The sequence below is a fragment of the Bactrocera oleae genome, chromosome 6 (assembly GCF_042242935.1).
Source record: "Bactrocera oleae isolate idBacOlea1 chromosome 6, idBacOlea1, whole genome shotgun sequence".
Lineage (NCBI taxonomy): Eukaryota > Metazoa > Arthropoda > Insecta > Diptera > Tephritidae > Bactrocera > Bactrocera oleae.
This window is the reverse complement of record NC_091540.1, coordinates 39,918,610-39,990,698: the sequence shown is the minus strand read 5'-3', so window position 1 is coordinate 39,990,698 and position 72,089 is coordinate 39,918,610. Positions and strand designations below refer to the sequence as shown.

Here is a 72,089-nt window from a genome sequence, read left to right as displayed (position 1 = left end):
ACTTTAGTCCTACATATTGTTTAATACCGAGAACTAATATGTATAGATATAGAGTTATATATATAGAAATGATAATGATGACGAAACAATTTGGAATCCGTATGCCTGCCTGGCCGTTCGTCCGTTCGATGTCTTAATTAAACTTGGTAGAGTAGTGGTGTGAACCTTTTTAAAAAGTGTGTGTGACACGGTCCCTAATAAGTTAATGATACACATCTCACGAATGACTTAATATATATTAACAAAATTTTCTTAGGACAAATCCGTTTGGCATCTCCTATGACAGTGTTATGTTAAAAATTACTAAAAGTGCGCCATATAGGAGCCGATATGAAAATTAGCCAATGTGCGTGGCGCACCCCAATTTTAGGAGAAATCCTATAGTTTAGTTATCATTTTACCAATTTCATGACGTTATCGAAATAAAAATGTTCAAAAATAGTGCTTTTAAGGTATTTCATCTCAAGTCCAAAAATTGTTGAAATCACACCACACCACAACTCTTAAAGCCGTCAGATACCGAATACGTGAACCTGAGTGCATATGACTGACTTTTAATCGAAAATATCGGTCAATCTGTGAGAGACAAATATTTTTGAAAATTTGAAATAAACTGTTTATGATAATGTGCTCTTGTGTCAAAAATGGGTAAAAGCGTATACCTATTATATAGATTTTCGGACAACTTGTAGACTTTATTCCGCTTATGTCGTTCAATATGTGAGTTATCTTTATGAAATTCAGAGGAAATATCTTTTCAATATATATAATATATTCTCATCTCGATTTGTTGGTACAAAAAACAGGCAAACAGTTTTTTCCAAATTGCAGTTAAAATGGAGACCACATAAATGGAGCAAAATTAAAGGCAAATATACCTGAAATAGTAAGAATGGTGAGAACTAAAAGTTGAAACGTAAAACTAGAAGTTGCTTGAACTTGAAGAAGAACATAACACTGATGGTGAAGATAAAGGAAAAACCCGATGATTCCAACAATTTGCTAATAACTTTCATAAAAATATTGATTTTTCTCTTTTTCATGTCGTTGGCAAAAGTTGTATACAGAAAGTATATGAATGCACAAACGAGCAAAAATGACGTGACAAAAGTGACAAAAATTAGTCCAATATTATTTTAATTATAAAATTTTTAGTTTTTTGTCGCAAAATATTATATATCATTGATATAAAAAGAAGACTTGCATGATGCCCATGATTTCACTTTTTTACTAACTTATTTCTTCAATTTGGATTTGGAGGCTAACTTCAAAAAACAGAGAAAGCACTTTTTTACTTATGTTTAACTCCATCTCTTGAGAAAGATAAGGGCAGTGTTGTACAGTGTAATTATTAATATCAACCACAATATTGAAACATCAGAAGGAATATTTTTCATTCCTTCTCTCTGTGAAAACTTCATTTGCCTCTTTCTTGATATCTTCAACACGCATCAACTTCGCTACCTATTTTTATCTATTTTGTACAGTATTTCAGTTTTTCAAATTTTTTAACATGTATCGCGTTTATCTGCCCTTTAGCTAGAATTGCATTTCGTTACTATAATAATATACTTAGCTTAATGAATTGTTGCAACTTAAAGTCTTATTCAACGGCGAACAAAAGACTTCGAAAAATCCCACTTATTCAAATATGAGGGAGCGATAATGATGCTAAGACATAGTAGGCCTCACGATTGTTTAATTTTCATGAAGGTATATCTATGTTTCTTCGCTGCAATTAAGAGCATTGCTTAACTCCTTTTCACCATACTCGCAATAATTAATTTTTTTACATACCCGCATATACCTACATACATTCGTGAGTTCAAATCGGCCATAGGCGTATTTACTGAATATACCAGCCCAGAGCACTTGTCGCAACTCTTAAACTAGAGTGATTAAATAAATTGTAACTTTCCATGGCAGCATGACTTTTTGCTCATTTTGCGTTATGAATTTAAAGCAAGTACAATGTTTTAGTGTTTAAGCCTGTCAGAGAAACAGTTACGCACCTGAGCGAGATACATAGGTATGTACATATATTTGGTAGTGCAAGACATTTTGTTTCCAGTAGAGTTCTGTTTCTTGCTACGTTTATCGTGACTGCCCGGCGGCTGTAATTAAAAAGAAGGTGGAGTTAGTTAATTGATACTTTGTACATGTCGGCCTATGATTTTCAGCTAAACGGGCATACATAGGTATGCCGCAAGGTAGTTTTATACCCTGAGATATCCAACATACATTCAACATTAATTACGAGAGATTATGCCTCTGAATCAGAAATAAAAGTTAACAAGTAAGCTTACACAAATAAATATATACACAGTTAAATAGGTAGAAAGAAGGCACCCGTCCCTGTTAGAAGTATGTAAAGTGCGTACAAAGATCCGCTTCTAGCTGCTAGAAAATTATCAAAAAAGTTTTCGATTTTAAGAAAAGATGGTTAGATAAGTATGTAATTGGGCACCCTCCTGAGTATTGAAATATAATGTTACTAATGTCGTCAATTTATTCCTCGATTGTTCCGAGTACTCCTTGAATGCTTAAAAAAAATAATAATAATTTCTGTTTCCCTGTTTCAAAATATGATACCAAGCGGTTTCGAAATTAAACTGAAGGTACATTAGAGTACATCAGCCAAATGGCCACAGCTCCGTTTGCATATCTCCACCCGTTTACGCCAATTTTCGATGACCCGGTGCAGCATTTTAGATGGATTTCGGCTAGAGTGCGCTGAATGTTGTCTTCGAGCTACTCGAGCGTTGCTGGTCGATTGGCGTAAACCTTTCATTTAACATACTACAAGAGAAAAGAAGCGTTAAATCGCATGATCTTGGCGGCCATTTGACTGGTAATGGTTAATGTTTAGACATGAAACATGGGGCGCCGCACATTCTTGTTGGTAATAAAGATCGTTCGCATCGAATTAATCATATTCCGAAAACAAAAAGTTGGTCCACATCGTTTTATAACCCTCGCTAATGGTGGTAACGGCCCAATGATGCCGCCATGCCACAATCCGCACCCAACGATCAATTTTTGGGGATATTTTGGTTTGTTGACAAAGCCATTAAGCCAGAAATGGGCCTCATCTGAGAAGGTGCTTATTCGATGAAAATCGAAATTACAGTAGCCACCGGAGAGCGTGAACTTGAAGAATAGCCTTGTATAATTTCCAAGCGTTGTACCAAAGTGAAACGTGAAATGGTGAAATGGCAAACTTTACTGAACACACTGACAAAATTTACACAAATTACGCCATCCCTATTGGGAAGTTTGAATTTGTTATAATAGGTTTATGGAACTATGGGTAGTATTGAATGACTTTGAAAATCCTTAAATAAGGTATATGGACCTATCTTCTTTAGCATAATAACACATTATTACCAAGGAAAGACGTTCTCTAAGTTTAATTAATATAACTCGCAGATTGCACCTATTTTGGGTAAAGATTCAACCATGGGCATTCAGATCCTCATATTCGATATCCGAATCACAGTTATGATCCGATTTTGAATGTTATTGGACGTGAGATGTTATACCTTGGAATTTTATTACGAATTATTGTTATTATGAAGTAGGCAATTTGTGGATTCCAATCCAAAAGAACTGCGCCGGCTTGGCGCCCTAGAATATGCCAAATCAAATTTTGAAACTTTGTTCTGATGTGAACTGTATTCCAGTGAGGGTGGTCTGCAGTTTCTGTCTGTTGAGCACATTAGCGTCATGGATATTCGGCTTTGCCATTGATTTGGCTGGTTGATAAAGATTTCACATACCTATAACGGATCCATTTCTCATCACCAGTCACAATCCGATGCAAAAACGACTTCTTTTTGTAGCGATCAAGCAGCATTTCTGACTTGAAAAATCGTCCGTCAACGTCTCTTGGCTTACATTTTTGGTATCCCAATTTCCTTTCTTTTGAACGGTTTGAAATTGAACTTGAACAGTTTTGGTTCAATTTAGATAATTTTTGGTCAGAAGGTGGCATACTTTAAACGTATTATTCACGCAAAGTTTTACGCCGATATAATCATTGTTGCTTGATTTGCATGGTGGAAAGTGAAAAAATCAGATGAAATTTAAAATGATGTTATATGGGTTGGTTTTTGGTTTTTTACAGTGTTTTGAAATTTTCTTAGGTTTAAACTGATATCGTCAATGAGAAATTACTATGAAATTTAACAACTGTGGTTTTTTTTTGTAAAATTTTGACCTTGAATCAAGAAGGGTACCAATTTCGATATGTTTCGTACGCTTTTGAGGTTTTAGCGATTTACGTATATGTATGTTCTTCGACCGAACGAAAGCAAAAAAAATTATGCTATTAATATTATATATTATTAGGAAAAATAAGTAAATATCTTTTAACTATCTTTCAGTACTACGATATTATTTATATAGAAGCCAAAAGAATAAAGCAAACTTATATTATTGAATATTCTTAATTCCAATATTTCTCATGTTTTGTTATGCCAATCTATAGTTGATCCTTGAACAACAGACAGGTCGTGATGCAAATATCAATATTAATATAATCTAGGAACTTGTAGGAAACAACAAGTTTATATTCAAAAACTAATTCTCCTTTACCAAATATATTGGTCTTACTTTTCCGGATGCATAGATATCTTTTAAAAAGGCGACTATTTTGAACTCTTTTCGCATATATATTGTTCTATTTTTCTTAACAATGGTGTAAAACTGTAAACTTAAAATAATTCAAATCTTATAGGCTAGAGTTGCATACATCATTAAGTTGAATTAAAATATCAAGTTTAATAGCAAATCTAGCATTAGCATTATTCATGTATGTACAGTGTTTTTGACTCTTTCTTGTCTCGTTTGGCACACCTGCCGCATGCTTTTGGGAACGCACTTAAACGTTTGCTCGTTAATAATAATATCATCGCTCAGTAAAGAATTGGAATACATTAAAATTAACCCCGTTTTTTTTCTCCGGTGAAAATGAATTGCCAAACAGTTCGCAAGCATCGTATATATATGAACATACTCGTACATATGTATATGTAAATTCAGATATGCAAGTATAATAGCTTGCAAATACAATCATTAGCTATGTTTCTACATGCATCAGTATGTATAAGCGTTTGTATGTGCGTGTGAGCGGAGCTATAATCTTTTACAGCCGATCAAATTGAACTGTTACTCGTCGAATGTATTGCAGCTGATTGCATAAAAGTCATTGGATTGCATTGCATTTATCAGGCTATGATGTCAGCTCTTTGCCGAAATTGCATTAAATTTGAACCACGCACTACGCCCGGGGCAAATGTGGCAGCAACGATGACGGTTATTGCTGCAATGCGCTGGAAATGCAGTAGTTGCCACCATCATTCTTTTAGTGCAATTTACCGCCAGACTTCTTCATTCGTGAACCGCGATCTCAGAGCATGTTCGATTACAGCCGCCGACGACGTTAAGGTTACCGCCCATTAGGGTGTGTCAGAGCTCATTGTAAAAGAGTGCACTGTGTTTGTTGTAAACGCTGTTTATGCAACAATTTTAAGAAAAGTAATTCTACTAGTGGCGGTAAACATACATACATATATAAAACACGGTGTTCACACTTGCAGGGCGAGAGGTCAATTATGTAGGTATATGCCATAACTAACCATTAAATTAAGATATAAAACTGTAATTGCAGTAGCAAGGGACACCTGTGTGCCAAAATTTTTTTTAAAAATGGCCGTTGCCCCGTCCTGTAAGGGGGACGTTTAATGCATATATTTTCCAAACTACTTAAAACACAATAACGAAATTTGCTAAGGACAAATCCCTTAAGCATCAGTGTCCACACTGTAAAAATAGATGAAATCAGATGATAACCCTGGCTTGTCCCCATATTACGGTTCTAGTAAAAACTACTAAAAGCGCGATAACTCAAGCACTAAACACGCCAGAGACATTAAATTGTATCTCTAGAATGGTATGAGATTACTTTATAGGAATCGCGTTCAAAATTAGACAGTAAGCATGGGACCGCCCACTTTTAGGTAAAACCCCATATTTTGGCATCTGCTTAACCGATTTCACCATACATAACATTCTTGTCATATTTTTATGCTTCTGTGCGAAAACGGATGAAATCGGACTACAACCACGCCTACTTCCCATATAACACAATTTTAAATTCCATCTGACTCTTTCACTTTCCAGTATGCAAATCAAGCACCAATGAATATATCGGAATAAAATTTTGCATGAATAGTGTCTTTGAGGTGGGCAAATTTATTACTAAAAATTGTCTAAATCTAAATAAATTAAAACTATTCAGCCCCACATACCTATATTGAATATCTGGACCCCAGTTCCTACAGCGAAAATTTTATCGAAAATATCGGTCAATCTGTGAGATCTGTTATAGAAATTCGAAGAGAATCCTTTTCTGATAATAATATGCCTGTATGTCAAAAATGGGTTGTATTGGGTCAATAATTCCATGAGCCCCGATATACCTAATGGAATGATTTTCGAACTACTGGCTGACTTTACAAGTATATCGCAAATTTCAGCAAATAAGTAAGATACCTAAGCAAAATTTACTGGAAATAAAATATCGGATATACTTTAGTTCAATGCCGAAAAGATGTGAAATTGGTTCACAAATTACCCAACCTATCATATACAAGTACTACATATATCTATTTTCTTTGTTCTAACAAACTGTATGCAAATGAAGATATTTCCCTGGCTTTGATCCTGACAGACAGCAAGAGTATAAAAGCAGCAATTAAGGCAAAAATGTCACATTGCATTACCTCAGAGAATATCCATAGAAGTAGGGAGGTCGTAGGTGTGGCGGTTGCCGGAAAGCGGCTGCAAATATGATATACTGGGTTTCAGGCTAGAAGGGCATTCCGGGAAGTACTTCGCCAAAATCGTCGACGTTCTTATTACGTAAACTTTAGCTTGTATTTAACTGAACCTCCATCTGGCATTACAAAGGTCTATGTATGGCGTGACATCCAGCCGGTATAACCTAACCTAACCTAATCCACTTAGTGTAATGATCGCTGCAAACGCTAACTTTAAAGGTTTGATAGATACTGCTTCTATCTTACTATGAAAATGATAATCAGAATTCGATTTCACGTGGCCTAAACACTACTGTATGTAAATATGCTGTCGGGTTCCTAACGCTGTGTCGATGATGATGACTTTAGTCGTTACGATTGCATAACTTTTGAATGGTAGTATCATCAAGCTTACTACTACTTAGTAACGGGACAACAACAGTCCACAATTTCTGACCCAATGTTTCTACGTATGTCTCTCGACCAAATGGGACTGGATGATTGATTTATCGAAATCAAAAATAATTATTCAGTTCTTATTTTATAAGCAATTTTACGACACATTCTGAATTTTGCTAATTTATACAAAAGGTAGATTATTCACCTGGAGTTTATCCATTTAAATCGCGCCTTCCACAGAATCTATTAAGGGGTTTACCGAATTTATTAATTCGTCCTTCGAAATTCGCATAAGTTTTTAAGCATAATAAAATTAACGATTTGGAAAAAACTTGTAATAAAAACCGTCAACTATTTATGCATTCACCAACATATCATTTGCCAATCAATTAACATCAACTTAATTTTATACAGGTGGTCCATACACCTTTATTATGTTAGCACCATATGGTAATCATCGAAAAAGTTAATAATACTTTCCTCTGTAATCCACTCGTGAGAACGCTACGAAACTCTTCTGAGGAAACCGAATGTAATTTCAGCCGAACCTTAGAGTATAGAAAATTCGATTTACTGTTGGCTTGTTGGTGTTCATTCGAGAATAACTAATTTGAAGGCTATAATATATTAACTTCTTAATTGAAACTTGATTACTTTATATCCAAAAATTCTGAGGTTATTTCTAACAAGTAAGGAAGAGCTAAATTCGGGTGTAACCGAACATTTCCGGGGAAATACCTTCAGGTATGGCAAAACCTTATTTCAAAAAATGTTGCGAAAAATTTCAACACTCATTATTCGACGAAATCGTTAACGAATTACAATCAAATTTGGTATTTTATTAATTTAAACTCAATTAATTTTATAACAATATTCAGCTAACCCGTCAGCGAAACTTATATTAAAATCATCCTAAAATGAAATACATCTGCTAACATAAATTTAATATATTGACTTGATGTGGAAAACATTAACCAGTGGATTGGAATTGATTATATTGGAGATATGGGAATTTATATAGATAGGGAATATCACAAATTTTCGGCATTGAACTAAACTATATCCAACGTTCAGAAATAGGTCGATATATACGGTATAAGGCCAAACGGAAGTTTAAATATCTTATATTAGGTATATGGGATATATGTAGGTGTAATATTATTCCGATTTTATCTATTTTAATTTATATATTACTAACAAAAAGTGATGACCTCTTAGTTTCATTAAAGTACTTTACACACTATCAACAATATATGTGCATATATGGAATAAAGTCAACCGGATGTTTAAAAATCCTGATATTACTTATATTATATTTGGCTGCGGCAAGTTTTCGCCCGATTTTATCCATTTTAGGTACAGAGATGTACCGTTAGGAGAAAACCACGCTCACTTAATTTAATTAAGTAAACTCACCGTGTATGTGGGATGTAAGGTCAGCCGGCAGTTGGATGATTTTTCCATTAGGTATATGGGCTAAGGGAAATATTGGCCCGATTCAACCCATTTTTGACATACTATTATCAGGAAAGGATTCTCTCCTAAATTCAAGTATGTGGCATATCTCACACATTGACCAATATTTTCGATAAAATTCAATTGCTTAAATAGTTAATGTCCGATTTTAACAATTTTTAGACCTGAGATGGCATACCTTAAAAGCACTAATTGTACAAAGTTTTATCCGGATATAATAATTGGTGCTTGATATGTATACTGGAAAGAGAAAAAGCTTGTGGAGTTTTAAATGATGAGGTTATATGAGAAGTAAGCGTGGTTTTTGTGCAATTTTGCTAATTTTCGCAATTTAGCATGAGATTATCAAATTAATCCTAAGTATCAATTTTGGTTGAAATTGGTGGCATAGTTCCAGAGATATGTGATTTCACCAAAAAGGGACTTGGCACGCCCAGCGTCAAATTTTGAAAGTTACTCCCATAAATCCCTATTGTGACATCCTGAATATAATATCAGTGACCCATTTAGTTAATGATTTATCGTACTTTTAGTAGTGTTTAACAAAACCGTTATATGGTTTCCACTCACATATTTTCACACTGTCGAAAGAGGTGGAAAATTTTTTTTTTTACAAATTTTCAAACCACACAGCTTCCCTCATTATTGCGATTTGTTATACCGTTTTGCTATGAGTAAGCTTTTTTTACTACTCAAGTTCTCTTCTTAAAGATATTACATTTTTTGACAGTATGACGTATTTTACTGTAACAAGCTGAAATCAACACTTTTCCAAATTAATAAATCATTAAATATGTGACCCTGTTTTGTACCAGTCATAGGAGATTTAAGAAAAAGTCCCTATTTCATAATCATTTGTAGCTAAATCGACTAAAGTCATAACCTTACAGTGAGTACACAAACTTGGTTGCATCTTTCGAGGGCGATAAAGTTTGAATGCTATGGTAAATATAAAGTTAGAGTTGTATAATTGATTTAGGTATAATTATTGTAGGGCTCCGATGCTTCATTATATTCACCTACATATCAAGAAAAACTTTGTCAAAAAAGTAGTTTGGTGGTACTTTTGAAAAACAAACAACAATTTATCGGTCCTTTCATTGAATTAAAAACATATAGCAACGCACAAACAAAAGCGTTGAAATCCAACAATATTGACTACTCGATCGAAAATCGATCGCATGCGTCATATTTTCACAAAAGTTTTACTTATACTTGTACTTTTAATGCTACCAATCATTTAGCAATTCTCGCTTGAGGACCGGTTAATTGCCTAGCCACACAAACCTCTTTCTTGAGCGCCAATGATCTCTTCTTGGTGTAGCTGGTTCATAAAATGGCAAGCAACCTGTCGCATTGGACAAAGAGCCCGTGTTTTTCATGTCACAATAGCAACAACATTGAAGGAGTTAGCAGTTACTCCCGGTCGCCACTGTTAGGCGCTATCAAATACCGTAGGCTGTGCGCCGCCGACTGGGGCAGAATGACAGAGAGCCGAAATGACGAAGACGACAGGCCGTTGCCTCACAAATGACTGAACCCCGGCCGCTGTGTCACACTATTTTCACAACACTACTAACGGTAAGGAATATATACATATTCGTGTGTATGTGTGTGTGTTGCCTGGCATGTCAGGCCTTTCGGCTAAGTCAGGCGGCTGTGGTCCACTTTGACTTGCAAAAAAAAGTAAAAGTGCTTGTCGTCCGTCCACATCCAGCGTCAGCTTCAATAGCAGTTTAGGCTTTAATTTCGGCTCAGATATGCGTTCGCTGTATGCCGCTCAATTGCTGCAACACTACAGCTGCCACTCCGTTTCCCGCCCAATTTAAATGTGTTTAGCGACTAGACGGCATAGTTGTGTTTCGGTGTATTTCCATTGAAAAATTAGATTTGTTTGAACAGTATAAAAGCGTTTGCTCGATGCTACCACCGAATCAAACTGTCTTTCGCGTTCTTAAGCTACGATCCGTTGTGCGCACGTTGCCATCGAATTTGCTCACAGAGAAATCGCATATAAACTATTTTAAATCAGCTAACATGTTCAAATACGTGAGTACTCGCCGCGAGTTGACATCATCGGAAAATTGTGTGTATTTGAAAATGTGTGAAATCTACATAAATCCATGTGTGTTTGCTCTTTTCGACATCCTTTACAGGTTGTCATTGTCGCTTTGGCTTTGATCGGTAGCGCCGCAGCTGCACCAGGATACTTGAGTGGCGCGCATGGTGGTGCTCTTTTGGGTGGCTCTCTTCTGGGTGGCCTCCACTCTGGACCGGCAATTTCATTGGCGCCAGCCGCTCCAGCCATTTCATATGGCCATGCTGCACTTGCTGCTCCATCAATTTCCTATGCCGCTCCGGCCATTACCAAGATCGCTGCTGCTCCGGCCATTTCATATGCTGCTCCGGCCATTTCATATGCCGCTCCGGCCATTTCGCATGCTCCAGCCATCTCGTACGCCGCTCCAGCAATAACAAAAATAGCGGCTGCACCCCTAATCTCACACGCCTCGATCGCTGCTCCATCCTTGAGCTATGGCTTAGGACATGGTATTGGCTTGGGTAGTGGTATTGGCTTGGGTCATGGTATTGGCTTGGGTAATGGTATTGGTTTGGGTCATGGTATTGGTTTGGGTCAAGGCTGGTAAATCTGCGCTGCTAACGAATGGAAGAGAGGCGAGGGGAAATGGATTTCCTGTGTTACTGCAAAGAGTCGTTTTGTAAATGTAAATATGTTATGTAGATCGTTGTATTTTCTTCTTTTCTTATTTTTATGCTGAGAGACTCATTGAAGTCGTTTGTATAAAAGTTTCTGCCGCTGAAAATAAACAAAAAAATATTAAAATGCCTAGTGTAAACATTGACGATTTTAATTTTGCTAATAATTTTGAGAAAGTGACGTTTCAATATTGATTAGGTCATCACATGACACTGATAGAGTGCCCGAAAGTTCGTAAAAATTTGGCTGCAACTCTTTTTACTCAGTTATTTCGAAACCAACAACCGTGGTTAGTTTGCATTATAACTGAAACTTAAACAAACCATAATGTTAGTGAAAAAATGTTCTAACAATAAAGATATGGAGAACACGTTTGGAGTTTTCTATAATACAAACTGAACATTTGTTAAAGTAATAAAATTAATAGGCTCAAAAGTTTATCAGATTGAGAATCTGTCATATTGATGAATACCATACCTATCTATTCAATATAAATTGCGATTTTTATTTCTCAACTGGGTTTAGGGTTGTGTTGATCAATTGTTAACGTCATTAATACATGGTCTTTGCCTTAAATCAAAACTACAAAAACGTCCCATTAGTTCTCATGTGATTTTTATTTTATTATTACCTTTGCAATTAAAGGTGAACACTCACCTAAACAAAAGCCTTTTCTCTTCGTACTTCCGCAACAACAAAATTGAACTGATGGGACAAAACAGCAACAATAATCATATAGGAGTACTTGTCATTGCGATCGCAGCCTTTGAGTTCGCCCATAGTGTAGTTTGACTCACGAACGTCAAACGAATTTAAGTATATTAAAAATAGTTTATTAGTCAAAAAAAAAGAGGGAACCAAAATCAATACCGGTCACCGTAGCAAAGCAGTAGTGCGCTTTCTAAGTTTCAGTTTCTGTCAGCGCAAGTTTCAGTCGAAGCAAGAATTTAATTTAAATTAATAATATTTTTTTGATAAAGATCCCATGGCATGTGTCTACACATAACAGTATATCTGACCTCTCTTGTCCCATCGACAGTCACGAAAACACGTAGAAACTCTGGATTGTATTTAAATAGCTTCATACTGCAATTAAGTGATGTTACGGTCGCTCTTTTTATTTGTAAAGCAAAAGCGGTACCAATCTCGCCGACAGCTTTCCCAATATTGAGATGCCTATTACCTCAGCTGTCTCATGTAACTTCAATCGGCGGATTGTCAATGCGAGATTATAGACTTTTGTCACTTAGGCCTCCGTGGTAGCTGGGGTGTCTAGGGGTTGATCATCAACAACCGAAATATTATCGATTGCTAACGAAGGAGAACAGTTACCGTACCTCCAGGCCCTCTTTGATTTCACTGCATGATTTCTTTTCAAAAGTAAAGCTAAGTACTTACCGGAGAGTCTTTATACAAAACACTTAATTTTTAAGCTTTCTCCACTATATTTTTGCCCAAGTTCCAGATTGCATAATTTAATCCACCTGGTATTAGATTATCTGCTACTTGATGAATTACTAGTACAAATATATTTCTACATATAAAGGGTGTTTTTTAGAGGTATAGAACTTTAAATTACAATGAAATAACGATGGATTATTCGATTGACATGAATTGAATGACGACTGGCTCGGATGTAGTACAATCTGGACGTCCAATTTTCGATGACTTTTTCCAACATTTGTGGCCGTATATCGGCAATAACACGGCGAATGTTGTCTTCCAAATGGTTAAGCGTTTGTGGCTTATGCGCATAGACCAATGACTTTACAATCGATTGTGGCACGAGCTGTGTGACATGTTGCGCCGTCCTGTTGGAACCACAGCTTCTGAACATCATGGTTGTTCAATTCAAGAATGAAAAAGTTAGTAATCATGGCGCTATACCGATTACCATTGACTGTAACGATCTGGCCATCATCGTTTTTGAAGAAGTACGGACCAATGAATCCACCAGCCCATAAAGCGCAGCAAACAGTCAGTTTTTGTGGATGTAACGGTGTTTCGACACACACTTAAGGACTATCTTCACTCCAAATGCGGCAGTTTTGTTTGTTGACGTAGCCATTCAAACAGAAGTCCGCTTCATCGTTAAACAAATACAATAAACGTAGTGCGCGATCCATATTCCGCACAGAACCATTATTTTTGAAATAAAATTGCACTATTTTCAAGCGTTGTTCAGGAGTGAGTCTATTCATGATAAATTGTTGAACCAAACTGAGAACAAATCACTTGGCAGCTGTTAAATATGGTATACTTATATAATAAACATACCCGAACATATTTTGCGTATTTAGCAGAACGACCTGAAAATTTGTACACGTCTTTTTCTCACCAAGAAGCTGCTTATTTATCAGAACCGCCAATATCGGACAACTATAACTTATAGCTGCCATACAAACTGACCGATCCAAGTCCTTCAATTTGGCAAGATATCTTCGCGAAATTTGGCGTAGATTATTGTCTAAGACATTGCTACAATCTCAGGTTAAATTGTTCAGATCAGACGACTATTCCATATATATATCCTTACCTCAAGCGTCGCTACAATATCCGAAGAAATTATGCAGATCGGATCACTATAGCATATAGCTGCTATATAAACTGATCGATCGAAATCAGGAAAGAAATCTTTTTATACCTTTTGATGCTATTAAAATGTATCTATAAAGGGTATTATAGCTTCGTTTTAATGAGGTTTTGGCATTTTAATTGGTTGTGGCTGATATTTGATAAAACTTTGTCACTCATGAAGTGATTTGGTTTTTTCATTAAAACTTGAACGCGCAAACAACTGGCGTAAATAATATATACTGATGTAACCTAATAGAGAGGTTATACCTCTTTATTGAAACACCAATTCATAAGCAAGCAAAGCTCATATAAAACGAGAATCTCGTTCACTTCATCTATGTATGTCGAGAAAACAAAAGGCTTTAAATTATCTGGAGCAAACCTGGAAGCCGATAAAGATAATGAACTTGTGAAGTTGTCATTCCTTGAATCGAATTGGTATATATTAAATGGAATTTTTTCTGTTTGGAACACAAATAGAAACCAAGATATGTTGAAATAATTATAAACCTGTAGTGATGCAACAGCTATTTCCTCAAGAAAATAAACAATTTCGGTTCACACTTAATTCACACGTGACTTTGGGTGTATAATAATTCATATTTTATTTTGGTTTTTGGCATTTGACATTTGCATTACATAGGCAAGCATTAAGTAATCAATACAACAATAAATGAACACACACTAGAATATGCAATAAATTGATTATTAAGTACAAACACGTACAAGATTTTGCAGTCTTTTAAATTAGCGCTGCTCAGATTACAATATGAGTGCATAATAAATGAGGCTTGGCCACCATCGCCACGTCTTAACAGCATATATGTCTATATTATTAATGCGTACTACACAGTGAATACCCCTTAGGCAAACCAGCACAGTACAGTTATTTTCGTTTGCCTGCTTACTTGAAACACACAACATTCTACTTCGCATCTACCAGCCATGTCCATAGCCATAACCATGTCCTCCATAGTATCCATGCCCTCCGTAGACACCATGACCACCATACAAGCCGTGTCCCAAGCCATAGCCATGGCCCAAGCCGTAGCCATGTCCGTAGCCATAGCCATGTCCAATTGATATGGGCGCGGCGATGGTCTTTGTGACTATTGGCGCCGCTATGGTTTTCGTGATGATGGGTGCGGCGTGAATTTTCGTAATTACCGGCGCTGCTGCGATCGTCTTGGTAATGATGGGTGCCGCATAGCCGTGATCATAGTGGCCATAACCACCATAACCACCATAGTGGCCATAGCCACCGTAGCCGCCGTAGCCGCCGTAGAGTCCATGTCCTCCATAGTGACCATAGTCGTGGCCCAAGCCATAGCCGCCGAGAAATCCTGCGAGCGCATTATGTGCACAAGCGAGCAGTGCCAAGCTGAGAACCAACTGTGGAACGTTCGAATAAACGTCAAATGCATTGAGTTACTTTGCTTTTAAAAAAGCTTGCATGTGGTAACTTACCGATTTGAACATGTTGCGTGTAGTAAGAGCTTTGTACGTGCGTGGGTTGATTATTTATTTATTTAATGGGTAGTGCACAGCAGGACACTGTTAATATCACAAATATATCGAATTTATTTAATTGCGTATTGACCAACTGTATGATACTAGTACCAGTTCGTTTAGATCACTTCAGATCACTGTGATTCATCCGTTGACTGCTCAGCAGTTTTATAGGCGACAAATCATTAAGTTGAAAGCTATTAGACAATCGTCTCCAAAAATGGGCGCACGCAATGCGCGACGCCCCATCAAATATGTGACAAGTCTGGCCCATATGTGTATGTATGTATTTGCTCTTATTCGTTTAAAATTATAAAAAAATTTCAATTAAAATGGAAAGTGTTGCATGAGTGTCCAGTTAATGTGGCAAATGTGAATGCGCTTAGTTGCACATCGAGCTACATACGAGCAGTTTCTGTGGCACACATTTCATGCGTTTGTTACATTTCTGCCTCTTAATGAGTCCACTGGCCATCGTGTGGTCCACATGTACTTAATGATTGTTCACTGGAAGGCGGACGGTGGAGTTGGCGAATTCATCGTTTACACGCTGCATTAGTGAGATAACAATTTCCACGGAAAATCATATCAAAATCCGCGGCAAACATACAATCGCATTGCTCGGAACATGTTTTTCCAGCCTCACGCTTCACGTCACAGGCGATGCTGCCTTCGCATGGCCAAGAAATGCACTTATAGAAGCTTGCAATATTACCAGCAAATGGCTAACTAGCGCACAGACACTGCAAATATGTACATACTGACATACAGTTGGACACGCGAATATTATGTGGCACTTGCTTTGGCAAAGCCGCTGTGTCTGCATGCGGAGGAGGGGCCCAGTTGTTGGTCCACTTGACTTTAAAATGCAATGCGTGTTTTACGTCATTTTAACAGCCTTGTTTATTGCCGCAGCAACGGTTATCATTTATGTGCAAATTAACCATCAATATGCGAGACAGATTTAAGGGATATGAACCTTTCAATGAACTTCATTTTATTTTTGGATATTCTGGGAGTTGATGCAGAAATAAACAGTAAAAATTGTTAGAAATTTTCGCATTCGATCTTCGAACCAACAGTCATCTGCCCTATCTCAATGCTGCACTAATTAGAATAAATCGGTAAGACGTTGTTTATTCCAAAGTTAAAGTTTATTCCCACTCCAGCTAACCCTGAACCCTGGCTTTAATATATTGCCTTTTATTCCAACGTCCGAATTGGTTTTTAATATACGTAAATATGCGTAAAATTTTCTGCTTATAACAGTGTGATTTAATGTCGGAAATGCATTATATCTTTACATTGCCCAAACTAAGTCCTTATTTGTATACAATTGTATTTATTTTCCTATCTGTTATCCATTCGCAATTCCCTACTTTTTTAAAGAAAAAAGCACAGAAAATTCAAATTTAATGGGGAATGTTTATTATCATTCAAAAGAACATTCTTTGGCATTTATTTTTCAAAGATTATCTCTTTCAGACATTGGCCGCGGCTACTTCTCAGGTGGTCCATCTGTTCAGTTCAATTTCGGTGACTCGTACGAGCATTTCGAATGGTAATTGGCGAATGACACGCCTGATGTCTTACTCCATGCTTGAATCGAAGCGGAGTTTTCCGCATTGACTTTAGACTTTACATATTCCCACAAGAAAAAGTCTAAAGGTGTGATATCACACTTGGCCAATCGACCGGCACAAAACGTGAAATTATCTGCTCACCGAAGTGTTCTCTCAATAAATCCATTGATTGATTCAATGTGTGGGAAGTGGTGCGTCTTGTGTAAACCAAATGTAGCCGAAATCAGGAGCTTCAATTCCAGGCATCAAATAGATAACGTTCGCCATTGACGGTTACATTCTCACCAGCACCATTTTTGAAGAAATATTGACCGATGATTCCACCGGCCCACAAACCACACCAAACCGTTTTTTTTTCTAGATGAAATGGCAGCTCTTGAATCTCTTCAGGTTGCTCTTCGTCCCAAATGCGAAAATTTTGCTTGTTTACATACACATTTTCAAGAGCCCATAGAGCGATGCGATGCCGCTTGGGACGGTCGAGCGGTTATGATGTCGTTGTAAAATTGGCCAAGCCGTTCCATACGTCAGTACGAGTTGCTGAGAACGGCGCCGAATCGGCTCTCCACTATTTTCTTCACTGCGTGCTGGACGTTCGATTTATTCGGTCGAATATTATCCAATAATGAATGCTGGGTCTCAAGATGGATGATGGTGTTGCGTATAGTACGCTCAGTAGGTCGATTATGTTGACCATAGGTTGAGCGAAGCGCGCGAAACACATTCTTTACAGAACGTGAATTTTCGTAATAAAGTTGAACGATTTGTAAACGTTGTTCAAACAATACTGAACAACAATAAAATGACTGCTTGACACGACTCACGTGTGGTATGAAAAAACTACTTGGATAACCTGTTAATTACCAAAAGTTCAAGCTATCCTCCTTGAGCTTACAAACGGTATTCTTTAATTATTAAAAAGCCAAAATCTGAACTTTCATTTTTGAGATTTGTATCATATACTACCCTAACTATATTTATATACTATGTAGCATTTTGTCACAGAGTTTAATAATTTTTGTAACACATATATACGTATATAATTGTTTAAGATGACGAGGCGAGTAGAATTCCGCGTAGCTGAGTCCGTACCTAAGTTCTGTTAAGCGATAACTTGAGTAAAAATTGAGATATGTGATAAACTTGCTATCACGTCTAAAAATGATCAAAATCGGTCCATAACTTTTCACGCCTACAAATAATGGATATGTAGACCCCAGTGCTTATGGTTGACTCGTTAATGTCAGTTTACCCCATTTTCCATATACTGCATAAAAAGTTTTTTGTTATTCTAGCGGTATTCATACCGAATATGGCGATCAGCGAGTGACCTATCTTCCTAAAATTGAGTGAAAGAATGTTTTGGAGTATACTTGAGTAATACCAAAAGTTAATACAATAAGATCTGCCTTTAGTTCCGTATACCCCATTATAAGGTACTTCACATACGATTTTGATAAAGGCACCAATTGTGCAAAGTTTTATTCCAATATATAATATTAATTGGTGCTTGATTTGTATACTGAAAAGTTGAATTTAAAGTTGTGATATATGAAAAGTAGGCGTGGTTGCAGTCGCCCATTTTCGAACTGTAACATGGGAATGACAAAATAATCCAATGTACCAAATTTAGCTAAAATTGGTGGATTAAGTCCGGAGGTAGTTGATTTCACCGCAATGGGATCGGTGCAATTTTGACATTTGTTCTTATAAATCCCTCTCGTGCCATTTTGGATGTAAAATGTAATGTCTCTGACTCATTTAGCTTTTGAAATAACACTCTTTTAGTAGTTTTTAACAAAACTGTTATAAGGGGAATGGGTGTGGTCATCCCATTGCACCTTTTTTCACAATGTCGTAAGAGATGTCGAAATTATTTGTTCTGTGCAAATTTGGGTAATACAGCTTTAATGGTTTGGGAGATATATATATACAAAACCTATTAGCGGGCAGAGCTATGTTTACTTTTTAAAAAATTTCAAACCTGCGATGACTGAGCTCGGAAGAACGGACGGACACTCACTCTAATTTCAACTCGTCTCATCAGAGTGATCATTTATATGTATATACTATTATTATTAGTTTTAGGTGATGCAAACAACCGTAGGGTGTTTAGCCTCTATAGCAACATTGCAGGAATATAAAAATACAGTATGTTTGGGACACAGAAAGGTAAGTTTCACGAAAGTCCGTCGAAGTAAAAAATATTGTACAAGATAAAGATAAAAAAACCCACAAGCTTGTTTATTTGAGGCTTTCACATAAATTTGAGTTTGAGAAAAATTTATAGTTTCAAAGGTTATATATCATTACCCACAACATTGCCATATATATTAATTCTATTGGTCACGTAGTTTTGCCGGAAATCGAGATAAACCGTTTTTAACCTTTAAAATCTTTCTTTTCACGACCACAGGTCGCCCGTAAATTAGTGTTACTCTTAATGTTTGTTGTTTTACCTTTCGTTTCGGATGGGTTTCAATCTACTATGATTTTTTTTTTGTTTTAATAAATTATCTAACTTGATCTAATTGGTCCAGTTGTAAGATATCTTAGCAAAATTAACTAATCGTATAATGTTGTATATACACAACAGGTTATGAGCGTTAAGATACAAAAGTGTCGGTAGGGAACATTTGTTGTGCACGAGCCTTAATTTTTTTTCTGTTTGGTTGACATGACATTTGTCAAACATATTCAATAACCTTACTTCTTCATTGTGTTGAAAATGTCAAATTTTGTATCGGAAAGTTATGATTTGCGAAAAGTATTAAGTCTTTGTTTCCATTTGAAGAAAAGTGCTGCAGAGTCGCATCGAAAGCATGCCGACGCATATAGTGAGCATGCTCTATCAGAAGCAACATGCAAAAGATAATTTCAACGGTTCAGAAAAAATTATTTTGATGTGAGAAATGAAGAACGTGAAAACCCATCGAAAAACTTTGAAAACGGCGAGGTGCAATCAATATTGACAAAGACAAATGGAAAACCGAAAAAACACTTGTGAAAGTTAGCTTCAAAGACACGAAAGAAAATCAATTTGAATTTTTTGAATTGTCACTGGCGATGAAAAATGGATTTATTTTAAGAATCTTAAACGGAGAAAATCATGGGTTAATCCGCGGAAACCATCAACATCGATTGCAAAAACAGATCGATTCGGTAAGAAGACAATACTTTGTGTTTGGTGGGATCAGAAGGGTGTGTTTTATCATTATACACGATATATTTGAAATTATATAATATTATCTATACTAATATTATGAAAAGGAAATATTTGGTTGTTTGAGTTGAATAGACTCCGAAACTGCCTGACGGATTGGAAAAGGTCTTTCATCGTTGGAGTAACGAAGTACCAGTGTGACAAGCTTGATAATTTTTTCGTTACTTGCTAACATCAAATCAGTTGTTTTTTTTGCGTCATAGCCTAAAAAGTTCATTTGATTTATTGCGAAAAAATATATTTATTGCTCGCTACAATATAATTTTAGACAAATTTTTCAAATTTAAGTATTTAATAAAATTGGAGCAACTGTTTTAGAACAAAATTTACCACAGTACTAAGATAGAGTTAAAAGTATGTTTGCAGTAAAGTGTTTTAACGAAGTATCAACTAACGAATTACCAGAATAACATGTTCGGTGAAAATATCCCTACAATAATTTTCGGTATTTTAACAAGCCTTTTGCCGATTATGCGGCTCAGTGTGTGAACTATATCGCTATATCGCTTTATAGAGTTGCTTGAAAATATGTTCTCCAATATACCTGAGCAACGTCAAAGGTTAATGCAATAAGATCAGACCTTTCATTGTTTTCAATATACCCTTTATACTAATTTCCAACTTTCCGTCTGACCTTAAAGCGTTTAGGTTGGTCAAAATATGTGATATTTTAATGAAATTAAGTGGAAGAGTTTTTTAATGAAATTATATTAATAGTGTGCCGCTGAATATGAATGGAGTTGGTCTAGACGTTGACCTAGCTTTCTTATCCCTAATATAAGGAATTCCGATTCTCAAGGTGAAGTTTTTCACATCAATATAAATATTAAATTTAGGCTCTTCGGTTTAGTTTATATCACATTTATCTGATTCGAAAATGATTTTGATCAAATTTTATCTGACGCAAAGTAAAATATAGCAATAAAACTAATTGATTTTAATATAATATAAGTGAATATGATAACAAATTTGATTAAAATCCATTCACGATTTCGTCGAATAATGAATGTTAAATTCTTTCGCAAAATTTTTTGATACGTACATATGTATATAAAGTTTTACTAACACCCGAAGATATTTCTTTGGCTTTGATCGTTACAAGTTGCATAAGTATAAAGTAAGTTTATAAGTTTTTATTTTAATTATATTATTAAAATTAGCATAATATTTAACCACCGTCCCATTAGCAACCACAGTAGAGAGCATAGAAAATGAAGTGGAAATGGTTTTAAAATGCGTCCAATTAAATTTTCTTAAAAAACAAGAAAAAAATACAAAAGTTTCCTACAAAAACTTGCTACTTGCTTATGCTCAAGATTGCTAACCATTTGCTAGAGAGCTTCCCCATTTTACCCAACCTTTTGGGTGTAAGAGCGAGCTAATGATAATTTAAAGCATTAGCCATGGCGACAATTTCATAAAAATCACAAACTAACTACCTACCAACATTTCTCAAAAATACGAAACTAGCGAAACCGGATCCATACTTAAAATATATGTAAATATGCGGTACATACATATGTACATATATTAGATTTTACGACAGTTTGAAATATACCGAATTAAGTATCATGTAGTAGTCTACAGGAGATACCAATTTTCACAATTGGTTTTGGCGATGGAAACATTTTACGTCCAACCATATTTAATTGTGAATGTAAAAAGTAATTGTTAGGCACACAGAATTACCGTGACATATGTATGTGCCACAGAATGTTACTGCACCCTAAAATCACTCAGATATGAAAATTTCGACATTATTCACCACCCACAGTCTTATTAAGCTTCTTTATAGTGGAGGCGATATTATGGCTGGTACTACTCAATTATAAGGATAGGTCCACTCAAAACTCTATAGATCCTATTTAGAAATAAGAAAAATAAAAGTGGTCAAAACTGCGTTGGAGTGCGCAATTCGTTTGGCGAAGTGAGCTTAACACCTAAAAGCATATTAATCTCCCCAACTCCGATACTAATAACAACAATATGTGAATTGGACACACAATGGATTTTACATACATATATGTACGAGTATGTACATTCTGTCGCAAATCATAAGAATTTTCTTCGTTTACCTTTTTTATAACGAATTTTGGTCATTTGTCTCATTTGCAAGGCGGGTACATAGGCGACACAGCGACTTCGAACCCGCAGCAACGCCTTTTGGACATGGTGAATTATTGCATGTCGCGCTTGCGCCAACGATAACTTACCAATCCAACGCATACAAACACTACAAACGCAGCAACAGTTGCTGGTGCAGCTGTGCTATTAACCGTTTTGTTGTTGCTTGGCGAACACAATGGGGGAATAGGGAGGCCTCCTTTTCATTTTATGGTTGTCCCACTTCGTTTATTTGCTGGACGTATATATAAATGCAAGTGTGCATTTCAAAGTACTTATTCATTTATCGAACTGCATGCACTTTCATTCTGCTTTTTAGCGGATCAGTGGCTCAGTCGTTCAGTGAGCCGACACCAACTCCTGTCCGACTGGAGGTATGCGCTGCGCTGTTGTATAATATGATTTAGTTTGTATCTTTTATCTAGTTTTGCTGAATTATTTCGAGTTTTCCACATTTGGACGCCTTAATTTCGCTTTTCTTGCACATGAGAAGCAAAAATGCCGTGGAGGAAAATAGGTGAAAATAAAAGTAGCTGTCACTATTACACTGCTTGCCACACTCAAGCGCAACATGCATTAAGCCACCGCATCTAACTGCTGTGACCAATGTTTGTGATATAAACTGATCGCCCAGTCTATCATATTACATGTCATATCTACTCCTGAGAGTGTACATAAGTGTTTGGGATAAAAGCTTGCGAATTTTTCCATTGCAAGCTTTATTGTTATCGTTCTAATGTTAGTTTATTACTTCATGATAGCCGGCTATACGTTATTATCGGATTTATTTGAGAGGTCATAAAAATACACAATCAGAAACACATGTCACGCCATTAACATTTTATTTCATATTAATGTCAGTGTTCATACAGAAAAGCTGCTTATGTCCAAAATGAAAATTTTAAGTGGTAGAAAATCTATTTTAATTCTACATAGTATATTTTTTCAAAATTTATTTATATGGAGTTTTGCAATGCCACCTTCTTGCAACTCCTTAGGGTTTGCGAAACAGGATTTTTTGGGGTTTTGCTTGATACTCCGAGCAACTTTAATTTCTACCGGAGCGTGCAAATGTTTTGAGCGTTCCACTACCATCAAATCTTTCAACTCCACCAATCCCTTTGAATTTAGCAATAACTTACTAAACAGTGGTATATTAATTATATAACCACAAAATTAATTCGCTTACCAAATATTACATTTTGACCATACGCAAATAACACCAGACAAAAATAATGGTACCTTAGGTAAGTTTTAGAGAAAAGACCTTTCAAAATCAAAACATCTTTCTGTATACATTTTTTCTTGTACTTGGAGGCCACGGCACAGGCTCACGACGCCTAGTTTCCTTCACTAAATTGATTGTTTCGTTGGGTGTACGGCATTTACTGCCGTCTTGTTGGATCCAAAGGTCGTCCACATCAACATCCTCCAATTCATGCACGAAAATGTCTCTAATCATGGTTACATGACGTTCCCCATTGAATGTAACAAACTGAGTATAAATCAAGTAACAGATGTCAAAAAGAGAAACTCCGAAAAGGGACCAGTTATTTATACTATTGTATTGCAAAGTATAAGACTTCCGCATTCCAGCCGTGTATGTAAAGATAGTCCGGCGTAAGGGATGTTCAAAAATGTTATTGCTGGTATTAGTGATGTTGACTTTGCAAGTGATTTGCAAAAGGAGGTACAAAGGTGTAGCGAGTACATTATGAATACTCGACGTGAAAGCCATGATTAACGTCAAAGGATTATTTAATATAGAGATAGAAGGGAGTTTTTAGTCAGTTTGAAATCCAAGTAATGCCCATTTGGCAGTGACTCCTTTGTTTTAAGCGAAAAAAAAACATAATGCCAAGAAATATAATAAAAGTCTACATTATGATCCTCAAAACCAATTCTTACTTTTTCAGAGTGAAACAAAGGCTATAAACGTGGTAACCGAACATTATGTATATATTATACTTGTATTATATTACTTTATAGGTATAAGGTCAAGAAAAAGAAATCCATTATATTTACTTTGAACTGAAGAAGGTCAAATATGCAACGCTCATTTTTCTCCAGCAAATTCATTCAATCTAGACGGGAACAGGTAATAATTATTTAATGTAGGTCCGGGCTACAAGGTGACATAAGAACCTCTCAAGCATCAGCCAATGCTAGCCGCTACTGTGCGATTGCTTCCTTCATACGGTCCCCGGTTCTTTGTATCGATATTCCCGCCAAGTGGTCTTTCAGAGTGACATTAATAGATAAGTATGCACCAAATTTGGTAAAGGAAAAAAGTTTTTGTTAAAATGGTACAATGGGTCTGGTCTCAAATAGGAAGTCAGCGCTTATTTTAGTAGAGAGTCATCGCACTTTTAGTAGTTTTTCATACTTTCACAACATGTTTCTACAGAGTATTATAGTTTTGTTCACCTAACGGCTGTTTGTAACAATTAAAACTAATCGAGATATATATATATCATGAAAAATCGTATACTATAAAGATAATAAACTCTTGGTACAGAATTCAAGTTTCATAGCTTTTTCAAGATGATGCGTTAGCTTTATTCCCTTAACATGATTTCACTGTTTGTACCATTATAGCTGTTTGACGACGCACCTAGACCATTATAAGTAAGTAAGTAGGGAGAGTAGCTGTTTGATGACGCCCTAGACCTTTAGAAGGCCCATTATGATACCACCGGGACTAATATCCGCTCATTCTATTGTTTCTCTCCTTTTTCTCATGAAGTTCAAAAAGTACAAAAAAGTTGTACATGTTTAACCTTAAAAACGTCGTCAAGACGTTCTGTACCATTATAAGGAGACTAAAAAAACCTGTAGTGTCACCTACAAAATTTTATTGCCAAGTACAACCTGAGCTCATCAAGTGTTCCTACAGACATTTTCAAAACGGGTTTGGAATATGCAAGTAAATCGAACGAAGCAATGACGATCTACAATATATATCGTACTTTGTCTATAACTCTCTTAGATTTTCTTAACTATTGATTTCCCTTGATGCTATATATTATATAAAAAATTGTTATACCTTTTTCGGCTGAGGAATAAATTTAAATATTTCTTTTAATATATTAAATATTTTTACCAATAATTGTTATTTTATATGTTATTGTGCATTGTGGTGACAATTGTCAGAGCTCGCTCAGGAGTATGTATACCAATTTTATACTAGTTCATAATGAACATAAAACCAACTGGTTCGTTTATTAATTTATCCGAAATCATAAAAACGATAAGGTCTTAAAACAAATTATGTTTGTTGTATTTAATTAAATAAATTATAATTTTTGAATTGATTCAATTCAAATATTTTCCGGCCTAGTTCATACTACATTTGGAACCAGTTAGATTTTGGTCACAAACTTCCATTTGTAAACTAGTATCTTTCCTAACTGGTATGACATTTCACTGCTGGCTAAGTACACTATTATCCAGCGCAGTCTCATATCCAAATACTTGCATATACGATTATATATCCTGTGGCATTTTTCTGTGAACATGTCAGCGTGTTTCGATGCCGGTAGATTATGTCAACAATATAAACTTGAACTTGAAAACCAGTTGGCTATGAAGCTCAACAAGTTTCGTGGTGCTGCAACTCGCTTAAGATAACTGATAACCGAATGATGAAGCAGTTGTCCTCAATGGTTCACAGAAATGAAGACAAACCAGAAAGCAACAACCAACTAAACAACAGCGAGAGTAACTTCGTAAAACTCTATTGAAAGTGGAATACCAGAAGAAAGCAAAAGGAAAGAAAGGCTGGAGAGCGGCAAGTCTTGAAACGAGTTTCGAGCCAATTATTAAGTGCCTACCAACAATATTCATTTAGATTTATGTAAATACACATATAATAAACGCATAGGTGGAAATAGTGTATGAAAAGTATTAAGAAAAGAAAGCTAAGAAACATGAGTCGATAAAGAACGACGTTGAAAATACAATAAATTTATCGATGACAATCACGCACTCAAGCATGGCGAGCAGAATGATAAAAGAACCAACTAAAGCTTGCATGTGAATATGTATATGGTATTTGCGGAAGCGCACCCTGCAAGAAATTTAGGGGAACTGAGTTATAAAGCTTTGAAACAAAAAAAAAAAAATAACAAAAAAAAGGAGGGATAATAGACAATTTAATTTCATTAAATGCATAGATTAAATAAAAAAAATTGTCTTAATATCCAGACCGCAGCGTTTGGCGGCAAATTATTCCTTTCCCATTTACAAAAAATGCAGTTGTGAGTTCTTACCATATTATTATCTCCTGAAAAAAGTACAAATGGCATTAAAGTTTGAGCAAATTTTCACAATATTCGTAAATGGAACTGCACTTTTAGACCAGGGTTTTTGGGTTTTCTTTCACCTTGTATTAAAAAAACCTATAACGAAATTTGGTGTTAATTTACTTTCTTATGTCACAAACAAAATGTATTTTTTTTATTTGAAATATTAAAGAAGAAAGCCTTGTTTTGACTGAACACCGAAAAAACACCTAATTTTCAATCAAAAAATCTTACGACAAATTTTTAGATTGTGTTACAATAGGTTTGTATTTTAACTGCTAACTATTACTAGCTAGCAAAGTTTCTGTTGGAAAAGCGTTTCTTAACCGAAAAAACTAGCAGAAGAGAGCATAAGTTGAGAGTGGAAAAAGCTGAGAGAGCTGCTAGTTGCTGCTAGTGAAATTTCTATTGGCAGAAAATATCTATTGCCATATGAAGAAACAGTTGTTAAAGCACATGTCTATACAAGCGGTATTTGACTCATATGCTTTGATTTGGTTTAATTTTATTATTTTGAATTATAATAATCAAAATACTTTTGATTGATTTTCAAGTGTTGATATGAAGTGATTGTAAAAACATCTTGATATTTTCTTGCTAGTTTCTGCTGGTTTTCCATTTTTTTACATTTTCGTCATTTCGCTCTCTGTGAGCGAAACTGTCAATTTTCTTCTTCCTGATAGCTAGCAGGTTAAGATTCAAAGCTAATGTCAGTAGGCTTAATGTTTGCTGAAATCTCTACTTTCTGACAGTATTAAAAATATATGATTACTATGGTAAATTTTGTCTTAATATTTCGTAGTAGCACCTATTTAGCAGGAAAAGACCCCACTCCTGCTTTTCTAAGAAAATGTATAATAATATTGTATACATTTTTTATACTATTTGAAAGAAGAGATTTCAAAAAAACGAAAAATCTATTGACTTTAAAAAACAAAATTAATAATAAAAAACTTTGTCATATAATATTTTCTATAGGACTCGTAGTTTTGCCGGAAATCGAGCTAAACCGGTTTAACTCTTAAAAATGCAACCACGCTCCTCCTCTTTCTCTTTCCGACCTTAGTTTGCCTTTTAATTATTTATCCTTTCATTTTCATCTTTCGCTTCCAATGGGTTTTAACCTACTGTGGTTTTCTTTCTCTTTTTACCTTTTTTAAAGGCTTCTGCACAGGTCTATTTGTAATGTTTGTATTTTAAAAAGCAGCGGCAATAAGTAAGGATCACAATGATTCGATTCATATCATCTACATATATACTAAAAATAGCAAAAATAAACCAAAGAGTAAAAGGCAATAAACCAATCCTATTAAAATTTTTTCTGATGAATCGCAAAGATGTAGACTGGTATAGAATTACTTTAAGTCGAGCATTTCCTGCAGGGAACATTCAAATAATACAAGAGTTCTTGTACACATACTGTTGTCTAGTGTGGTGTCAAGTTGAAGTTTATAAAATGCCTTGCACCAGAAAAAAGCCGTCGTAGTTTAATTTAAGAAGCCAAGGTCTAATGAAAGCCAGAATACCTACGGACGGCGTCAGCATACTGAAAATTACAAGAAAATTAACAGAAGTGCAAGAGCGGAATCGACAATAAACTGCATAGCAATAAGTTTTAGTAAATCTCATATCAACAATGTCGTGTATTAACATGAAAGTGAGTGATTACGTGTTAATATATGTTACCCAAGCAAAAATGTTAATTGTGTGCTTGTATATGCGTTAATAAGTAGTTTAAGTTCAACTTCATTGACGCGAGTGCGAACCTTGAGCTCATCAACATTTTCTACACCTTTCACAGATGCGGTTGTTGACCTTAATTCTTTTATGGTTTGTGTGCAGTGGCCAAGCAGCGCCAATTGTGGAAGAGAATGCAGTGATTGTAGCAGAATCAGAATCCACCAACAATCCAACAACTAACTTGCCACAAATTTCCACGTCGAATATAAGTTCCAACAGTGAGTCCGATCCGAACTACCAAATTGCTGACAAGCAAGATATAGATGTAGCTGCAGGTAATGCAGTTGATGAGGAGGCCGCTGCAGCCGAGCGAATGGCCACTGCCATTGTGGCACCACTAACTCACATCGCGCATATCACTTACGACTCGGAGCCAGCAACGCACAAACCCAATGCCGACAAGCCGCTCTTCCATCGTGAACCACACGATGAGTTGATTGTGTTGTAAAGTTTGGAAACTACATACGTAATTAAAACCGACGAAAGGAAACGAAATAAAATGTTCAACTAAAATATTTAACAGTTATGTAGGTGTGACTATAACTTCGGGAAATTAATGGTTAATGAATTGGCGGGGCTTATTTACTGCTGCTAATTATTATTATTTTGCGATTGATTTTGTGGTGATATGTAGTTCAAAAGTAGAAATCCATGAAATTAAAGGCTCATAAAATTCCTAAATATTATCTCTTATTTTGCTTCATTTTGCTTAATAAATGTTACATAGCAGACCCATACAAATGGACTTTGAAATATTCCCGAAAAGAGCAAAGTTAATCTCTTTTTAGACATAACTTTTACTCAAATAATATAAATTGTGTCATTTATGTTAATGTTTTTATATTGTAAGCTTTGTAACAGAATTTATGGCAAGACTAAGTACATCCATTTAAAGAGTAAGTCTCGCAGTTACTTTGACCTATATTTAATCTTATCCAGATTAGTTATTTAATATTTATTTTGTTCCCTATATTTTGGACGAAATTTTAATTTTGAATTGTTTGATTGTAACTGAGCACCATAGATTCGACTATCTATCGAGTCTTCTTCTTGTTCATATTTCTTAATAGATTCGGTCTGGTCAACTGACTTTTGATGTACTATTTGATTCGAATTATAATCCAAATTTAAATATTTACCGCATTTTTAATTTATAAACCATGTAATAGGAACAAAATTGGACCGTAATTATTACCCTTTGTAATAATATTATATAATATAAGAGTAGTACCATCTCGCGGAGTACTTTTTTTACCAGTGTAATGCACTTTCCCAATCCCAATATGTATATCGAATATCAGCCTAATCGAAGAAGAAATAAGGTTATTAGTTGTAAAATGGTTCTAGCACCACCTATCGGGATTTTGTTGCGTCTTAGACCTTCTCGTCAACGCCAACATCAAGTTAACGAATTTTGTAGGAATCCGATGGATTACAATGCATTTCAACTACCGCTAACAATTCATATAAACAAAATATTTTCGGTTAAGATAACTATTCTTTCATATTCCTATTTTTGTAGATTTTCTATAATTATCAATAAATCATAGTTTAAGAATATGCATCCCTTACAATAATTTAATTATAATAAGCGCCAGTGTATTTACAAATCTATCTAGTTCATGTAGTTTGATCGGTCTAACCCAGGAACGGTGCTGGCGCGGCGAAACGCAGAGGTGCTGGAGCATATTGGAGTGGCGCCGGGGCGAATGGCAAGGGGGCAGCCAAAGGTGCAGCGATTCTAGCGGGAGCAGAGAACGCAACCGATGCTGGGGCGGCGAAAGCCACCTTAGGAGGGAATGCTAACGACGCTGCAACAGGAGCTGGGGCAGCAAAGGCTACCCTGGGTGGAGCAGCCACGGCGAAGGGTGCCGGTGCAGCAATTGGCACTGCGGGTGGAGCGACTGGCAACGCTACAGCGTGATTAATGTGATGAGCATTGAACGATGACGCATATGGTGCGACAAATCCAGGAGCAATGGCAGCGGCAGGCAGTAAACCAGCGTTCGCTACAGCGACACAGGCGAATGAAGCGATGAGCTGAAAGGAATTAGATAAAGATGTTAAAAGTTGATTTAATTATAAATTTAATGGAATATTATTGAGTGCATACCAAAAATTTATTGGCCATATTTTTTGAATATTGCGAATTTTTTCTGTGGTAAAAATTTTTGTGAGTCGATGTTAATTGCCCGACGATATGAACGACTTTGATGCATATCGAATGCTTTGATAGATCTTTTATAATAATTGCAATTGCTCTAAGTCAATCCAGTTAATGCACTATAAGGTTACTAAAAACAGCGCTTCGTTTAACTGTAAAGTAATGTACATAGCTTCCCAAATATTTGGCAAGCGCCGGTTCGTCGCACTACAATTTTGCACCTACCAATGCCCTTTATGCTATAACCGATTGATTAATAATTTACTTTAAGTAAATCAATTGCGCATTACATTATTTAATACGTCCAAAAATAGTTTACTTTTGTTGGATACGAAAATTGCAACAAAAAACCATGGAATGTCTCATAAACCCACATAGTACACCCAAGGCATTGTCACACTTCTGTATTTCATGCGCCCCAATTGACTTACATACTTCCAGGTAAAAGGCCGACCTATTCGCATAGAGCTGATATATAACATAATAGTGCGGCTGAGCATGTGTGTGTTCATTTTTGTATTCGTGCACGTTGGTCAACTAGTGTCACAAGCTGCCACCCGCAATCAACGCCTACGTAATCACTTCAAGTAATGAAATAATTTAATTTCCATTAGTACATAGTTGTCGACAAATTGTTATTTATTGGCTCGATGAATAGGTTGGTGAACGGGGAATTAGAGTTAGTGCAGTAAGCGATATCGCTATGTATGCCAGCTTGTACTCAATGGTCGGCCGTATTTCGATAGGCATGTACAGTGGACTATTTTAATTCAACTTGCTATTACTTAATATCAAAATTATTAAAATACAGTGCCATGTACATTGCGTCTGTCAGCTTAACGAGTTACACTCCACTTGAATTTTCATAAAAGAATTTTTTTCCAGAGGGTTGCCTAGGGGCCGTAGAATTATTCGAAAAAAATAACGGAAATTATTATAGTATGTGTTATATGGGAGCTGGGGTAATTTGTGGACCGATTTTACACATTTTCTGCAATAAGATATTGTATATATCCAATATCAAACGTAATATCTCTAAAGTATCTTACATATTTACTGATATTTACGGTATAATACCAAAAGTTCGAAATTCTTATATTAGATAATTGGAACATGGGGGAAGTATTCACCTGATTTTATCAAAAGCTCTCTGAATTTTATAATAAAGCTTACAGTTGGGCTGATATTTTCGCTAACAAGCGAGCTATACGCACTGGGCTCCATTTATTCGGTATCTAGACTAGTTATGATCCGATTTTACAACTTCTAGATTAGACATGACATATCTTAAAAGTACTATTTGTGCAGACAGAGCTTTATCCCGATACCTTCATTGTTGCATTGTATCAATGCACTACATTGATATTAAATAGTTGCTTTCTACTCTTTTCAGTTATCAGGTTATTAAATCTCCGTTATTATAAATTCATTAGATTTTCCAAATTATCAAAGAACTTGCCGATTCTAATCTCCATTCTAATTTTAATACTTCATAGTCTATGTTTGGAAACTTACCAGAAGAACAATTGAAGGATGTCGTAAACTTTGCATTTGAAGTAATATTAAAAGAATGTAATAGTATAAAGGAGAAACGTTCGAGGGTCAAAATGTTCCTTCATTATAATCTTTAGCATATTTTGGGATTATCTATTTTTACTAACCTTATTTTGTGCAGATGACATTGTTTCGATCTTTGCCATAAACCAAGAGAATATGTTTTGGGTTTTGGACCATGTGTCGAATTAACGCTGAAGTTACTAAAATTAATTAAATATATTCACATATACATCTATATTAAGTCCTCGGATAAAAAACGTGAGCATCGCTATAAGACAAGGGGATCGTAAGGGTTTGTTCAATCCACATCTGTCTCCAAAATAAAAATTTAGTTTCGCTTTTTTTGGAAAAGCGTCTGGTAGGAAGTGTGAGCAAATTGTAGGACCATAAGACACTGCACATAGTAAATATTCGGGGTCAATTGTTTACTTTGCACCTTTGCGTTTTGCTGCCGTCTTACGCGGTGTCTTGTCTTCGCAAGCGATTGATTTTGGGTGTGAGGCGATTTTGAACGTGCGTACGCTTGCATATACCGTCAACGTCGGTTGCATCAACACGGTGACCAACAACGGCTCAACCAGACGGTAGTTGGTTACGTGCCTTGCGTGTCAAATGCGTTGCCTAATTTTGCGTGCTGTAAATTAGTGAATTATTTAATCCAAACATTTGCATGCCATTTAATATATACCCATATGTTAGTATGTATGCGTGTTAGGGTATATAAATAAAAACGATTTTGAAATTTTGATGATGAAAATCTTTACAAGTTAGAGCTCTTAATTGTAACGTGAAGGTTTTACACTTATCTATTTTTTTTCTTATTATCAGATAGAAATATTTATATCTCGCTTCTTCAAAAAATATCTGGAGAGATTTATTATAGGTGTCTAAGGACTTATTTTTTAGAGTAACAAGCGAAAAAAATATTCGTTTTTTTTACCCACCCTAGTGTGTATACTTATGTATACGTGTACGATTAAAATGGGAAATTATGAAATTTATGCAATTTCGATAACGCGATTCAACTTATTTATATACATTGGTGTCGGTGGCCAATCTAAGTAGTATAGATATGTTTTGACAAATTGAACATACCTGGCTGGAATTTTATGTGAGAGACATAGAGATTCGAAAAATTATTTTAATAGTACATATATCACTCTAGGTGTAAGATTTTTTTATGTCTGTGTTCCTCTCAAATATCTCACTTTATCTGTATATCAGATTCGATAGCTTTAACCATACAAAATATCTCCTATTTTTCTTATATTTTCGAGTTTGTTATCAGTAATCGAGGTTACAAAAAAAGGATAAATTTCCGTATAAGGAAGTAAATTTTAACATTAATAAGGTACCTTTCTATTTTAGCGATAAATATATGCAATACTCATTCTCAATTTAACTATATCCTGAACAAGGTATGTTAAGGTTGCAACGAAGTTTGTAACGCTCAGAAGAAAATGACGAGGACCCTATAAAGTACTAGTATATAAATGAACAGCGGAACATGCTTAGTCGTTTTAACTAAGTTCGGCTGTCGGTATATACGCGAGCTTGTCACTCAGTTTTTGAGATATCAATCTGAAATTTTGCACAGGTTCTTTTCTGCCTAAGAAGCTGCTCATTTGTGGGAACCGGCGATTTATGTATGTATCTGCCCCACAAACTGAACGATAAAAATTAAATTCTTGTTTGGAAAACTTTTTATTTGACAAGATATGTTCACGAAATTTGGCATATGTTATTGTTCAAGGCATCTCCGAAGAAATTGTTCAGATCGGGCTCCTATAGCTTATAGCTTCAACCGAACAACGAAGTTAGCGTTTTTATTTAACATTTCTTAGATATTAAACAAAGTATGTACATACCTACCTCTCATGTAATTGAAAGCCTAAATGTGGTTAAATTATTAAGAGGTTGATTGTGGATAATCAAAACATTTGGACACCTCCAATTTTAAAATCAGAATTGACTTTTTCGAGAATACGTCTATTCGTGTTATTCGAGCTCTCTCAATAAGTTAAAATATAGGAAATCCAATAAAGTAAAATGTTGCTAAATTAAAATTAATTAAATTACAATTAATGCAAAACAACACGGATTTTATTACATTCGCTGCTACTATATTGCTGCTTGGAAGTTGATGATCTCCTTTCAGTCCACCCTCAATTACGTTCGCTTAAATATTGTTATATCGACATCAAGTACATACAGCTCATAATATATTTTATACAATATTTACCTTTGCTAACGCGTCTGCCGAAGACCCAAAAAATCCACCTTAAAACTTTTCCATTTTCGTAGACAGCATTGTGCGCCTTTTGAAGTTTGTGGTACTTTCAGGTTGCATGAATTTGCCTCCATCTTCAAAATTTTGGCTATCATTAGTGCAAATTCGTTGCTCGAACTTTTTATTTGATGTATATCCTCCTCCAATCCTCCACACTTCTGTAAACAATACTTGTATAGGGAAAACGGAGCTGTTGGGTAATATCTTTAGTCCGAAGATGTATGAATCGTAAGCATACGACAACAATTGTACATTGTTAATTATTTAACTCAACACTAGTTTAAAGATTTGTTTCAAACATTGTATGGTGATAGTTAGACCGAAGCTCTTGCTTTAAACTGTAAAAATATTGGGGTACTCTAATCCGAGTAGAAAGCATTTGGTCTTTCTTGCGTCAAGCACAATTCTTGAATTTACTAAAGTCTCGGATGGTTGGAAGAAAAACTGTGAAGTGAGGTGACTACAAGTACTCTATTTATAAACCTGGAAGATTTATTTTTGCTTTAAGTGAGAATCTCATATATTCAAATTGGTCAGAGAACTGATAGTTATCAGTCATGAGTATAGCTGACTTATTTAAAGAATAAGCACTTGATATCTACAATCATTTACAAATAACCTATATTTTAATGAAAAACTCCAGTCCCAATTTTTTTTGCACATACAATATTATTAACTTGTTTATTTCATTGTACTAATTATTCGAATACTTGGGTTGTGTAATTATAACAAAGGTAATTATTGCTACAAATTATAAATACGCAAAATTAAATTAGATTAAAAATAAAAAAATGTTAAATAAATTAACAATCGAGTTAAAGTAAAACTTAAACTCCATGGTATATACATACTGGCATACTGATGTAAGGTACGTACGTAAATGACTTTGGTGCTATTCGCTTTTGATATGCCAACATATCAACTTCCTTTTGTCTCTAATTAATCACTTTTTCTTTACAACAAAGGAAATTAGAAGAGTGAGTGATGGTGGTGGTGAGCCAATAATTTAGCCGAGTGCACAGGCACGGAATGAAGATGAGCGTGAGGCGCCACTATTTTAGCCACATGCGCTGTGGGAAAAGCATAACCGACTGACACGTGGTGTGTAGTGGTTTTGGGGCCAAATACGGCGCGGTATGAGGGAGCTACAAATGCTGCAGGCTCTAACACTGGTGGGGCGAGCGCGGGTTGCAACACTGGCACTGGTACGGGCAGAGGTGCGGGCACCACATGGTGATGATGATGCACTACCGGAGCTGGTAAAAAGGCGGGTGCTGGAAGGACTGGAGTAGGAGCTGGCAGAAATGCGGCTGGAGCTGGTAGTATTGGTGCAGGAGCTGGAAGTATTGGCGTTGGAGCAGGAAGGAATGGAGCAGGTGCTGGTAATAGATGAGGCGCAGGCAGCCAAGGTTCAGGTACAGGTGCAGCAGCATGGAAATGAGGTTCAGGTAACCATTGTTCGGGAGCAGGAGGAGCTGAGTGGAAATGTGTTGGTGGCAGCACCGGTGGAGATAGATCGAAATGGTCCGGTATAGCTGAATTCAATGAAAAAGGATATGAAGGTTTAGCGACGGCTACTGCAGTCATGGCTAGCAAAACGAAAGCCTGAAAATAGAGAAGGTACTTAATTCTTTAAAAAGTTCATGGAGAAACAAAGAGAGTATACTTACAAATTTCATAGACGTCATTTTGCTTATATTTGTTAGAGTTTAAAGTAAGTTGTTTTACCAAGGACCACACTTGTCTATGCAAATGTTATCTGGCTAATGAATTATTAATTTTATTGCTGGCATTTATATGAAAAACTTCACATTACCCACAATTACTGGGCAAACCATTGTACATTTCACTTTCTAGCCAATACTTGGTTGGACATGGTGACGAACTGCGGCGTCAATCGCCATTAAACTATTGTGGGTGACCATTTTTGGTCGACGGTCGATTACTGGCTCTTTAGTATTCAATGTGAAGGAAAATGTTGCGGGCAATGCTTTGCTCTTTTCATAACCGCAATAGGCCCACTCACTGGCAAACAATTAGTTCGCTTTAATTGCTGGTTGAATGTTGTAACAAGTGTTACTATTTTAGGCGCTAATTATGACACAGGTCAACCAGTGTGGTGTGCATTTTATAATGTAAGCATAATGTTTCCATTGTGTTTACATTTTTATGCATAATGAATGTATATATGTCAATGCAATGAAATATAAGTGGAAGCACTACTATCTGACAAAGCAACATAAAGTTATGTAATATACAAGAAAAAACGTTAACTCCGGTTAGCGAAGCTATAATACTCTTCACAAATACAAAAGATTCCTAATAAGAACTTGATTTTGATCAGTCAGTTTGTGCTAAAATAATCCGATCTGAGCAATTTCTTCGAAGATTGCACCTCTTCAACTAAAAAAAGTTTTCCTTACAAGCTCTTGATTACGATTGTTCGGTTTGTATGGCAGCTAAATGCTATAGTAGTAGTCCGACTCAAGAGAAAGCAATTTGAACTATTGATCAGCTGATTTCTGGCTTCCTTCGGCATTGATTTTTTCCACAGCCTTCGCATACCGAAACATTCTTGGACGATAAGGACAACACTTTTTTTATGTTTTTCGATTATCAGTTGTCAACGATTAATATTACGGACATCTCACAACATTTTGTGATTTTTTTTTGTTATTTTCGACCACAAAAGCCTCATTTGAATGTCCACTGAGTTCATCGTTTTCGATGCTAATTTGCCTAGATGAAACTCAGCAAACCACTTACGAAAGGATCCTTCACCTGAGCAGAGCCAAGACAATTCTGTCACCTTTCAATACAAGTATTAACATAAATTAGTTGCTAACGAACTTTGCTTCTTTTGTTTTCAAATTATTAGCGGAATCCTTAATCATAAGGATTCAATTCTCTCTCATAAAGACGAGACGATTCCATTAGTAAGGTGTAACTGGCATTGGTCTTTTTAATTTTTATAAATGATAACATAATACTGAATGATAATAAACTCAGACCCAGTTACCTTTTCAATATTAATATACGACATTAAACAGCTAAGAAGAACTTATATACATATGTGTATACGCTAATAATAAAAAGTAAATTTGCTAACACCCCGATATAGCTTGGCTCTTTAAGGTCAGATAGGAAACCTCAGTTGTAACGGCAGAAGTAGTTCAATTAACTTAATTAATATTTCTAAGCTAAAATAGTAGAATTGATTTCTGTATTCTTTTATAGTTTTTGTTTTTTTTTATAGATTTCCAACGATGGCAGTTCTCCAGAAGAAAAACTAAAACTTAGGTTGAGAAGCACATTCATCATTTGGTTTACAAAATAAGTTAGGATTCGAACAGTTGTTAGATTATTAAGAGATATTTTTTGGTGCTACATATTCCCCGTATCGTTTTCTCACCCTAATCTACCAGATGTGACCATCCACACTTCTTCAAGTTAAACACTGAACATTTGTTTCTAAATTGTTTTTATTTTTACTTTAACAGATTAATCAGTTCAAGTTTCAGCAACTTGCAAGCAAAATGCCGTCAGTTTTCGTTACTTCCTACCTATTCCACCCTCTTTACCACGCATAGGGAGCTGGGGCAGCGGCGTAAGCAGCGTGGAAGGGTGCGGCGAATGGTGCGGCGGCCAAAGGTGCGGGCAGAGCAGTTAAAGGAGCTGGCGCAGCGGCGAAAGGTGCGGGCAGAGCAGCTAAAGGAGCTGGCGCAGCGGCGAAAGGTGCGGGCAAGGCAGCCAGAGGGGCGCGGGCGGCTAAGACGGCTGGCGCAGCATATTTAGCCAAAACTGGCGCAGCGGCGGCATAAGCAGCTGGGACACCAGAGACATAACGACTGGCGAAGGGGCCGGAATACTGGAAAGGTGTTGTGGTGTATGAGGAAAGTGTGCCATCATAGTTGTTGCGTACGTCGATTTGGCTGCTGCCGCCAGCGGCATACAGTGGAGCGTTTGCGTAGGCCAGAGGAGCGGCGGCTAATGGTGCCACAACACCGGGTTTCGCTGATGCGCATGCAACGAGAGCGACAAGAACGAAAGTTACCTGAAAGTATGCAATAAAAATTGCAAATGACGAACACAAAAAAAACGGTAAAATATCTAAAAAACTTACGAATTTGAACATTTTGCTTTTGTTTGGGGTTTGCTTATACTTGACAATTGGAAGTGTTGAGGTTGTATGATTCCCTTGGCAAACTTAACTACCTTTTATACTCAAAAAACTAAGTGAATTGGCGAGTGAAACCTAAAGTGTTGTAAATTAGTCATTTGCGATTTAATATAAGTTCAATTGATATTTATAATAAATAAACGAAATGCATGACTCGGAAGACCTCGCCTAATATGCGTAGCCGAACTTACAGCGTGTGCATATCAAATATCGCTGTCTGCCGGTGGCACGTCGCTGCAATTGCCGAAAGAAATTTATAAAAATTTAACATGTAATCGATAAGCAATTGGCAATAAACGTGAAATGGTTCACTGAAGTGGTCACAAAATGTCTTTTCGTCATTTCTTTTGCATTTGTACCGACTTTTTACAATCGATTTACCGTCGAATTTACCCTTGAATGACTGTTTTTTGTTTGGATTGTTGAGATAATGATTTGGTATGCGAATTGCGTTGAAAGCGAAAATCACCCAAAAGAAGGGCTAGATTTCAACCTTCTTTAAATTTATATTTCGTTTTTAAGGTATTTCTCTTTTAAAACTTGTTTTATTTTATTATTTAATATATTATATAATAGTTTAAAATAACAAAAAAGCCATTCTTTTATAGCTAATCAAACTAGACAGTAATAAAAGTAGAAAATAATTTTAAATTACAAAGAATTTATATTTCAGTAGTAGCATATCAAACAATCCATCATAATTAATTAATTTAAAATTAAATTATGATAAAATTAAAGTTATTGAGAGAATATTTCAATTTAGAGTAAAAAACTTGATGCCCTCGAACAGGTGGTAACTGCATTAGATCACCAAAGGGTATGACATTTATGCCTCCAAAACAAGCGTCTAGAGTTTTCAGCTATCGCAAACGAGAGTCGATCATACAAAGCATCTCATCGGGTACTATAGAAATTTCATCTAAGAACAGAAGCTTAACTGGTAGCTTTAGCAAATGGTGTAGCGTAGATCCTCCGATCAACCGTGCTGCAACTACAGTGAGAGCACCAACTTTTACCACCGGTTTACTATAGCATCGGTACACTTGGTTTTTAATAGATTAAAGAGAAATTTTTTCCCGGTGCCTGCTCCTCCAGTTACAAAGATTTTCTCTCGTTTAATATCACCATTAATTTGGTTTTCGAAGCTCTCTGTGCTAAGAATGAACAATTGTCTTTGATCAACATTCATAGCTTGTCGCGCTTTTTGAAATTGATCATTGCTCATTTCTCTCTCTGGTAACTTTTCCTCTTCAACGTCAGGATTTCTAATCTCTGGCTGTTCGGATAAAATTCGGCTCCGTTCGTAGACCTGACTGTCGTGGGTCTTCATAGGCATCATGATCAATGCTTTCCTCGGTATCACTTATCGGTTCAAGAAGGAGGTTCACACAACATAGCAAACTCTGTAAGGCTCATGTTCGCAAAATCGTAGGATGTTTTAACGGACGATTTTCATATATTTTAAAGATATTGCTGTAGTAGCTAACTGGATGTCCGCTTCCGTCGAACTGTAATATTTTTTAACGCTTTCTTGTGTTCCGGAAAATACGATTTCGTGAACTGTGCCGCAATGGGATATGGCAAAGGCGATACGCACATTCTGCAGCTGATATTTGTCGTTCATGAAGAATATTCATACATATTTTGAACAGTTTGCGTGAAATATCAGTCTCTTCGCTTTGGATTTATTGTATAGCCTGTGCAATTCCAGAATTGGCACCGTCAGGTTCTGCTTTTGCTGGATACTTTGCAATATTGTATGCTATCGTTTCGTTTGATCTGCACGGCTGAATGTCGATATTACCTGTCCAAAGACTCAATAACGTAAATCGTATTTAACAAAGTCTGCCCCCATTACGAAGGAAATCATCAGAAGAATGTGATAATATTCGTGTCTCGTCACATTCTTGACGTGGAAAGTTGAATCGACATCTTACAGAGGTATTGTTCTTCGTACAAGTTTGTGTATTTCATCGACATTTCTTCACAAGTCTCTGTAGCAAATGCTGGATGATTTTCGATCCAAACCACCATATGAAGGTGAAGACTACCACGATTCTGAAACTCAATATACCTCCAGAAGTCTTTAAATTTTCCTCCAAACACCTCATCATTATTTTAAATAAATTTCATTACAGCATTTACTCTAATCATGAAATGTCGTCTTAAAATCACTGTGTAATTTTCGATGAATCGTTGACTCTCATTGATGTCAACTGTACTTGGATCAACGTCAGGTCCTCCATCGGCTAACAAAGCCGTTAGCTGATCTAACCAGAGGAGATCATTCGAACTAAATGTTACAAAATAGGTTGGATTTCCTATGCATCTGATTTCAGCTAATAGCTCATTTAAGGCTGATTTCCAATAGGCTGCAGAACCTCTTATATTCTTGAGATAAAAATGTTCGTCTTCAACTGCTCCTTGATTAACAATTGTCATTCATTTTCTACATTAGAAGGCATTACATCAATCGGTGCCATCATTGATGTCTGCAGTGGAATAGTTTGATGAGTTTATATTCTGTTGAGAAGTGGTTGTTTGCGATACTGCTGCTACCCCATCAATGCTCCGATGAGTTTCTACTTCCTCAGAATCATTATGTCTACCAGCCAAGACTTCAACATAGATGTAACCAAGCGTAAATTGTACATTATTGCTGCCTGTTGTACGTTTAGATATCCTCACGAAATCGTCAAAATTATCGCATCAATAACACAAGCCTTTTTATTGTTATCATTTGCCCTAGATCGCTTTTGGCCACAAGAATGAGAGTTACTGAAGTAATATTTGTTACCATAATACATTACTCCAAACTATTGACTGTCTGTTGTTAGTATGCCACCTTTAAATACCATAAACAGATCTTTAAAATCTTAACGCAGAGTACTTCCAAGGTTTGTTCGTTAGATTTGTCGTTCAAGCTTTCATATGTGCTTGGTTCTTCGTCAAAAGTGATACGAAATCTTTTGCCGAATGAGACCAAGTCATCTTGGAAGACTGTGAAATTTCGTAATATTAAGCATTGATCATTTCCATAGTATAAGCCGTTAAACTTCTCTATATTTGAAATCTTTGATAGTTGATTTAGTCACCTGTTATCTTATTGAGATTCAGGATGTTCGCAGACCAATATTGTGGTGAAAGAATGCTCGGAGAACGATTGCTAATGCCATCGCACAACATTGCACTCCTGCAAATCCTGATGTGAATATGAGCTCGTTTCCTTGATGCCATGAAGTACGTACAATTCTTGAGGAAATCACGGATTTCTTTTCAAGCACTCGCAATCTCAGTATGTTCTTCACTAGTCTCTTCAGCTATCTCGAATGGTGCTTTTTCAACTCTTATATTATTATATTCTTCAATTACAACGTTCTTGTCGTGAGAACTTTGTAAAATGGATTGTTTGAAATTAGCCAATAGAGTGCATCATAAACAGACGTATTACATGAATGTTCTCTAAACGCTCAGTAAGTAAGAATAGTCGTCTCCAGCATTATTTGCACTTGTTGGTAACATGTTCGGGAGATTTTCAGTAACTTTAAAAACACGAACAATACCGCTTAGCCACGAAAACTGTATTGCCCAAATACTCCACTTATTTTAAACAATTTTACAAACAAAATAATGCGTGAAATTAGCCGTTATTCTGCTTGCGATAATTCCGCAATTAATTTTGGAATGGAACCTGGGTCCAAATTGTTTCAATAAGATTTATACGGTGCAAAATTTTTCTTTAAACTCAAATAAGTCTTGCACCGTTTACAAACGATCTAGATTTCTTCGTTTTATTTCGCTAGGCAAATCTGGTGCTGACTAAATGTCTACAATCCATTTAGAGATCTGATTAGGATAGCACCGTTTAGCGCAAATTTCACAGATCTGGTCACGAAATGTGTTAATTGAAGCCTGATACTGGCTCTACCTAGTCTTCTCGACTTTGCCTTTGGTATCCGCATTTGCTGCAAGCAAACAACTCTGTCCCCTTCGATCTGTGAAGCTCGATATTCAGCAATATGTTGCCGCATGTGCTGTAACCGAGTTGCTTTGTCTTCATCTGATTGTGAGGCTCTCTCGGTCAACCCTCCCAGAGGTCCTATAGAAGGGTAAGGCTTTCATTAGACAGGGTGCAGCTGAATTTGACGCTAGCGACATGATATCTCTGTTATTCATCCCTCGGCACGTTTCTCACCTTATGTTAAATCGGGTGGTTTAAAATGATGTAAAGGTTTAGCGCTCGACATATGTTAAAATTGTGCTGTACATTTTATAGTTGTGGATATGGGAATTTATGTAATTGCAATTTTGAAATCTGACTTTCTATTATCTAGATTGTGTATTAATAATACCCAGCTTATATTTGCATTGTTCTTGAATAAAATATATATTGCTCTTTTTTTATTTTCGCGACCAGATAGGAAGGTCAGCACAGCTATAACCTGTATGGTGCAATTTTAACACATGTCGATGGGGTCTGCGCAGACCACTGCGCAAGCTGAAAATTTTACTTTCAAACTTTAAAAAATTTTTATTAATGTATAATTTTCGAATTCCACAATGATAGGTTACAGATTTCTTGTGTCTTAATGTAAAAAAATGAATCGGTTTCTGTCGCAATCGAACCCGGCCGTACTCATCCACAAGTAAGAACCAGTCCAATAGGGAATTCTGGGCTTTGTGTGATAACGAATGATATTTTTTTTCTTATTTTATTATACTCTCGCAACCTGTTGCTACAGAGTATAATAGTTTTGTTCACCTAACGGTTATTTGTATCACCTAAAACTAATCGAGTTAGATATAGAGTTATGTGTATATATAAATGATCAGGATGAAGAGACGAGTTGAAATCCGGGTGACTGTCTGTCCGTCCGTCCGTCTGTCCGTCCGTCCGTCTGTCCGTCCGTCTGTCCGTCCGTCCGTCCGTGCAAGCTCTAACTTGAGTAAAAATTGAGATATCTTTATGAAACTTGGTAGACATGTTTCATGGTACCGTGAGACGGTTGGTATTGCAGATGGGCGTAATCGGACCACTGCCACGCCCACAAAACGCCATTAATCAAAAACAAATAACTTGCCATAACTAAGCTCCGCAATAAGATACAAGACTGTTATTTGGTACACAGGATCACATTAGGGAGGGGCATCTGCAGTTAAAATTTTTTTTTTTAAAGTGGGCGTGGTCCCGCCTCTAATAGGTTTAATGTGCATATCTCCTAAACCGCTAATGCTATAATAACAAAATTTACTAGAAGCAAATGTTTTTAGCACTTCTATTGACGGTGTGAAAATAGTTGAAATCGGGTGGCAACTCCGCCCACTCCCCATATAACGGTACTGTTAAAAACTACTAAAAGCGCGATAAATCAAGCACTAAACACGCCAGAGACATTAAATTTTATCTCTGAGATGGTATAAGATGACTTTATAGGAACCGCGTTCAAAATTAGACAGTGGGCGTGGCACAGCCCACTTTTAGGTGAAAACCCATATCTTGAGATCTGCTTAACCGATTTCAACCAAATTCGGTGCGTAACGTTCTTTTCATGTTTCTATGTCATAGTGCGAAAATGGGCGAAATCGGATTACAACCACGCTTACTTCTCATGTAACACCATTTTCAATTTCATCTGATTCTTTCACTTTCCACTATGCAAATCAGGTAACAATGATTATATCGGGGTAAAACTTTGCGTGAATAATGCAATTAATGTATGCCACCTTGCGGCCAGAAATTGTCTTAATCGAACCAAAACTGTTCAAACCCCTAAGTACTAAATATGTGGACCCCAGTGAATATAGTTGACCTTCTACCGAAAATATCAGTCAATCCACAAAGAAATCTCAAACGAGTATACCATTTGACTTTGCGAGAGTATAAAATGTTCGGTTACATCCGAACTTAGCTCTTCCTTACTTGTTTAATTTTGAAAAGTGAGTCAGATAAGTCAAATGTGTAGGAATGAGAATAAAAAGTATGACATATACGGCGGAATGGTTCATTTAGTTCGAAATTTCTTCTACACGATTTTAACAGTAAAGGTCTAAACTGAAAAAGCGAACCGGGATATTAAATTTAATTTCAGAAAGGAGGAAAGAGCTGCACACTGTTCCATTCAAGATTTTTTCGAAGTATATTATGTAAAGTATTTCCCTATAACTAGTAAGTCTAGGTAGATTTATAAGTCTTAAATAACTAGTGTATGGAGGTAGACTTAACGCCGGTGGGATTGGAAATGCCTTAATGCGAAAAGTAAAAATTGTTTTTTGATTCGGTAGCTGTTGTTCCATACAACAGAGCTATATTCCAATATAGGTCTAACCAAAGTTGAAAAAAGTGTTTTAGTAATATACAGATCTCTAAATTCTTTAGATCAACGTTAAACAAAACTGAGGACAGGACTAAGATATTTTATATCATCTGTTATCTCTCTACTGACAACACGATGATTTTCAAGCACTGTTTCTCATCATAAAGTAGACTCCCCAAAACATTTCTGTAATAGGCATTTAACGGTTCTGCAGCCGAGATTTCATTGAAAACACAAACTTTCAAGCAAACTCATTGTTCAGAGGTAAAAAGCGATATAAAAACTTTTGGCTTCGTAAACAAATAGCTACACCCTCTTTAGGTAATTTAAAACTTTTTGTGGGAACTATTGTTGGTACATTCGAAAGATTGTTTCCTGATTTCGCTTATTAAATTTTTTAAATGGTGGCTCAAAGAGATTATTGGGTATATGGTATACCCCTATTACGATTTTCAACTTCACTCAATTGAATTGAAGTTAAAACAATTCAAACTCTGATCAACCAAAATATTTTTTTATAACGAATTACAATAATATGCAGTTGAGTCGGAAATTGTTGGAAATCTGAGCTCGATTATGAACTAGTAGTTTACGAGCATCCCTAACACAATCACTTTTTAATTTTAACTGAAACGTGCTATGTCTTATAACTTTATTGTAGTATCAAATAATAATACAAAAAAGTTTACATTTTTGCCCAAAACACATTTTTTTCATTCACTGTCTACGGAGTGCTGATACCAATACTGCTCGTACCCGATTGAAGTGCTTAGGTGTATAAATATCAGTACAGATGCTTTTGCTATTGTTAATGCATAGTTGTTGCTATAAATGCTAACCATATTCGCTCATCAATTACGCACAGAACTGACCAATACACTTAGCGACGTTCGAATTCAAGCGCCGGACAAATTGAGTATTAACAAGTAAGGAAGGGCTAAGTTCGGATGTAACCGAACATTTTATACTCTCGCAAAGTCAAATGGTATACTCGTTTGAGACTTCTTTGTGGATTGACTGATATTTTCGGTAGAAGGTCAACTATAGGCAATGGGGTCCATATATTTAGTACTTAGGGGCTTAAACAGTTTTGGTTCGATTTAGACAATTTTTGGCCGCAAGGTGGCATACTTTAATTGCATTATTTACGCAAAGTTTTACCCCGATATAATCATTGTTACCTGATTTGCATAGTGGAAAGTGAAAGAATCAGATGGAATTGAAAATAATGTTACATGGGAAGTAAGCGTGGTTGTAGTCCGATTTCGCCCATTTTCGCACTATGACATAGAAACATGAAAAGAACGTTATGCACCGAATTAGGTTTAAATCGGTTGAGCAGATCTCAAGATATGGGTTTTCACCTAAAAGTGGGCTGTGCCACGCCCACTGACTAATTTTGAACGCGGTTCCTATAAAGCGAATTTATACCATCCCAGAGATAAAATTTAATGTCTCTGGCGTGTTTAGTGCTTGATTTATCGCGCTTTTAGTAGTTTTTAACAGTACCGTTATACGGGGAGTGGGCGGAGTTGCCACCCGATTTCAACTATTTTCACACCGTCAATAGAAGTGCTAAAAACATTTGCTTCTAGTGAATTTTGTTATTATAGCATTAGCGGTTTAGGAGATATGCACATTAAACCTATTAGAGGCGGGACCACGCCCACTTTTAAAAAAAAAAGTATTAACTGCAGATGCCCCTCCCTAATGTGATCCTGTGTACCAAATAACAGTCTTGTATCTTATTGCGGAGCTTAGTTATGGCAAGTTATTTGTTTTTGATTAATGGCGTTCTGTGGGCGTGGCAGTGGTCCGATTACGCCCATCTGCAATACCAACTCACGTCTCACGGTACCAAGAAACATGTCTACCAAGTTTCATAAAGATATCTCAATTTTTACTCAAGTTAGAGCTTGCACGGACGGACGGACGGACGGACGGACGGACGGACGGACGGACAGACAGTCACCCGGATTTCAACTCGTCTCTTCATCCTGATCATTTATATATACATAACCCTATATCTAACTCGATTAGTTTTAGGTGATACAAACAACCGTTAGGTGAACAAAACTATTATACTCTGTAGCAACAGGTTGCGAGAGTATAAAAATACGTGATTTAAAAAAATAAAATATCTATTCATAAAAAAACTGCGTCTGTGTGCTTTAAGAAGCGCATGACCACGCGTATCGCAGCCTATGCATAATTAATACATTAATTTAAGCATAAATAAATATTTCTCAACGAAGGGGAGTCTTAAATATTTCTCTAAATGATGTTTAAGTATTAAACAATTTTGTTTTTAAAATATTGTTGTGAAAAGTGAAATCGAAAGTGAGAGGCGTTACTAACTGTTAAATCTATAAACTTATTTATATCTAAACATAAATATAAAGATATATTTATATTTCTCCAGCAATTTGGCTAATTCGATTAACACTCAGTCGCCAATTGTTTTAAAGAAATTCGGATTTACTTAATTAAGCACATTTCTAAATTGTATATGTCATTCATAGCTATTTTTATTTAACTGTATTCTCAGTTTGGAGAACTGCTTTCAAAATATGCATATAAATATTATTTTTTCTCTGGCAAACCTGAACGCTTTGATAAATATAGTATAACTGAATCACGAGCGAGAGAAAATTAGCATCTTCAGCTTATTGCACATTAAGCATATTTGACAGCATTGTTGCTGAAAAGGTCATAGTACTAATGCCATCGGATTTAATATTGTTTACAGTGTATATATAACAATTATATGTATATATAATCGTAAAATTATACCCTTTCTTATTGCATTTTATGGTTATATTTGTTAACTTGGCGTGAATTCGACACATTTGGAACAACAACATGTAAAAATTAACAGTTACAAATACTTTAGAAGTCGCGGTACCCAAAGCCATATTTTTTAAATACCTCATTGTTTATTGTTTACTTTGTGCGAATTGAGGTTGTTCAAGGCCAGCGTGGCGTATGAGCGATGCTAGAGGCAGACTGCAACGACCGGATGTAGGCACAAATTTCTAGATCCAAGCGCTCATGTAAATATTTCTTCATTTTAACGACTTTCATATTATTTTCCTTCATAATAAAACCAGAATTTCATAAATCAAATTTTAATTGTTTTTTTATGGCAAATATTCGCATTGCCTTTGCATGTTATTGAGCAGCTGATTCATTGAAGTCGGTTCCGACAAATGACCTGCAGTCATGGTTGGATTTAATGAAACTAGGACACAGTAATATTGCCTTTCAAATAGAACCTATGATTATTTAAATGTGCTCAGGGAAATGTTAAACTATGTTTTTGTTTTCGCAATTGCCCTCAAGCACCCTCTTTGCATTAAATGATTTAAATAACAAAATTTAATTTCCTATTATCAGGGTATTGTATGTACTACCTTATGGCTTTTGTAACCTAATCATATAACAGCATCGCAGGTAAAATTACTACATTCACTGATCTAAACAGGGTTAGATCACTAAATGACGAGACGTGTTCGAAAATAAATACATATATATTTCGCAATATTTCTCGCTTCTTCGCTGCCGAATGTCTCACAATTTTCTGTACAAAAACAACGGCAACAATATTTAGCACGATTTGTCTTAAGCCCCCAAATAGTTTGCAGTTTGGCAATAGCCTTTACATTTTCGCTAAATCTCATCTCTGCGGGCATTATCTTGAGGTCGGAGGTTAGGAAAAAAGCGCCAGATCGGAGAATAAAGCAGGTACGGATTACATACTCAAATATACACAAAAGAAGATGATGAAGGTGTTATATATTATATATTAAATATATTTGATTTAATATAAGTATGCTTTATTTTACTTAGTGCTAGTAGCGGCTTAAAAAACCTGACGTTGAAATCCCATAGTTTGTACTCAGTACTGATCACGTGCACAATGTCTTTTCCCATAAACTATAAATTATATCTGCGCCATCTATGTATTGTACTTTCTTTACTACTACAAGTAAAACTGTTATCTCTATTGTGATTTTTTCATCTATACATATGTAGTAAATGTTTAGTTATTTTTCATTAGCTATAAACTTCTCTCGAAGAACTTTGTATAAAGCGTCCATTTAAATCCGCTTTGTTTCTTAAATATGCAAACTTGTAGCAGTCAATTTATGACTTGTTCTGGTTTCTGTTATTCTACCCTTTTCAATTGTCTCAAAATCGAAATGAGCAGTAGAAGATGATGTTACTCACAAGTAGACCTATCAGGGCGTTTAATCAGCATTGCCGTATTTCTGGTATTTCTTACTACCAGATCGGTAAGGCTGATACATATAGATGTGCCGTGAGTGACCGTCTACGTCATTTGTAATACACATATTATATACAAGAAATGGGACGATGACACTGGCGAAGCTACGTAAATTTATTCGTTTTTTATAATATATTTCAATAAATTAGGTGGGTTTGAACTTGTCCTTCTTAATTTGTTTTGATATCTTTTTGGGTACGCTTTGTTTTAATTAATTTATAAATTGCTAAAGACGACATATGAAGTTGTATACCTTATTACTTGTTTATAATAAAATTTCGTTGTGGAATCAATTTTGAATATATTTCGCGCCTAAAATTCTTGAAACTATCAACGCTCATTATGTATGACTTGCTCTCTTTTTTATTTTGAAATCGCTCTTTTTATTTTACATTACAAAAAACAAAAACATGAAACTAAATAGCCGAGATACATATTTATATTGGGAGGTTTCGACACATCGAAGTAAACATAGAAACAGATATCGAAATCATATGTTATATATCAATAAAACGCCTTTTATAAGCGTCTAGTTTACAATCTAAGAACAAGCAGCTATCTGCCATCATGTGATCTCATCAACCTTGATACCTTTGTTCCAAACCTTTGAGATCCTGGTTTAACCGTTCTCTTTGTTCCTCCCTATAAATTCCGCAGTCATCCGAAAATCTAACAAGATGATTGCGATAATAGTCTAACATGATATACAAATTATTCAAATTTGCTCCAATGAAAATTTGTCAACATGTTTTAAAAATTTCTTCTTAATTTAGTAATTTTTGGTTATCTAAAAAATTTTCGACAATCAGCAAAAATCTTTTGCAAGATCCACTTTCTAGCACAGTTTTAAAATTGATAATATCTGTATCTTTCATGCACTGCTGCATTTAAGGAACATTAAAAATTTCACCTTTCAACTTTTCCACATTACGTTTCGGAAATTTTCTACAACAGTATTTAAACTAATATCCATTCACGTCCAACACAAATTACTTTATCATACGTAACTTGACAACGTATTAATTCACTGTGTTCATGTTGAGAAATAATTTTGTCGTAGATGTTTTGCCCTACCTCTCACTTCCACTGATAGATTGTGCCGATTTTTAGGAATCGAACAATAGGGCATTTTGTAAGGTGTAAGTTTAGATTCATATCTCCAGGTTTGATTTGTATTAAAAATTTAAAAAATTCCATATAATTTTTCGCGTATTTTCGGTAAGAAGTTTTAGGGTGGGAATCCCCACTGGAGGTCACGTGATGCTTGTATGCGCGAAAAAGGTTCGCAAAACCCTAATAACGGCTGAAAAAATATGCAATAATCATAAATAAGAACACACTCAATAATTTCATGAATACATTCGTAAGCTGTGCAAAAAACTGAGATCCAACACTGTTTGATTGATTTTTGAATTTTGGTAAACTAAGTGCCTCATTCGTAGTTTATTGGCAGCGTTTCAAAGTACAGACCCCTTATTTAAATCAAGCAACGAATTGCTATATTAAGGACACTACTTTTCTTTAATTAAGTAATTTATGTGTATTACCTAATTGTTGTTATATAATTCACTTAAATAAATTTAAGTGTAAAAACTTAATTACTATTTAGTTCAAACCATGGTAGTAGCATCTCAAATAAAGTTATGCATATTAACCCTCCTCGTCTCCGCCACTGTATTTATAAACAAAAAAATAATTATCTAACTCATTCTTTTATATTAAATAAGTGGTAAAAAGATACAAATTAGCTCAAAAAGATGGGATAAATGATAGCATACAAGTTTTAGGGACAAAACCTATAAAAAGACGCATGTTACTATGTAAGATATCTATCACATGAAGATTTGTTTAAAACATTCTTTTTACTAGGTTTACACAGTCATTTTGTAAGTTCATTGACTGCGCGAGTGGCATAAATAGCGTTTTGGCTTTATTTACATTAACTTTTTTTGCCGCTCTGTTTGTTGGATCATGTGGTGAGTTTTTACGACTTTATCCATTAACTGCTAAGTTATATGCCTTTTTTGCGGGTTTTGCAATGTGAATATGTAATAAAGATAAAACAGAAACAAGATTTTTGATGAAATATACGGATCGGTTACGAAAACAAAAAACGAACGAAATCAAATGCATTGCCATTTAGATCATTTTTCAAATATCATCATCATCATTTGTATTCCACAATTTCTAACGGCATTCGCAATAGAGAGTTTCTTTTGTTTATTGTGTACTTTTTTATTATCTCTTTAATATAAGTATATTATGGTCAGATAATAGTCGAAAGTTTGAACTTTTTAAAATAATCAAGAGTACTTTATATACTAGAGGTATTTGTTCTTGTTCCAGTCAGCTAAATATTTATTATTTCAATGAATTGAATTCATATCTTTTCGGCGATGAAATTTTTATAATACGAAATCCGCGAAATATTTCGAAGTACTTATGATGCTAATTATCTGTATACACTTACAACTTTTGCTGAAATATGTTGAATAGGCTAAAATAGTAATTGATAGTTTCTTTGTCAATCATTATTGTGAATTAAGTAACTAAGAAAGAATGTATAAATGGTAGGGGGATATTAATTTGCATGCGCACAGGGCAATAATATCTTGGAATCTGTAACCGATGTTTTTACTACGGTACTTTAGCACTGTTAGAGGTTCTTGTTCAATAATAAACAACATTAACTGACTAAAACCTTTATGCTAAACCAATTGTTGGTTATCTTTAGTATTTCCTCCTTTCTGCTATTAAGCTATTAACATATTTATAATCCATGTAAGCTATCGGTCGGCGCTACTCGTTCGCAATTCTAATTTATTCATTATCTTTAAATTTATCGGTACTGATACATTTATAGCTGAAAACTACAGAGATATCTATAAATTCCAAAAATGTTCCATCCATTTTAGCTTCCTTATTTTTCTTCAACAATGACATCAAACCCTCACTTCATACCATTCTTTCTGAAATAATGTCAATCAAGTACTATATTATACCATATATTCTTCTTCATTTGAATGTTTGCCCAGCTTCAGAATATATTTGACAGTGCTGTTAACTGAAATCCAAAGTTTTCTTGTTTATCGCATGATCTTAGTAGTTTCTCATACTCATATAAAACTAAATGATAGCTTAAACTAATATATTTAAGCCTAAGCACAAAGCCTATAAAAGGCAGATACAGGTAATTATGTAAATGCATAGAATTTATTGAACATTTATAACACAATAAATTTCATGTTTTTGAATAAATTTTAGAACTTGAATAGTAGTTTGTCTTTTGCTTCGTTGAAATTTATCGCCAATGCAAATCACAAATATATTATTATTTATGAATTTTATTTCCGCTTACGCACATTTAATACAATATTTATCACAAGCGTAGGCCATACCATTTGAGTAAGGTCAGCAACACTCAAGCCCCTCGACGATTGCTTTTGGATGTCAAACCGAAAGAATAAATATATATATAAATATATATATATTTCAGATCGTTCTCTCAAAAACTGAGGTACTAGTTAAAGTATATACAAACATTTGGACAGACAGATAGACGGAGATGGGTAAACTGACTCAGATCGCCACGCCAATCATTTGGATATATATATATATGTTAAGTTGGGTCAAAAAAAAAGAAACTGTTCTTAGACGCCATTAATTTGGCCATGCCCGTTAATGAGATACCGCTCTGAAATTATGCACACATTGTTTTCTCTCCTAGAAGCGGCTTATTTATCTTAACCGTCGGTATCGGGCCACTACTGAAGTTAACGTTTTTTCTTATTATCAGATAGTAAAATTCAAATAGCGGTTTGTAAGAAATTTAATGCTGTACTAAAAAGTCTCCTACGATTTTTTCGTAAACCTTGCCGTTTAAAAGACATTAGCGGTTAAAGTTTGATTTTTTAAGATTAGCAAAACTCAAATTTGGAATTAAATTTACTACACTACAAAAATGGTCCGTTATTTTCTTAAAATATATATATATTTTTTTTTTATTATTATTGGGTATTTTTTATTGATGTTTGACGATGGATATCTCGTAAACGCTTAACATAATCGTTAATTTAATTAATTTTAAGACACCAATTTAACCAAGAAAAGTTTTTTCAAATATTTGAAAGAGAGATATGAATTTTTCTATTTGATAATAAGAAATGAATAGAAAACTTTGAGGCGGACGACCTTCCCGTTACAATTAAGAGGTCATACTTGGAGGGACTTACTTAAAGGTGTCTAAGAAATATTTTTTAGAGTAGCAAGCGAAAAAAATATTCGATTTTGTTGATCCAACCTATTCTATACACTTTATAGGGTCTCTGACGTTTCCTGCTATGTGTTCAGGGTACAATGAAAATAAAATTTCCAATATGATCGAATCAATATGAATTGTTACAAACGGCTAAAAAAAACAGCTCAGTTATGGCTGACAATGAGGCTGCATTGAAAAAGGTATTCGAGCTTCTCAATAAAAGAATTTTCTTTGTCTTACATATACTATCAATATTTTGGTTCAAAATGTCCTAAAATTGAACATTACTGATTTCATTTCTAAAGTCCCAACTAGTTTTGGAACCACAAGTAGTGAATTATTTTATACCTATAATATTAGCAGTACATGCACAAAAGGGGATCTGGGTGTAAATATATCGGGGGAGTCTACACTACACTATATCAATGCGAAAATGATATTTCTTAGGATTGGCTAGTTTTCATTCCAGCAAAAAAGTAACAAAGTAAACTCTAGTGGCGCCATCTATATGTCGACTAGTGCGTTAGAATCTGCTATCCTTTATCGACTTCCAGTAAAAATTTCATGATGTTTCATCTATTGGAAGTGAAGTTATTGCGTTTTAAGTGTCAGTATGTTTTTGTCATCGGTGCGAAAATGAGCTTCGAACAAAGAGACAACATTAAATTTTGTCTTAAAATTGGTAAAACTTTTACCGAAATGTTTCAATTGATGAAACAAGTTTATGGCGATAATTGCCAATCCCGTAGCAGAGTGCACGACTAGTTTCAACGTTTTCAAAGTGGTAGTGAGGACATAAATGACGATGAGCCGAAACCCAAAAAATCGCGCCTGGAGAAGTAAAAAGTGAAGACAATGCTGATTTGTTTTTATGATTCCGAGGGTATTGTCCACAAAGAATTTGTTCCACCCGGCCGTTAATGCGGTATTCCACCTTGGAGTTTTGAAGCGTTTGGTGCGCCGTATTCGTATTCGAAGTTGTCGTTTGTTGCACGATAATGCGCCGTCTCATAGATCGACGCTTGTGGCTGATTATTTGACCAAAAATCACATTTTAGCAATCAACCCCGTCACATTTTAGCACTCCCCATATTCACCTGATATGGCACCGTGCGACTTCTACCTTTTCGGAAAAATGCATTTGCCGATGAAAGGAAAGCGTTATGCAGACGTGGAAGCCATTCAAAAGGCTTGTACCGGCATACTGGCGGCCATACCGAGCAACGAGATAAACAATCGTTCGTACATGCTTTTGGACCGTGTAAAAAGCTGTATTAAAGCAGAAGGAGACTATTTTGAATACAATTAATTGATTTTGCCTATAAAACCATTTGTTCTGTCTTTTTTTTAGAAGTCCTGTTTACTTTGGAACGCTCCTTGTAGTATCAACAAATTCTTGCTTATGAATATAACCTTGAACCAATAGGAACAGTGAAGGTGACCGATTAGGCCAAGTTTGAAGAATAACAAGTAAGTAAGGGCTAAGTTCGGATGTAACCGAACATTTGATACTCTCGCAAAGTCAAATGGTATACTCCTTTAAGATTTCTTTGTGGATCTTGCCGCCTTGTTCTATGTTGACCGATATTTTCAGTAAAAAGTCAGCTATAGTCAGTATTTAGGGGCTTGAACAGTTTTGATTCAATTTAGACAATTTTTGGTTACAAAGTGGCATACTTTAAACGTATTATTCAAGCAAAGTTGTACGCCGATATAATCATTGTTGCTTGATTTGCATACTGGAGAGTGAAAACATCAGATGCGATGGGAGTGGGCGGGGTTGTCACCCGATTTCACCCATTTCCACACCGTAGATAGAGGTGCTAAAAATATTTGTTCTCAGTGAATTTTGTTATTATAGCTTTAGCAGTTTAGGAGATATGCACATTAAACCGCAGATGCCCCTTAATGCGATCCTGTGTGCCAAATACCAGCCTTGTATCTTATTGTGGAGCTTAGTTATGGCAATTTATTTGTTTTTGATTAATGGCGTTTTGTGGGCGTGGCAGTGGTCCGATTACGCCCATCTGCAATACCAACCGTCTCACGGTACCAAGAAACATGTCTACCAAGTTTCATAAAGATATCTCAATTTTAACTCAAGTTACAGCTTGCACGAACGGACCGACGGACGGGCGGACAGACAGTCACCCGGATTTCAACTCGTCTCTTCATCCTGATCATTTATATATACATAACCATATATCTAACTCAATTAGTTTTAGGTGATACAAACAACCGTTAGGTGAACAAATCTAATATGCTCTGTAGCAACATGTTGCTAGAGTATAAAAACTATAAACAAGTAAGGAAGGTCTAAGTTCGGGTATAACCGAAGATTTTATACTCTTGTAACTTGCAAGGATCAAAGCAGGAAAAAACCTTCAGAAGCTGGCAAATTTTAAATCAAAAATGTTACGAAATAATTTAACATTCATTATTCGACGAAATAGTGAATGAATTATAATCAAATTTGTGTTTTACTAACTTATATTATAGCTCATAGACTCACTTAGTTTTTTTACTATATTTTACTTCGCGTGAGCTAGAGTTATATTGAAACCATCTTCTAATGAATTTAATTTATGAATTGATGTGGAAAACGTCAACCAGAAGATCGAAATTGATTAAATTAGTGAAATGCGGTTTTGGCGCAGGTCGACACCACTTTCATTCACCGCTAAACCGTATCATTTTGAAGAAAGCTTGTCCACTTATTTCATGAAAATAACACACATTTTGAGGTAATCGGTTTAAATTCAGTTGGAAAGTCGGAAATCCCAATATTGGGTCTGGGCTGATTGCATTAACTTTTGACATTATTCGGGTATAATTGAAAGCATATGATCAACACATTTTTTATTGGTATAACAAAAATCATTATAGGTGGCATATAGGTGTCGAGGTAATTGGTGCAGCATAATCACATATTATCGGTATTTTTTGTATACATACATACATACATACATTTCTTTAAAAGAAAAAGATGCTCTCTGAGTTTCATTAAGTTACCTTACATACCATCACAAATATTTTAGAATTAAAATCACCCGGATGTTTGAAAATCTTGTTATTAGTTATATAGGGGCAAGAGTAAGTTTTCGTTTTGTGCACAAAGTCGCACCATTACTAGAAAAATCTATACGAATATGTTATCAAACTCTATATTAGTTTCATAAACACCGAATTTATTATACTTTTGCTTTCTTTTTGGCGAGCAGTGGTCAGTGATAAAACCGAGAAAATTGTTTTACCATAATCTATATAACGACAGTATAGAGTCAGAATTGTTATAGAATACATTTTAGTTAATGGGTGAAATTTATTATTCGAATAGCCAGAAATATAAGAAATCACGATTGCTCCGAAAATGAGTATGTGTACACCTAAAATTCTGAAAATAAGTACGAATACCGAAGCCGTTGAATTTACGTCTACAGCAAACTTCTATTTACAGTTTATGCAAATAAATTTTTGAATGAATGTAGCGGTCAAAAAAGCGGTGACACCTAAAAAAAACAATAACACCTCTTATTTAAAATAAAAAAGATTTGCATCAAATCTGTTTCTTCTTTTTACAATCGTAAACTATTATATGTATTTCTATTAATTGTAAGAGTGTAGTTTAGTTTCCGATATTATGTCTGTTCCGGATTGGTTCGAATTGCAAAACAAATGTTTGTATACATAGATCTTGACGCCTTTTGACTAGTGCAGCGAACTACTCTCGAATGAGATAATAAGAATATATTCGACTACAAGTAATACATGTTGGAGCATCGTTTTTATTTTTGGAAATATTCGAATTTAGCTTCGTTTTATTAACTCGGTTAACGGTTTAACATGCAGAAAAAATGTTGAACTGTATTTGAATAAAATTAATACGAATAAGAAAATCATCACAATAGATTGCGGCATGTGTGTTTGAATTTCAAAATAAAACTACTATAATTACTATCTACCTATAAAAACTGCAGATATGCCTTAAACTGTAGAAAACTTCAAAATTCACAAATAACTAAAGCGATAAGAATAAAAAACGTAATAGTTGAACAAGTTATGGAATTCTCAATCTGTGAATAATTTTTCATTTTATGTTGATCGCATACATAATTTAGCCATTTATCTATTTCTTATGGGGGTAGCAGTAAAACTCGATTTCGGACGCCGACCTCAGACGAATGGAATGACGAAAACTTGAAATTTAGTAAAAGCAACTGTTAAAAAGTGAAAGGGTTCATCGCTAAACAACAAACTGAACGCAGTAGTCATGTGACGCTCAAGAGAGCAAAAACAACAACAGTGGGCAAACAGAATTCAAAAGCTTCAAGATTAATGAATGTCTGACGAACTATTGTGACGACGAAAGATCGCTATTCACAAGTTACTATAACCTAAGCAATTTAATTGAATTATTTTTGCAAACTCCTACATTGCTTAGGTCAATTCATGTGGCAGCAAGCCACAAACAATGAGCCAATAAATATGTCAATGGGAATGTTAACAACAAAATGTTAAACTGTAAAACTAAATATAACTAAAACCTTCAAATCGGTTGGTTGTGCATTGTGGAAGTTTTTGGATGTTTTTGTTGCTTGATTTTGTATTTATTTAATTAAAACGACCAACATGAATGAGTTTCCACTTGAAAAACAAAAGTCCACACATAATTCACACAAGCATATTTGTATCTATGGTATGTATGTGCGTTTATAAGAGCAGCTCTTAGGCGGCCTCCAAAGTCAGCGAGCGGCAGAAGATATCGAGTGGCTTTGAACCGGTAAATAGAAACTATAATGCAGTCAACGGATTAAGATTTTAATGATGCTAATTTGCAAATCTTTGAGAAAAAATCACACGTTGTTATGTATTTTTTTGTTTGAGATTTTTGTATATTTCTTTTTTTGTCGATATGTAAATAGTATGGCAAGTATTTTAATCAACCATTTGTAAAGCTACAAGCACACAAAATGAGAGTGACACAAAACAGTTATATTTAGCTAAAGTTATTTTCAAAAAAATAAAAGTGAACAAAAACGTTATTTAAAAATATGTACAAACCAAATTTAAAAAGAAAAAAATTTGTGCAAAATTATTTTGAAGAATAAATAATTAAAAAGTAGAAAATAATAAACATAGTTTTATAGGAAAAAAAGAGTAAAAGAGTATAAACAATTCAACAAATAAAATATTTTAACAAAAATAAAAAAAATGTAATTTAAAAAAAAACTAATATACTCTGTAGCAACATGTTGCGAGGGTATAATAATAAAACAAAAAAGATTAAATAATATACAAAAAAAAAAATTAAATAAAAACAAAATAAAACTATTAATAAAATATATAAAAAAAATGTATAAAAATTTGGAACTATAAAGAAATTTACATTAAACATTTTATGAACAATACACAGTTCCTTAAAAAAAAATAAAATTATGTGTCGCAGAGTAAAACGCCTAAAAGAGTACAATTTTGGCTGCATCCTCACTTTTATATTGAACGTGTGTATGTATGTATGTTGGCAATCGTGAAAGAAATAAATTTAACAGTTACTTATATTTAATGGCAGAGCAGAGCACCGCTCCGCGTCGTAGAACTAAAACTATGACTGGTGATTGATGATGAGCAGCGCCTAGGTCTTCAGCTAAATCACTATATAAAAAATTAAATTGCTTTGCTATTGCTGTTGTTGTTGCTAGTTGTATGAATTTAGCTCCGAATTAACCAGCCTCTTTTGCACCAGCGCAACATAAGGCAGCGCATTAAAACGGCTAAGTGTTTCATCGGCGCTTGCGTTGCGGATAAACGGTGCCGTACGAAGTAACCGCGTTGGCCAGCTCGCTGAAGGAAGTGCCCGCCTGCAACGGCAACGGTTGCACCTTGATTGGCGCTATATTGATGGGTAGCGGTAGTTTCAGATTTACGGAAGCATCCGATGAATCGATGGCGCCTTCCGACGCAATATCATTGCTGGACTCGAGGGTCTGCGCAATGGATGGTGGCAACGACAGCGCTGAGGGTAGCGCGCGCGCCGCTGACACTGAAGCTGCCGCAAGAGCATTGCCGCCATAAGTGTAACCCTGACTGGTCAGGGCTGAGGTGAAGGCGACATTTTCCAGCGCAGACGAGGAGAACTGCTGCGCCACTTTGGTGGATGGTTGTACGTTTCGGTAGTATTGTTGTTGTTGCGGTTGCACATAACGTTGCTGCGCATACCGAGAGTGCTGTTGTTGGAATTGATAGTGTTCCGGCGCTGCTGCGCCCACATTGGCGGGTATGGTGAGTGGATAGCGCGGCGTCGGGTAGTGATAGTAATGCGGGGGCACGTAATTGGGACGCTGTGCGGCACGGGCGGCATGCATGACGGCGAGTGCGGTGCACAGGCATATTGCGGGGGTCTGAAAAAAGTAGTGTTGGTTATTGACAATTGAACGCAAGTAAAGAATTTCGTTTTGCTTTTGTTTGCTCACATAGTGCCACATTTTGGAATAAGCTCGGCTTGCAGCTCAGTTTATGCGACGACAAATACTTGTTTGTATGTGAGCGCTGCAGCGAAATTTCAACGCTTTTCAAATGTCGTTGTAAGAGTTGGCAAATAACACACACACACACACACACACCAATAGTTTCGTTGCAATTTTTGTCACTCGTAAAATTTTTTCAAAACTTTATCTTTTGCACTGCAAGTTTGTTGCGTGGGTCTTCTGTTGACACTGTGCAATCATTAAGTCACTACAGTAAACACAAACGCTCACACTAGCATGCAGCAGTGATAAGCAAGTGTCTGGCAACTCCTTTATTGACACACCGTTTCGTTTTGCGCGCGCGTTCTAAGGCCAACTTGAGTGTCCGTTATTGACCGTATATTTACTTTCGCGAGCTCATCGTTTTTCGTGTTTCTATTTCATCCGTTTTTTATGAATGTTTTATTAATTATTTATTATTTTTTTCTTTTTCGCAATCACACGATCGTCTAATCGAGTAAGGCGGCAGGCAGTTGTCAACTTGTCGAGCTTTTTTAACTGATTAAACTTTGTTCGCTAGCTAAAGATGCTTTTTATAGGAATTCAACGCTTTGTCTTCATTTCGTTCATTTTATTTCGTTTAATACACATGTTTGCTATCCGCTTGTCCGTGCGTTCGCTTGAATTTATAACCATTTGTGTTTTTTCGTTCAAAATGCGTTGGATTTTTCGAATTAATTTATATATCTTTTTCTTTTTCTTCTTTTGACATTTTCATTGCTTCATTTTTCTCCGCCAACATGTTTGCTAGCTACCACAAATCGAGCAACTGGTTTGTTGTTGCTGTGATTGACGCTCACCTGTTGTCTGTTGGCCGCTCGTCAACAGATCTTTTGCTGCTCTCAGGTCATTGTTGGTACTGACGCGCTCTGGTCGCAGTTAATGTCTCAGCTGACAGTGTCAATTGCCGTTCATCTGCCGCGCGGACGTTCGTCAGCGGTGTTGATTTTTGTATTTACAATGTTTGGTTTCGATGCATTTTTGTTTTTGTTTCGCGTGCACCTTCACTGGCCGTGCTTATTAGCGTTTTTTCGCTTAAGTGTTTTTTTCCGGTGTTTGTGGTGGATCGTCATTTCTCAACACTCGTGATGCATAATTCGAGCGAGCCTCTGACAAAACAATGGCGTAGCTAGAAAAATGTTGACTTAATTTCGGATTTTCTACGCGAAGCACAGATTCATGTTATTTTGGTGATTGTCTTCCAGTTCTCAAAACTGTGCCGTTAACATTGTTAGGTTTCATTTTTAATGATTAGATTCCTCTTTGAATTGTTTTTCGTGTAGACTGAGCTAGTTTTTCTGTGTTGTTTTAATTGTAGGCTAAAGTGTTTAACGCTTTGTCTTCGCTGCTTTTCCCACTTTGCGAAGTTGTCGCTGGATTTGGCGCACCACGTGATTAGTAAGATGGTTAGCTTTGAATTTTTGACCATGAAAAGATAACCGTTGAACTCGGCATGACGTGAAGCGTCAGTTATATACATTTTTTTTACAGTTAATTAAATCGAATTAAAATAATAGTTTATTAAAAGCTCGCATTTTTTGATATTCTGGGTAGGTTTTAAGTTCGCTAATGTATAGCAATTGAGTATTCAACGGCGACGGATATCATAGTCAGAGATGTGTACTTCAACCCCATAGGCCTGGATATAGTCTGTGAACTATTGTGACCACCTGACAATGTGCCGTTCATCCCCAACACTCTGCTTATGCCTGAGGTCAGAGAGGCATTAAGCTCCCTATATATCATATATGCAATCAAGAAGTAAGTGTTCCTTAAGATAATATGCCCATATACTTATATAAATATCTTTTAAATCTACATTAATTTGTTCATAATGCACATGTACCCTAATATTGTCCCTTGCTCGAACCTTTTAGTGTTATATGCTTCCATCAGTAATTTAACTTAGGAAAGGATTAATAATATAAAGACGCTGTTTGTCTCCGTCATTCTTCTTTTCGGAACTTCTCCCTTATGGTATGAGGTTATATTGCAAAGAAGGCTTCTGGTTCTAATAGGGTAGTCTATACCGATAGATTTTTGAGCCTTTCAAAACACCCCTGGACGAGTAATGTTTTAATTTCATAACACAAAAAGTGCGACTTGATTTTGGTTTAGTAGGACTACACGGTCATTGCTATGATTGCGCTGGCAATTTAACGATAAGGGAATTTCGTCCAAAGTATGTAATAGATGTTAAGATGAAGACACAGAATTTATAATATGATTAAATTACGATTATATTGAACATTTTTTTTTACAAACTTCAAATTTTAGACAGTTTTTATTTACTTAAAGCACATTTATTTTTATCAAATATTTGTTAGCGATGATTCGTTTGTGAGTTTTTCTTATTATAAATAGCCTAATGTTAGTTAAAGATTTAGAGCACAGAGTTTTTAAATGTTTATTGAAGTAACATTTCTATAAAAAGTCTCCTAGTAAATTTTTTTTTAATTTACTCACTCTGCCGAACTGGAAGCTTTGCGAAAGAATTCACCATTCGCTATTCCTTGAAGTTATGAATGGACTACAATCATATTTGATATCTTATTTTGGCAGATTGTCCCCGTTTCATCCACCGATTGCCCGAGTATGGGGTCAGCGCATGATGTATTGATTGATTGCATGATGCTTGCATGTTTACCTGTACCGTTTCGACGGATGCGATGCAGGTCTTGTTAGGTGCACCCCCTCTTGATCTGATTTTCACATGTGGAGAGGGAGGAATATCTAGGGAGCAAGAGGCTTCTAGATTATAGGGTCAGGAGTAGGTGGCAAGACCGTTGGGGCAACAGCCTTAACGGTTGGGTGATACACGGGTACATGTTAGTTGAGGGTAACCCAGACTTCAGATTCTGTCTGAGTCTGTGTTTCTTAATTACGGGGCATGGGCATTAAATGCATTCTGGCATTAGAGAAACCCATCTGATAGGTTGGGGTGTTTATGTGCGGCGCGTTTAGAGGATTGGGTGCACGTTATCGCGGAATGCCAATGGACAATTAGGGTCGATTGGGCGCGAGTTGTTTAGGCGGCGAAGGCGTTTAACTAGGAATTCGGGTTAGCTTCTTGTGTGAATGGTGTGTGCGTGTAATGTGCGTATGAGGTTCAACCCCTGGCGAACGCATTGCTTTGATCCGCTGTGCTGTGTGTTGATCGCCGTGGGGTAAGGCTGTCGTCAGCAGTTACCCATGTAAAACACGCTGGATGTTGCCACTTAAATATTTACACCCTTGTAACTAAAAGCGAATACAGCGGTATCTATGTAACGCTATTCTTATACTCTTGCAACATGTTGCTACAGAATATAATAGTTTTGTTGTTGTAAAAATAATCAAGTTAGATATAGAGTTATAAATGATTAGGATAAAGAGACGAGTTTAAATCCGGGTGACTGTCTATCCGTCCGTTCGTCCATCTTTCAGTCTGTGTAAGCTGTAACCTAAGTAAAAATGTACATAGCTTGATGTAACTTGGTACATGGGCGAAGGATATGCCTAACTTTCAGTGCAAACTCGGATTAAACCAGGCGTACTTCCAATGTATACATATTTAAATTGTTTTAATTGACGTTTTGCCAACTACTGAATGTATTTAGCCGGATTTGATACTTTCAAGTGCAAGAGTATAAAATGTTTGGTTACAGCCGAACTTATTCTGTCTTACTTGTTTGTTCTAAATACCCTTTTTATTTTTAAAAACTAGGTAAACTGCTACTTTATGGCTGTAGGTATGTCATGAAACAATGTAGAAAAGACAGATAGGTCTTAAACTGACCTGCTCATACCCTGGACTTCGGATTTACCGAAGGAGCATTTATGGCCGCATTTGATAGAAGAAGCAGCCAACAAGTATTGCTCAGCTGAAAGAAGTTATGGTTAAAGAGCGAAACATTCAAATTTAAAATAAAATGTTGTTACAAATTTAATTTTGAAACTGCACTATCTGTGTAAGGGTGTGAATAAAAATGTTGCTTAGTGTACATAACACTTTATCTATCTCGATTAGACTTAGGTGATACAAACAACCGTTAAGTAAACAAAATTATTATATTCTGTACCAACAGACAAGTGAACATTAAAAGCACAACCCGTTTGAATTAAAGGCGTGGAATATATATCGAGATGTCAAGTTACTTTTGAACGGTATGAGATGTGTACATTCAACCAATCACATATACTCCTCTCTAGGGGTTATAGGTCTTAAAGTTTTGACAGATGAACGCACGGACAGACAGATATCCGAGGTTCAATTCATGTTATCGTCCTGTATCATACTCGAGTAGTCTGAACAAAGATATTATACTCTGTGCAACATGTTGCATGTGTATAAAAAAAATTAACCGACCAACAAAAACAAAACCAATAGAATAATCGATATTAACTGCAGCGTTCGGTAAAAGTTTGAAACTAATTAAAATTCTGATAAAATAGAATCAATTTTGCAAAATACGCCAGAGACCTTAATTGCAACAGCAAAGAAACGAAAAATATTATCAGAATTTCGAAAATAATACGGTATGCGGACGTAATTGCAAAAACTGAAATTCAGCCCCTCAGAATTAGCGAAACACACAATCAAAACACGCCTCCTAAACAGATTAAAATATCGGTGGTAGTTAGTGTGGTATTCGGAAATATTCATGCGCTGTTATTAAGCAAAGAAAAACCTTAAAAATCCATTTGCGTGAAGGTGACGCTGTAGAAGAGCTAAAAACAACATATATATATGGTGTTGTCGAAGAATAAGAATTATCACTCATCTGAAGCTTGAACACAGCTTGCGCATGCGCATAACTGCAAGTTGTACAAACAACTTATTTGCATTAAGTATTTGTTGCTTCATTATAAACGCATGTGTGTGTTTTTTGTTTCTAATTTTCCGTCTGCTTAATTCTATTTATTTACCTTTAATTGCATACTAAAACAGAAGCGATTAAGCAATATAGTTAAATTTATAAGAGGGCGGGAAGAAGAGTGAGGAAGGTCGCGCACGCACGCAGTTTAACCCCTACGTGCGCAGCGTGAAAATGATAATTATAAATTATACTGAAATGAAATATTTTTCCAATGGATGGATTTAGTATCTGTTCTGTATCTCGTGTTGTATAAATGTGATCGGGTTTCGCTATGGACAGTTATTTGTTTGCTTGACTCAGTATTGTGATATATTTTACAGGCTCTCTTTGATAAAGGCAAAAACGTAAGTCATGTGGCTGAGAAAGTGAGTAGTGTTTATGATCCTGGTGCTGTAGCAGCCAATCACGGTCGATTTCGACGATTCTATTCCGATAATTTTATTGTCAAAAATTAACAACGCGCTCGAAAGTCAACTGTCAAAAATGTCTGTTTCGATTATTCAGGAGTTAAACATTGTACAGAAAACTATTTGGGACTGTTTATATAGGCCTGGATACAAACCGAAGTTCAAATTATGGGTGCCACATGAGCTAACGCGAAAACCCTCGTGAACAAAATTTCAATCCGACAGTGTAAGAATATATCGAAATGAAGGATCGAATTGCCGGAGCGTACAGGACCGCTGGGTAATACGATCCCTTTCGTAGGTGGTTTTGTTAATTGCTGGTATGAGATGTCATCACATGTGGTGATCTCTTGTGTGATGATATTCTGTGTGATGTGGTTATGAATGGTGTGAATGTAAGTGGTTTTCCCAAGTGTGGTGGGTAGTATAAGGGAGCGATAATATTGTTTCGATTTGAGTGGTGTGTACATGTAGTATTATCTTGTACTTCAAGATGTAGTCTAAGTTCATTTAAATACATTGTTAGGACGCTGTTAGTTTCAGCCCAAGTGAAACGCACAAGGGTTAAGAGCACCGCGCCGTTACAAATGTGTCCTAACTGAAAACGTATATGTGTGTGCGACCATAAATACTTCCACTCATGCGCTACGAGGTAAGGTAGATCGTGCTTCTATTTTGATTACTCTAATTTGAATTTTCTGATATTTGTATGTGCCTAAGTGCCGCCAAACAAAAACAAAATCCCAAATGTTCATAAATACGCATAAAAATGTACGAATACCTATGTATAAACACGTGTACCGCTGTCATTGTTGGCGTAGTTGCTCAGCATACAAATATTGTTGTTATGTTGAATGCACTAGAAGTAAATATCTAAAGTTGTGTTAATATTTTTGTCTCTGGCATTTGTTGTTGCTGCTGCGCACAAATAATATCTAACGAATTCACTTATCACGGTCAATTATGGCCAAACGTCGGCTATAAAACAAAAACAAATTACTTGATATATACTGGTTAGAGAATCAGCAAAAGAATTTCGAGAAAATTGTTTAACCACAACAACAAAAACAAAGTGAATAGCAGAAAAAAATGTCACAAGACCTAAGACAATTTTTTTTCGTAGCCAATCAATTTGAATAGTTGCTGCGTCAGCTTCGTTGAGTGTCGTGCGAAGCGAACAAGAAAAACTACATCGGTTAGTAAGCACGGCACGAAGATTTTGAAGATTACTCAAATTTGCATATCTAATCAAACTGGCATTCATCGATTGGTTCATTCCACTGCACGGATGGTAACACGCAACCCCGGCTGTTTGGCTAATACAGCGATGCTTTAGTGAACTGCCGATTCTGCTGTGTTGAGAAAAGGAGTTTAACTACTCTGCGTAATGGACTGACAGCTGAATTTCAAAACTAATTATAATTGCAACAGACCAGCTGTAACGAATCGCAGTGATAAATCCAGCTGGCCATTGGGGAATGCATCAAAGTGGTAATCAATGCGACATTCACTACTTTTACCTGTAAACGATTCAAATTCGATCAAACACATATACTCACTTAGCTAAATCAAATTTTCAAGCGTAACACAAACAATCTTCCGCTGATGTGGACCTTAGGACCGCCCGTTAAATGCCCTCGAGCTACCATGCAAGTGTGGTCTTTTGTAGGGCTCTCCACCACACAAGGACCCTATTAAACGTAATGGGCACTATGGTGTCGCAGAACCAGAGGACTACTTTTGCCAATGGTGCCCTAAATACTCCAGCGTATCTGAAGGCTGCAAGTGGATGATTCCTATCCGCGGTAGTGATGCTTTCGAGAACTTTTATCTCTTAGTAAATTAAACCATCTCAGAGTGATGTTACGACGTTGCTGTACCCTTGCGTCAACGCGTACACGGTACTCAAGAACTTACATTTAACCACACGAACAAAGACTTCTGCATAGGCAACCACCTGACAGCCACGGTCGTTAAGTTTTTTCATTAGGTCCTTGACGATCAAGTTCCATAGACTGGAGAAAGAAATCCTCCCACTCATATTTCGACGAGCACATGCACTTTTTCACTCTGTCACGATCATTCAGGCAAGACGTTTTGCTCCGCTCCCTTAATATTAAGGAAGGTCCCAACTGCGAATTCTTTAAACCTTAAGGCTTCCTCAAGCCGGACAGTGATCGTGTCCTACTCTTAAAATAAGCGTGCTGCGCTCTTGATAAATTGTCTCTCGGAATACGCCCCCTTATGTGCCAGTCGACCAGCCTCTCAAATAGTTCCCGTTTTTTGTCTTTATTCAGATTAAATCCATATTCGAATAAGAAATGAGATCTATTTGGAATGTTCAAAATATCTAAAAAAATTTAATTTATCCTAAAACTTTATTCAATAGGTGGCATATTGAAAAATTTGTGTTTCCCTGCCAAATCCACTGGAATGTCATAGCGTTTGGGTAGTCAGTCAGCTTCAGCATGTGACACTTTGAATTTTTTTTTTCTGTGTTTAGATAGCATGAGTTCCTAGAAATGAAAGTTGCCCCTAGAGCCCCTCTTAAAAATTTTATTCGGAAGAATGTCCCAGAAACCACCATTTGAAATCAAAATGTTAGTATACAACTTTGTTTTATGCGGAAACACATGTTTTATTAAGTCTGAATAAAAATTCATCCAAAATATGTTGTCCAAATAACTTGTTGAGGATAAATAGTAGGAGTAGATGGATTCAATGTCTATATGTCAATTAATGCAATATTCTCCTCCATTGTATACAGCGGCTGTTCAAATTTTGCTTCATAAATCATATTACTTATTCGTACGAATTACGTTCGATTTTCATACAAACTGTACCAATAACTCGAAAAGTTCGTACGAACGGTTCGAATGAAATTTGCTCGCAATTCGAACTAAAATGCAGACATAAGAGCGTGCGAACTGTTCTGGGAAGAACGGGAAGGAAATCAAAGAAGGTAAGATGGTGCTCACGACAGTCGTCATCTCACCATCAAAATGACAATCCTTCAAGTAATAACAACGATCCCACTGTGGAAGATGAGCGTTAATTACCTAATTTCGTGGTTGCAGAAATATAACGCGAGACACGATTTTTAACATACGTTTGAACCCTTAAAACCCCCTTTTGCGTACGCCCTTAATTTCATATACATACAATTATTTGCGTATAAATAAATGATGTGTAATCTGCCGAAGTATTTCTCACCATAAAATCAGCTGTTTTTGCCTTCCACACTGTTTTTGCTTTCCCTCAAATTTTTTTTGCCGTTTACATTATTTTTTGTTTCTGCGCACCCAATTAACTTCTCTTCAATGCTCACGCTAACTCAAATTATATTCTGTCGCATGGTCTTTCAAAGGCTTTAAACAACATTATAATTTGTTCAATGTTTTTACTTGGTCATTTTATGGATACGACGATTTTGTTCACTACTAATTGATCTGTCGTTGCCGTTCGATATCTGCAATGCCATTGTAAATTGCTGTTGATCAATGCAAAATTTGAATTTGTTGGCAAATAAAAATTAATGCTTGCGGATTTAAGCCGATTTAAAGATTAGCTCAAATAAAGAAACCAAAGGTTAATGAATGGTCCCTCGAAGTGAATAATGTTATATATAAAGACATAACTAAAATTTTTATCGCTTTGAACAATCTGAATCACTATATGGACAATTAAAAAAAGTTTCGAGTATTTTCTATGACACAAGAATGTATGAATCAATATTTTTCAAAAAACATATATATTTTAGTTAATATTATTTACACTTAAGCTTTGTAATCCAGACTTCCCTTACCACGCCCCGTTTGGCACACCCTGGGCGTATGAGTATCCGCCCAACGGCAGGGGGGCGCGAAATTTCTTAAACAGAGATCCTGTGGAGAGCACTGTGGGTGCGGCATAGCTTGCTGAACCTAAGAAAGATGGTGGAGCAGCATATGCCACCGGAGCACCATAAGCTGTATTTGGCGCAGCAAATGTGGTTGCTATGGGTGCTGCTGGAAATGCCAGCGGTGAACCGATATTTGGCACCTGCGGAGCTGAGAAGCCAATAGCAGTCGTATATGTAGTAGTTACAGGCAAGCCGGCGGTGGCTTTTACATGTGGCTGAGCTGCATATTTCACAAACGAAGGCGCGGGTGCCCCATAGTTGAACTGTGGCACTTGCGCATAATTCACGGGGTAAGAAGCGTATACGACAGGCTTGGCGAAGGCAGCACCGCCATAACCCTGCAAAGGCGGTGTGTCACATGGTATGGGCGTGGCAAAGACTACACCATTCGGTGCTTCGTTAAAAACATGTGGTGCGTCTATATAACCTGCCTCAACAGTGTGTTGAGCGGTAAGCATAAGGCACAGCAGAGTTGATAGTTTCTGAAAATATATTTAAGAAATTAAAAGATTTTTTAACCGATAGCTTAATGAGACTTACCATTTTAAGCATTTTTGTTAGTTGTTTATGAAATAATAGAGTTGTCACTTCCACTTCCTTCAATTGAATGATGGTCCTTCACTATTCGAAAGTGAATTTATACAATAATAAGTAGCGTTTACGGATAGGTGTGCTTCAAATTATTCACCGTTATTTGCATAGTACATGCTATACTTTGGATTATAGCAGTAAAACTGCACTTATTGACAAGTTAGTCGTGCCTTCAAATCACGCACAACTGTTTTACTTCAGAAAGTTTAAATTTAATGCAGAAAAAATATATATAAAAGTTGCCGTCACTTCCGTTATAGCTTGTGGCAAGTAAAGTCGCCACCTTAAAATCACGGCTGTAGAATCGATCGATACACGAAAGTTCGTACGTGACCCATGTGTTGACGCAATGCCATGTTGCGTAAGTAGCGGTCAATACACCACTCAAATGTATTATATAATTAATATATATATATAATAAATAGAGTTTTGATATAAGTTGTTATTTTGGCTTTTGAAGTTCGAGACAAAAAATTTTAATATTATATGTATATGTGTTTTATGATTTACTGTTGGCTCAATTGCTTTGCAATTGCTATTTCTTCGTTTTTTGAAGACAAGATTTTGCAAAGTTTATCTTTTCGCTTAAATTTATTAACTGGATATAATATTATCTGATCCTACTTCATAAACGGTTGGAAGAATGTTAAGGAGTTTGGTGTAGTCACAGACATGAAAAAATTACAATTTTAACTAATTTGTTTTTGCCAGATTTCGATTTAACTTTACAGAAATTTGAAAAAAATTTAAAAGTAATGACTGTTTGTGTTGATTCAGTTCCAATCGAAACTCCTTATGGTGACCAACACTAATCCTTGCAGATAAAATCAATCGGTCAAAAAATTATATTTTTATGAATACTTATATAATATAGTGCCTGATTGAAGCTGTTTTCTAAAATTGCCACAAGGGCGGTCTCATGAAATTTTTTTTCATATTTTCGGGAAAATACCAACAGTAAATTATGTATTAACAATATAAAAAATTTAAATAAAAAAACCTACGATCATGTTTTCTTATCATGTTTAAAAAAAAGTGTATAAATTTGTAGAAATACTTTTGAAGTTTTACACAAGCGTCCCAGAGTCCCCGAGAAACCTTCGCTAATTATCGAATACCTCAAACAGTACTTGTCGGTTTTACTTAAAATCTTTAAAGAATATTTCAAGAATATGAGGTAACCTAATTTTAAGAACACATTATTGATCCAATTATAAGATCAAATATTTCTATCTCTGAAAGTAATATCGCATTAAAGTCAAATATTCTAAGCATAATTTTTTAAATATTTAAAACTTTTTAATTTTTTCCTTTAGGGAAATTTCTTATATCCTTGACTGTTCGACAATTCTAAAGATTTACTGAAATCTTAATCTACACCGTATAAATGGGCCAGTCGTCTGGAAATCTTATTGAAGCCGGGCAATTTTTTTAAATCAATTTATATATATCACGCTACACTTTCCTATAGATCTCATTTAAAGTATTTTCGCCTTTTCTCTAATTTTAAACTTTATACACAGCACATTGGTCTGTATGAGGCTTTACTTAAAGAAAATTTGGGCGTTTATTTTCCTTAGCGTAAGCACATCGTTACCAAAATTGAAACAATTAATATGTACTGTTATGTATGTAGCAGTTAGAGATTTTTTAAGAATTTGTATTTCATTTTTTGTAAAGTTTATTGAAAATAGAAACAGAATCAACCTATTTAAAAAATAAAATTCATAATTTTTACATCAAAGAGTATTTCTACCAGAGTTGACTCTTTTGCAAAAAGTTGATTAATCCCTTAACTGTCTATTTGACATCCAATACCACATTCACCGGTTCCAAAGAAAAGCTGTTAAGCGAAAAAATATTAAAACCAGAAAGCAACGTGAAGAAGGTCGAATTTAATTCGCTTGCAGTTAACGGGTATCATTTATATAATTATGCATATTTAATGCGAGAGCCATTACCACTCCCATTTCGAACTTTCAATGTCAAGTACAATTTCGATTTACCATAAATCGCCAATTTGTGCATCATTTTTCGTTATTTCACAATATATGTATATACATATGTAAACATGTCCACTTGAACCACATATGGTATGCAAGTTGCTAAATATAATTGTAAAGTACCTTACGGTGACCATATAGGAAATTCGCGACTTTAAAAGTGATGTGCATGTGTAAGCCATCGCATCGTACGAAAAAATAGTGACCTTTTAATAGAAAAAATTAAGTTTCAATATTTATACTGTTGCCACAGAGTGTAATAGTTATCTTCACCTAAC

General features: G+C 35.7%; 8 protein-coding genes across 8 annotated transcripts; 2 read left to right on the top strand and 6 right to left on the bottom strand.

Moving 5' to 3' along the window:
* The first annotated feature begins 10,633 nt into the window (after positions 1-10,633).
* Positions 10,634-11,554, top strand: LOC106616970 (cuticle protein 16.5). Its single transcript, XM_014233907.3, has 2 exons — positions 10,634-10,745; positions 10,853-11,554. Exons 1-2 carry the CDS (start codon positions 10,734-10,736, stop codon positions 11,342-11,344), a joined length of 504 nt encoding a protein of 167 aa, XP_014089382.3. The 5' UTR covers positions 10,634-10,733; the 3' UTR covers positions 11,345-11,554.
* Positions 11,555-14,928: 3,374 nt separating this feature from the next.
* LOC106616971 (cuticle protein 64) lies at positions 14,929-15,471 on the bottom strand. Its single transcript, XM_014233908.1, has 2 exons — positions 15,460-15,471; positions 14,929-15,384 (listed from the first exon to the last, which is right to left on the bottom strand). Exons 1-2 carry the CDS (start codon positions 15,469-15,471, stop codon positions 14,929-14,931), a joined length of 468 nt encoding a protein of 155 aa, XP_014089383.1.
* A 12,725-nt stretch (positions 15,472-28,196) lies between these two features.
* Positions 28,197-29,609, top strand: LOC106616933 (uncharacterized). Its single transcript, XM_014233868.3, has 2 exons — positions 28,197-28,392; positions 28,537-29,609. Exons 1-2 carry the CDS (start codon positions 28,372-28,374, stop codon positions 28,921-28,923), a joined length of 408 nt encoding a protein of 135 aa, XP_014089343.3. The 5' UTR covers positions 28,197-28,371; the 3' UTR covers positions 28,924-29,609.
* A 68-nt stretch (positions 29,610-29,677) lies between these two features.
* Positions 29,678-30,674, bottom strand: LOC118681368 (cyclin-dependent kinase inhibitor 1C). Its single transcript, XM_036365669.2, has 2 exons — positions 30,589-30,674; positions 29,678-30,515 (listed from the first exon to the last, which is right to left on the bottom strand). Exons 1-2 carry the CDS (start codon positions 30,604-30,606, stop codon positions 30,114-30,116), a joined length of 420 nt encoding a protein of 139 aa, XP_036221562.2. The 5' UTR covers positions 30,607-30,674; the 3' UTR covers positions 29,678-30,113.
* Positions 30,675-35,192: 4,518 nt separating this feature from the next.
* On the bottom strand, positions 35,193-36,246 carry LOC106616962 (uncharacterized). Its single transcript, XM_014233898.3, has 2 exons — positions 36,157-36,246; positions 35,193-36,091 (listed from the first exon to the last, which is right to left on the bottom strand). Exons 1-2 carry the CDS (start codon positions 36,172-36,174, stop codon positions 35,456-35,458), a joined length of 654 nt encoding a protein of 217 aa, XP_014089373.2. The 5' UTR covers positions 36,175-36,246; the 3' UTR covers positions 35,193-35,455.
* Positions 36,247-37,950: 1,704 nt separating this feature from the next.
* LOC106616932 (cuticle protein 38) lies at positions 37,951-38,731 on the bottom strand. The gene is made up of 2 exons (XM_014233866.3): positions 38,610-38,731; positions 37,951-38,540 (listed from the first exon to the last, which is right to left on the bottom strand). Exons 1-2 carry the CDS (start codon positions 38,619-38,621, stop codon positions 38,064-38,066), a joined length of 489 nt encoding a protein of 162 aa, XP_014089341.2. The 5' UTR covers positions 38,622-38,731; the 3' UTR covers positions 37,951-38,063.
* Positions 38,732-58,898: 20,167 nt separating this feature from the next.
* LOC106616967 (uncharacterized) lies at positions 58,899-60,889 on the bottom strand. Its single transcript, XM_014233904.3, has 2 exons — positions 59,997-60,889; positions 58,899-59,924 (listed from the first exon to the last, which is right to left on the bottom strand). The coding sequence occupies exons 1-2, from the start codon at positions 60,006-60,008 to the stop codon at positions 59,307-59,309; spliced, it is 630 nt and encodes a 209-aa protein (XP_014089379.2). The 5' UTR covers positions 60,009-60,889; the 3' UTR covers positions 58,899-59,306.
* Positions 60,890-69,112: 8,223 nt separating this feature from the next.
* Positions 69,113-69,824, bottom strand: LOC106616973 (uncharacterized). The gene is made up of 2 exons (XM_014233910.3): positions 69,758-69,824; positions 69,113-69,699 (listed from the first exon to the last, which is right to left on the bottom strand). The coding sequence occupies exons 1-2, from the start codon at positions 69,767-69,769 to the stop codon at positions 69,118-69,120; spliced, it is 594 nt and encodes a 197-aa protein (XP_014089385.2). The 5' UTR covers positions 69,770-69,824; the 3' UTR covers positions 69,113-69,117.
* Between the last annotated feature and the right edge of the window lie 2,265 nt (positions 69,825-72,089).

Bases quoted from the DNA above. Each gene is read 5' to 3' on its own strand.
- LOC106616933 (XM_014233868.3), top strand. From the start codon at position 28,372: ATGTCGTGTATTAACATGAAA. The intron at 28,393-28,536 runs GTGAGTGATTAC...CACCTTTCACAG, and splicing joins TGTCGTGTATTAACATGAAA to ATGCGGTTGTTGACCTTAAT.